This window comes from Sciurus vulgaris, assembly GCF_902686455.1.
Source record: "Sciurus vulgaris genome assembly, chromosome: 8".
Lineage (NCBI taxonomy): Eukaryota > Metazoa > Chordata > Mammalia > Rodentia > Sciuridae > Sciurus > Sciurus vulgaris.
Window position 1 is genome coordinate 142,079,999 of NC_136468.1, and position 71,806 is coordinate 142,151,804.

Genomic DNA, 71,806 nt, shown 5'->3' on the forward strand with positions numbered 1-71,806 from the left:
CCCTGACGGGGGTGAGGTGACATCTCACGGAGGTTTTGACTTGCGTTTTCCTGGTGATAAGAGATTGCCAAGTACCCTTTCATAGAACTGTTGGCCATTTGGACATTTTCACTGGGAAAATGCATATGCCAGTCCTTCTGCCCATTTTGAAATTTTTAATTATTTATTTTTAATGGATGCATAACAGTTGCCAGATTTTGGGGGGGGGGGTTACAGTGTGATAATTTATTATATATATTAAGAGTATTATAGAATTATATAATTATCCACATATATGATATATTATTACCTATTGCATATATATGAATAATCAAATCCAAGTCACTAGCTTCTGCATCTCTTGGAACATTGAATCATTTCTCTGCGGTGGGGGTCTTCAAACTGCTCTTTCCTAGTTGTTTATAAAGCACATAGTACGTTGTTGTCAACTGTAGTTAGCCTCCTGTGCCGTAGGGCCCTGGAACACGCTCCTGCCTCTAGTCTCCTCCTTTCAGTCTTCCATCCATTTCAAGTTGATTTTTTGGTGGGTAGTATAAAAGAAGGAACTCCTTTCAAAATAGGTTGCCTGCATAGGCCGGGGTTTATGTCTGGGCCCTCTGGTCCGTTGGTCAAGAAGCCTGTCTTTAAGCCACTACCACACTGTTTGAATTAATGAAGCTTTGCAGTTATATTTTGAAATTGGCCACCGTGAGGCCTCCAGTCTTGCTCTTGTTTGACGTTGTCTCGGCTTAAGGCTATTTTGCGGGTATGAATTTTTCTACATCTGTTAAAAACGCCATTGGGATTTTGAGAGTGGTGACACTGAATCCTTGGATAGCTTCGAGCACTATGGCTATTTTAAGAATATTAATTCACGTCTGTCCACTTTACTTAAGCTCCCGCCAGTATTCCGGAAGCTGATTGAGGACGGGAATGAGCCCAGTGTGTTCCCCTCATCTCTTTCTTGCATAATCAGCTAGTGAATAGCAAATATTAGCTGCACACAGACATCAGAGCCACGAGATGGAAGGACCTCCATGCAGGTGAGGAGCTGGGACTCGGGTCCAGCTCTGTGTCCCTTTGGAATCTCTGCCCTTCTCAGGAATTATTTTGTGCAGGTCCCTGAATCCGTTCATGCACCTATTGTTGAGATGAGCCTGCAGAGTCAATGATGGAGTACTTGCCTGACAACTGAGACCCTAAGGACCAAAGGGGAGAAGATTTCATTTCCTCGCGCCTCCACCAGTTTTAGCGCACAGTAGAAGGGGCTGCTCGTGTTGCTAGAGTCACTTCTGTGCTGTCTGTCACCCCTGGCAAAACTACAGAGACGTCTTCTCCACCCAACCAAAGTGCGTCCACCACCCCCGGGGGTGGTCTTCCTGCTATTGCCTGGAAGAGGAGCCCTGGGTGCTTCCGGCGCCCAGACCCCTTGGAGCAAGGTGGAGCCAGGTCTGCAGTTCTGTCCAATTGGGTGGGTGCCCGCTTGCCTTTTCCGTGCCAGAGCAGAACAAAAGCAGCTGTGGGTTTTTCGTGAACTCTCTTCCCTGGCAGGGGTGACAAGGAGGACGGAGGTTGCAGATGAAGAAGGTAAAAGTTTTCAGTGCTGCCAGCAGCCTGGGTCCTTGAGTGGCTGTGTGGAGCAGAGACTCCCAATATCCTTTACTGTGTGTTTGATGTGAGCAAGAAATCGGCCTATTTTTAAATGATGAGTTACAGAACTTTCTGGGAAACTGACTGCAGGGTCATAGAGACTCATGTGACTAATACATCTTCCAACACGACCAACTCATTCTCTGGTGGGATCTGTGTTACAGTCAACGGTTCTGCCGCCTGATGTCCATCCCCTCGCAACCCACCTCGGGCGCTTCTCCCACAACCCATTCAGCCTGTGACACCTTCCCTGGTAGCCTCGTCAACAATGATTTCTTCCTGCCAGTCGCTCATTTCACAGATATTGCTTGAATGTTCATTACGTGCCCAGTGAGTCCGGCAGGAACTCAAGAGCCTAAGTCCTAAGATGGAGAGAAGGCCTGTTTCCTGGCCCTCATTCCTCCCTTGGACCTGCCAGTCTCTGATGGCCTTCCTTTTTTCTGCCTGTGTTTGTACCATCTTCTGTTATTAGAGTTTTATGAGTTTTTGGCAGACCGGAGAGGATGCTTTTGTTCTGAACTAAGCTTTCTTTCATTTCCCTGCCTCCACTCAGCCCTCTTCTCCGTGAATTTGTTGCCTCGGGCTGTCAAACAGACATTCTAGGAAGGTCACCCCAACCTGCAGGAGCCGCTCATTCATCACGGGGTGTCATCGCGGTGGAATGTGGTGCAGGCTCCGCTCTGGGATCCAGCTCCCAGCCAGCCTGGGACCTGGCCACAGTCAGCTGCTTGGTTTCCAGAAGCGAGGCTGGCTCGTGGGCAGGAGAGAGCTTGCTCTGACGTCATCATGGCCACGAGAGAGCTTCATGTGCCAGCGTGCACAGCTCCGAGGTGTTGGGTTGGCTACTTGGAGTCGGAGTCCACCGGGCAGGGACTGAGCTGAGCCCTCCCTGGCGTGGATACTCTCCTCTAGCCATACAGGGACCTGGACACGGGAGCTGAGAGATCGGTCATGGTTCTCAGAGCCCAGATTGGGGAAAGTGCCTGAGACAGCAGAGCAAGCCGGGAAGCAGGGCCAGCACCAGAATAATGTTCTTCCTTCACGTGAGCACTTTTCAGGATGGAGGTCTCTGGGATTCCCATAGGGAGCAAAATGATCTAAGCGAGGACCTTACAGTAAGTAATGGTAATATGTACCACCTTATCAGCGTCCACTCTGTACTGGACTTCGGCAGGGTGAGCCCCCTGCTCAGAGTTCACTGCCTCTTCATGCCCGTGAGATGTGGTGGCCATCTCCATATAGTAAAAGAGCCTGTGTCCAAACCTTCCCATGAGACCAGTTTAATGAAAAGAAGGTATCCATCCAGTACCCTTGGTGGACCATCTCACATGGAGCGAGTTCTGTGTCAAATGTTAGCAGCAGCTTATCTTTGCAACTTATCTCCTGCATAAAGGATCCTTTTACCATTGCTAGTCATTTTATTCATCTTGAATTGGCTTAAATATGCCTCAGGGTCTTTGCATGTGTCGGATGTGATCCTTGCATGAGAACCACTCGTGTGTAAATCTTAAGCGTGTCCTCCTCAGCGGGGCCTCTCTCACACCCAGTGTGGTCGCTCTTCCTCTCTGTCACTCTGTATCCACAGAGTCTTCATGCTAGGGCCCTCCCTGCCATCTGAAGTCAGCTAGGTTTCTACCTTGATGGATGATTTTTCCCCAAGACATAAGTTTCAGGCAAGCAAGAATCTTCTCTGTGATTCTCTGCTGGGTCCCCGTGACTGGGAATGGGGTGCCTTGAACACAGGAATAAATCATAATCGAACGGGCAGTGGAAAACAGCTTAGCAAAGTGTTGAAGCAAGGCAAGGGTGGCCTCGCATCCCGGCTCCTGCAGTTTCTGTAAGATGTCAGCTACTTAACCCGTCTGAGCTTCGTTTTCTGCTCCTGAAAAATTGCTGTCGTCGTGTTTGCGACCGTTGAAAGGACGGAGTCAGATGACATAAGAAGACACTGACTGGCATGCTGTGGGTGTGTGGCCGGGGGAGACCATCACCACCCCGAGGTCATCATCACCCTCGTTACTCCTGCTTATAGGGGAGGAAGGACAGAGAGGATGAATTAGAGGAGCGAGCTCACTTTGGATGCGATTGCAATTAGCCGCTCGATACTGCCATTACCTAGCTCTTTCTACCCGCCAGGCACCGTGCTAAGTGCCTGATGTGCAATATCTCAGGTAACGTCACTCTGAGAGTGATGTGTACCTCAGACAAGCGGGAGTCCAAATATTTTCCCCCACTCCAACCAACCACAAACTCGCTTCTGTCACTGCGCTAAGCCGTATTGTGACATTACTGCTGGGTAGGGGCGTTTGCCCAAATCAGAGAAGATCCTGCACCATGGAAACTTGGATGCTGGGCCCCTGTGAGTTTTGGAAGTGGTGTCTCCAAAGTTCAGCACCAGCCATTGTCCTTCTGTAGGGGAAGAAAACCTCACAGACCCTAGAGGTACCCCAGGCCAGCGACAGCAGTGTCCAGTAACATCAGCCCATAAATCAGACCTGGAGTCAGACCCACATTCTCTTCTCAATTGGACCACAATTTCTCTTTGTCCAAAATGGAATTGCTTTGGGGGAGCGTTAGACTTCCAGATGTCGCCTTGACAGATGAGCCTGGCCCAAGACGGCTTTGTGAGTCCCAGGGTGTTGTATAAAGCCCTTCTCAGACCTCATCACCTTCAAGCTTTCCTCCTGAGGACAGAAGAATAGCTTCCTGAGCCATCCGAGGGGAAGAGGAGTCACCAGGAGGTGAACAGGGCCGGGCTTGGGTCTGTGGACAGGCCTGCTCATGAGTTCCGTGAAGCTGCTCTGTTGTGGCTCTAAGCTGTACCTTGCTAGTAATTAAAATGATCATCTGCAACACTCTGAGGTTGTCCCCATTTGTTTCTTCTGTGCAATTAGTTGAAGATTCTATGGGGTGAACAATTTGAACTACTTTGGGGAGGTACTGGGGATTGAACCCAAGGGTACTTAACCACTGAGCCACATCCCCAACCCTTTTAATGTTTTATTTGGAAACAGGGTCTTGCTAAGTTTCTTAGGGCCCTGCTAAGGTGCTGAGGCTGGCTTTGAACTTGCAGTCCTCCTGCCTCAGACTCCTGAGCTGCTAGGATTACAGGCATGCACCACTGTGTCCGGCTGAACAATTTTTTTGAGTGTGGATGATTATTTGGAAATCTTAACCCTTAACGACTTCTTTTGAAGGCAGCTTGAAGGGTCTAGTGAAAAGTTTAAAAGTAAAATTTTCTTCTACAAACTTACTTGGGCTGTCGTGTGGTGCCCAATTGCCAATCTGATGTGAATTCTTGTGCGATATGAAGAGCTATCAGGCATCACCTGCTGTAGGAATGGCGGAGACAGTTCTTCTCAAAGTCTCTCTTCGATGGGTTGGTGGTGGCTCTTGGGATTGAGACAGATCCTGAGCCCTCCTATGAGCTCAACAGGATAGAATAAAAGGATTGATTAGTGATGTCTGCTGTGGGCAGGACAATAGAGAGTTAAGATCCGTGACCCAAATACATTTTCTCTTACTTATCATCCAATTGCCTCATATTCCAGACGGGCAGACCTGAATCCCAAATAAAAGTCATTCCAACATGCTACAAGTTTCCTCCAGCCCCATGTCTTTCCCACCCCATTATAAGATTCAGCTTCATTGACCAGAGAAAAACAGGCTAATTAAAGAGAAGAAAAAAAAAATGTGTGCATGCTCACGATTTGAGTTCCGTTCAACAGTTTCTACCACTCGGCATATGGTAGCAAACACAGTGTGGTTTATTTTCCAGCCACCCCTGCTTCTTTCTTTGCAAATGTTCTGAATGCCTGAATTATTTTAATGGACCACTCTGTACCAGCCTTTTACAAGCCCTGGGAACTTCTTGAATTTACACAGTTGGCTGAAGGTTATTGAGAAACAGGGTGGCGGAGCTCTCGCAGGGGATATCCAAAGGACAGGGGGTTTGGACTTATTATTTGTTGAGTGATGAGCCTGAAACTCCTTCCAGTGATTTGTGACACCGCCTGATCTGTTTTCTTCTACCATGTCCTTTTCCAGACTCCCTGGCACAGCTGAAGAATAAATGCGGGACAGCCGCTGTGTAGACATGGGGGGAGGAGGAGAGGATGCGGATTTACCTCGGATGCAACCACAGATCTTGACGTTAATGAGCCTCTCTCTCTCCTCCTCATTCCAAAAGCTGATGCTTAATAGGATCTCGGCTCTTTGCAAAGGAGGAGGTCAGTGTGAGAGAGAATCTGGGATCCAACCCAGGCCAGTAAACGGTGGGAAAGCTTGACAGACCCGTACAGAAAGCCCTCTGCTCTTTGCAAGACAGATCTGTCCTCCCGTGCAATCCTCTGCACAGCTGCACGGCGCGGAGAAGCCAGACTTTAAATGAAAAATTTGGGAATGTGAGGGGCACATCTAATTGCAGATTATTCTTTTTCCACAGTTTCGCTCTGCTGAGGGTAGGAGCAAAAAGAGGACATTACCTGGAGCGGAGCTCAAAAGCTAGAGGTGGCAGGATTCCCGCAGCCCCACCTCCCGGCCCAGCCTCCCGCGGGCCGGGCGCCTTCTGCTCCTCTCCTTAAGTCCTCCCAGGCCCCTGGTGAGCATGGCTGTCTGTTCTTCCATTTCGCAGCAGGGGAAAGTGAGGTTCAGAGACACGAGTGAATCCGCTCACGGGGACACCAGGTATTAGATTTCTTCCCACGTAACTCTTCCCTTACTCAATATTATTACGCACTCGTTGTGTTCCAAGAACTTCAAGCCAATTAGGAATCAGAGACAACATTTTGAAGTTGCGTTTAAAAAGCGGTTTATAGTACAAAAAGTTGGCAAAATAATGTTCCGGGTGCAGGGAACAAGTGTCTTTTGGATTTAATGGAATCCAGGAGCTGCGGAAAGAGGAAAGTAAAATGCAGATTGTCCCCACAGGCAAGGATGCAGGTGGGTTTGGGGAAGGAGTAGGAACAAGAAACTAGAAAAAGCCTGGCTGGCATTTTCTCTCCTTGCTGCTCCTTTCTCCGCATCCCTCGTTCCTCAGCATGCCATGCGTATGGTTGTCAAAGATGACCACCATCCAATTTTGCTGTCACAGAAGAAGACAAAGAAATGGAACATCTCCCCTTCTCAGCCAGAATTCCAGGCAAGACACTCCACCAACTTAGCTTCCACCAAGCTTTGAACCTGAGGAGGTGAGGGCTCCTGAGACTCCTTCACTGTGGGTGGGTGACTCAGTCATGGTGGCCACTAAAAGTGGACAGAGTAGGGTGCAGTGGTGCATGCCTATAATCCCAGCAGCTCAGGAGGCTGAGGCAGGAGGATGGCGAGTTCAAAGCCAGCCTCAACGAGGTGCTAAGCAACTCCGTGGGACCCTGTCTCTAAACAAAATACCAAATAGGTTTGGGGATGTGGCTCTGTGGTCAAGTTTCCCTGAGTTCAATCCCCAATACCACCCCTGCCAAAAAAAAAAAAAGTGGACCGAGAGCTTAATAGATGGTGGAAGATGACGCCTCATCTGAAAATCAGACCCAAGGGTACCTCAAAACACACAGTTCACACTGACTTCTCTCCCGTTACCCTTTCAAAGCAGCGTGAGACTGATCAGGACACCCCAATTGTGGCCATTTGTGCCTCCCACGTGGTCAAGCTTCCACTGCCAGGAAGCAGGCTAAGCAGGAATTGGATGTCCACACCCATGTGGTCGCCATGTTCTTGTGGCCTCCATATAGTGAGTGGTTCAGAGTATGGGCTCTGGGGTTGGAAATATGAATACGAACCGCAGCTCTGTCACTGGGGGACCCATCAGACCCATTAAGTTGTTGGGTTTTCTCCTTGGAAACGTGCAGGTAATATTAGTTTCTAGCTCAAGAAGTTATTGTGAAAACCGAATGAGTTAATACTGGCTCGGGATAGATTGGACAATGTTCAATAAATGTAAGTTATTTGGGGAGATACCCATGCTGGGCACTGTGCGAGACAGTGACTTAAGACTATCCCAGACAGGGGTTGATGTGGGATGCCAGGGATTGTGACACTCTGGAGACTCAGTTGCCATGTTGAGATGATAACCCGAGAGTGGCAGACGCCATTGCATTGGAAGGGTGCTTCCCATACCACATGGGGCCATGGACCCAGATGCTGACCAAATCTGCCAGCCCAGCTTGATTTCATTAGCCCCCCAGATCACCCAGACAGATCAAAGAAAACCCAGGGGTTGCTCAACAGGCCAGTGACTGTCCCGCCAGGGAATGGAATTCCAGTTTGCTGGTTAGCTCTGGAGGGAAGGTGGCGGGGAGGCTGTGTGCTCGCCTCCAACATGGACTGAAGCCTGTCGTGTGTCAAGACCAGGAAGAGGTACCAAGCTTGCAGAAATAAAGACCCGGTCACGAAATTCGGAGAACTTGACGTCTTAGATGGGGAAAACATGGAAACCCACAATTAGAAGGGATGATTGATTTCTTGATCTTTTGTAAGAATTTAATGAGATCATTAAAAAGAACAATAACAACAGGAACAATAAAAGTCAGATTAAGCGAAGGGGCAAAATAGAATCTAGAAATTCATGAAGAGGATGAACCAAGAGGAAAATGAGAGAAGGGGAATACTGTGGCCAGCAGCTAAATGAGCAGCCTGAAGCAGGAAACTAGTTCTGGAGCGCCGGATCTGCCTCTCCTGAGAGTCTCAGCCGCTGGAGAAAGATGGTCTGAGTTTCCGCATCTCTGATCCCTCACCTGTAACACGGGAGAGGAACAGTTGCCCGGGGTTTTACGATGCAAAAGTGACAGCTGATGGGCATGGCACCTGTTCACCGTGGGTTCTCGATAGAACTAGGGCTGATGCACAGAGCTGGAGGCGCCCAGGCTTCTTCCCTAAATCTCCTTCCTAAAGGGAGCCCTTTGTACCAGGAATGACAGCCAAGGCAGAAATAGGCCACTCTCTCATTAATGACTGATAGAAATTCATCATCCGCCAGGACTGGGCGGTGCCAGGCATGAGCTTTCTGGTAGAGTTGGACTCGAGGTTTGGTGTGGGACTTGATTGGGGCTTCCTGCGACTGTGTCACGTGAATTCCCATTTTTGATGAGGGAGAACAGAAAGAGAGAGAGAGGAGAGAGAGAGAGAAAGAGAAAGAGAAAGAAAGAGAGAGAGAAGGAAGGAAGGAAGGAAGGAAGGAAGGAAGGAAGGAAGGAAGGAAGGAAGGAAGGGAAGGAGGGAGGGAGGGAGGGAAGGAAGAACAAGAGATCCAGCCAAGACCCTTCCATAAGCCAACCCCATCTGACTCTTACACAGAGATGGGAAGAACCAGAGGAAGCCCGTGGCTGGAGCAGCGTTCTGTAAACTATCACCCAAACAAAATGCCCTGGGAAGAGACGATCTTGATTAGAAACGGTGCTACAGTCTAGTGAGAGGCACAGAGGCCGGAAGGAGGGCAAGAGGCAGGAGAGGGCAGGGCAGCTGCGAGAAGCAAGAGGAACCCGTGAGAAGGTGGCGCCTCCGATCAGCACCAGCTTAGTAGGTGACCGCCCGCCTTCCTCCAACGTCCTCCTTGCTGCTCACTCTAACCATCACCCCAGCACCCAGCCAACCCCCCCGCATACACAACACCATTTTGTTGGATATATGGCCACCCGGAACAAAGAAACAGCTCCCTCGCCATTAGATTTGACCGTGAATTTAAGCTGGTCTGTAGGTTATAAGAACCTTCCTAAAAACACAGCCAGTCCAGAACTCTGTGTGTCCTTTCCTTTCTTTTTCTTCTCTTTTCCTCTTTTTGCATCTTCCCCTCCCTCTCTCCCTCTCCTCCCCCCCTTCCTCCCCCCTTCCTTCCTTCCTTCCTTCCTTCCTTCCTTCCTTCCTTCCTTCCTTCCTTCCTTCCCTTCTTTCTTTCTTTCTTTTTCTTTCTTTCTTTCTTTCTTTCTTTCTTTCTTTCTTTCTTTCTTTCTTTCTTTCTTTCTTTCTCTCTCTCTCTCTCTCTCTCTCTCTCTCTCTCTCTCTTTCTTTCTTTCTCTCTCTCTCTCTCTCTTTCTTCTTTCCCTGTCTTGCAGGCTGGAAGGTGAACACGGTACTGCCAGCAGGCTACCTGGATCATGCAAACATGGCCCACCTCCTAAGGCAGGCAGAGCAAAGACCTGGAAGGAACCTGGGCCCCTGGGGATGTTGAGATGCAGAAGTTTCTGATTAGCTCTGGCCGTCTCCCTGACACGCTCCCATGCGGGAGAGCAGCACTTCTGTTTTGTTTCAGCAGCTGTTAGACTGAGGCTCTGAGGCTCACCACTGAACTTAATTTTGAAAGATACAGAAGATGTGGGACCTTTTTAAAAAGTATTATGATCTAGAGTCGTAATTCAATGCCAGAAGCTTGTGAAGGATATGCAGGATAAGATGCATTCCAAAGAAAGTTCTGCTTGTCATGGTCTCAAACCAAAGAGCACCTTCACGTCCCCATGGGTGTCAGGCACTGGGCTGTGCTGATGTTTCAAAAGTCCTCCGTCCTGTTCACAATGTTTGGAGCGAGACAGATGCACAGGGTTTGCTTTGCGTATGGTTGAGGCTTCCTGCTTCATGGAGGAAATGATACTTGCAGTGCGCTACAGTACGGGCAGAATTTGAGAGACAGAAAGAAGAGTGGGAGGGAAGGAGAAGGGGTAGGGAAGGAAGTAGTGGTCTTTGGAGAGTTAATAGTAGGATCCAAGGTCAGGAGTGGAGAAGCATTTTTCCTACTTTCAATATTTCAGCATTGTTCTTTGTTTAACAGGAGCATCTCTGGCTGTTTAATCATGTACATTTGACTCCCTATTCTGCTGTGCATCTTGGATAAAGACTCTGAACATCTCTGAACTGATGTTTCCAGTCTGTAAAATGGAAACAAGAAGCCTGGCTGAGGCAGAGAATGACGTCTCTACTCTCTACTTCTTCGCAGGAGTGTGACCAAACTACATTTCCCAGCATCCCTTGCAGCAAAATGGACACGTGACCGAGTCTGGCCAATGGAACATGAGCAGAGCTGCCATGAGCCCCTCCCCCCTTGCAGAACAAGGCTGTCCTAAGCATCGGTGGATCCTCGCGCTCTCCCTTTCCCTTTCTGTTGCGGGGGTTCAGGATCGGGTGAGGTCTCCAGGTAAAGCTGCAGAGGGCGCGCCATCTGGGGGGATAAAGACGACCAGGGATGCCTGCTTGGACTCTTAAAACGAAGCCAGAACAAATCTCTATTGTGTGGGGCCACTAAAATGTTAAAATGTATCTGTCGTAACATCTTTTAAAATTCTTTAGAGGAATGAACTATTATTATTTTAGCTGTACACCTTGACAGGATGCAGTGTGATTGATAATTTGACACATGCTTACGATGTGTAGCAATCAAAATGGGGTAGTGAGCATTTCATTCCCTTAGACGTTTTCTGATGAACACTTAGTAATCGCGTGCATTTATGAGGTCCAGGGCCTCCAACGCTTCGATAACGGATGCCTTTCGAAATGCATTTTTGAAAGCCTAACGCAGGGCCCATACATCGTCACTTCCCAAAGGACAAGAGGAAGCTCTTACAATTGTTAGGTATGCAGACCGACCCTAGCGGAAGGCGGGGCCGTCGCTAGCCCGCTCTGCTCTATCCATGCTTTCTTGCTCAACTTCACTGGACATGTTTGGTTCTCAGTGTCACCCAACACTCTCCCTCCCCATCCCCCAGGGTTGAAGCTTATGGTCAAACAGGTCGGGTCCTAGGGAAGGACGCTGTCAGAGTGCGGAGTGCCGTTTACAGCCTCTGGGGTTGCGCAATGCACAGGTGACACAATCACCTGTGAACTTCTTCCTAGTGCCTCTCATTAGAGGAATATCAGGACAGGGCAGGGTGACCAGTGACATTTCACTCTTTGTCTTTCTTATGCCTGATCCCTCACCTCTGGGGACAGTCAGCTCCAGGAGGGCACAAGCGTCTTTTCTGTTTTATCCACCGCAGCATTTGGTTGGTGACAGCAGTGTCCAATGGCAACAGGGACCATTTACAGCGTCCACGGGAGCACCTTCATGCTGCCCTGGAAACTCTCAGGAGCTTTAATTTTTCAGCCATTTTTTTTTTTTTCCATAAGGTCCCTAAAGAAACCAAAGCAACTCTCGGAGTGCACAAGACCAACGCTCCCGATCCGTAGCCAGAGGGCTGGCGTCTAGCTGTGTCTGATTTTCCTGCCGTTTTATTTTGGGCTCTGATCTCAGAGGCTTGAAGCATTAAATCATCGCTGGAGAAGGCCGAGGACAGCCTGCGAGAGGAGAACAAGCCCATGGTGCTAACTGACCCTCCCAGCAAGAGTCACACTCCCAGCAGGAACGGGTTTCATCCCACGTGTCCTCAACCTTACACCCAGAGGGTACCCGGGCTCGCTGCTATTAGAGGTCAAGTCTTCCTACCTGGTGATGGTTCTCGTCTCTTTAACTCGTTCACAACTCAGTAGTAACCGCCGCTCTTGGCAAAAAGCGTTCACGAGAGCAACTTCTACCCATTCGTGAAAACACATCTGACTTTGATTCCTAAGTGTCCCAGCCTCTGTGCCACAAGCCATCTGAACACACTGCCATCATCCCACGAATCAGGGAGAGTCAGCCTGTGTTTACTTGAGCCAACAGCCTCAGAGAAACAAGGAAAACTTCCCAAGATAATACTCGTAGCTAATTAATGCACATTGAGCACTTATTACGTGCTGTCTGGCCCCTTTTATTTGCCAAGATCATTCGAAGGCAGAGGCCAGCATCGCCATGTGCCCATTTCATGGATTAGGAAACCAAGGTGCTTTTCACCCAGGAAACAAAGGAACTAGGATTCAGAGCCAGTCCCTCGGCACCAGATGCCCTGTACACTTAATCCCGTCTCCATGCTGGTGTTTGGATTCAGCCCCGCTTCAGACCCCCGTCAAACTGGTTTTACAAATTCCAAATCATCCAGAGACTGGGTGTGCAAGTGAACGATGCAGACTTAGGGTGTGAAAACTTTCTATTGTTCCAAGAAACTTGTTTCCTTAGCATTTTCTGTATAAGGTAGAGACTTGAGTACCAGAAAAACCTCACTCTCTTCTTAACTCAGCCTGAGAAAGCCAGAAAACAGAGATCCCTGGGCAGCACGGAGGTCTTGGATCATCCGAGATCATCCAAGACCCATGCTTCCTGGCGCAGGAGGCAAGAAGGTCAGAGGCTCTCTTAGAAGTTCTCAGATTTTTGCCTCTTCCATTAAAAAACAGTTAGGGTGGTAAATAACAGATAGATTTAAAAAAAAAAAAAAAAAAAAAAAACTTTTCCAAATGTGATCTTCTGTCTCCAGCGACTGTCCTTCCAAAGGGGACCCGGACGGTCTGTGGATGTGGCTGAGAGTCTGTATGTGGCGTGAGGGAAGCAGATGGCGAGCTGCAGATTTATGGGTTCTGCTGGTCTTCGTGCCATTTATTTCTCACCTGCGTCCTGCATCCTTGCCTGCTGGAACGCCACATCTCAGCTCTGTGGGAGCTGAAGAAAGCTCAGCGAGTGCCTAAAAAAGGTCCCTGTGGGACCCACCGCCGGGAGAAGCCGTCTCCAGCTCACCCCTCCTGCACCCCTGGCTGCAGATGCTCTCGGGGGGAGCGGAGACCGGGGCCCAGCCTCTGCCCCGGAGGCTCGCCAGGGCAGGTCAGTAATTACTCTCCACGTAACGACAGTAGGAATCATGATCTAAGAACGGGGTCCCACGTGCAGTTTCTTGATTTCTGAACTCTCAATAAAGGAGTGTCCAGTGGAATTCAGGAATTTTTGCATCCAACCAGCTCTCTGAATAATTCCTCCACGGCTACCTCTGTAACTAAGCATGGCATTCAGAAATTACCAGCATAAAAATGTCAGTCTGCGGAGCGTGGTGGTGCACACCTGTAATCCCAGTGAACCGGGAGGCTGAGGCAGGAGGATGACCAGTTCAAAGCCAGCCTCAGCAACTTAGGGAGGCCCTAAGCAACTCAGTGAGACCCTGTCTCTAAATACAATAAAAAGGTCGGGGACATGTATGTGCCCTAGGGTTCAATCCCTAGTACCAAAAAAAAAAAAAAAAAGGATAATAATAAAAATAAATAAATAAAATAAATGTCAATACATGTTCACTGGCATTTCATGAAGTTCCCTGAAATAATAGTCTGAGGGTTTTGGGGGTGAGCGTGACCCTATCAGATGGCATGACATTGCTAGCAAATGGTCCGACCCTTTCTCAAGCACCTGCTGTGTCCCAGGCACCCCACGGAGAACTTGCCATGGATTCTCACATTTAATCCCCTCAATGAATTTCATGAGGAGAGGCCTAAAGTGCACCCGTTCCACAGGAAGGAGACTGACTCAGAGAGAGCAGGAGCTGCCGGGTCCCACAGCCAGCGAGTGCTGGGCTGGGAACTGGACCCCGGGTTTGTTGATTTCATTTGCTTCCTTCTTTGATGGAAACAGGGCAGGACTAGTATTCTGATTTTTTTGGAAAAGGAAACAGACAAGAAGGGCTCAAAACTGGGATTAATTTCTCATGGCTGCTGTAACAATTTGCTACAAACTTGGTGGCTTAAAATAACAGAAATTTGACTGTCATAGTTTGGGGGGCCAGAAGTCTGAAATCACTGGGCCAATATCCAGGTGTCAGGCTATGGAACCAATCTAGGTGCCCTTTTTGACAGGAGAATGGATAAAGAAAATGTGTATATATATGTGGAATATATATATATATATATTCATATATATATATATATATATATGGAATATTACTCAGCCATAAAGAAGAATGAAATTATGGCATTTGCTGGTAAATGGATGGAACTGGAGAGTATCATGCTAAGTAAAATAAGCCAATCCCCAAAAATCAAAGACTGAAGTTCTCTCTGATATACAGATGCTAACACACAATAAGGGGGTGGGAAGGGAAGAATAGAAGTTCACTGGGCTAGACAAAGGGGCATGAAGGGAAGGGAGTGGGGATGGGAATGAAAGACAGTGCAACGAATCGGACGTCACTCTCCTACGCTCATTTATGAAACTCCACACCATGTACAACCACAAGAACGGGAAGTTCTACTCCATGTCTGTGTGACACGTCACAGTACCCTCTACTGTCACGTATAACTAAAAAGAACAACGTCGGGAGGGTCACACATTCCTCAGAGACTCCAGGAAAGAATCTGTCATTGGCCTGTCCCAGCTTCTGGGGCTCCAGGCGTCTCTGGATGGTGGCCTCAGGGTTCTGATTTCTCCTCCGTCTCTCAAATGCCCCTCTGTTTCTCTCATAAGGACACTTGCCATGCGGTTTAGGGCCTGCCAGGCTAACCCAGCATCATCTCATCTCGAGACCCTTGATTATATCTGCAAAGATCCCCCTTCAAAGGGCACTTACAGCGGAGGCATATTTTGGGGGACCAACATTCAATCCACCACCGAGGCCCCCAGCTGGGAAGCAGCGGAAGCAGGACCTCCGTCTAACCAGTCTCACTTGTGTGGCCTGGACTCCGGTGATCGGGAGGGACAGAAATCCAGCTCCACTGAAGCTTTAGAGGTGTGGTGGGGCAGGGAGCCGGAGGAAGTGGCTGGTAGGAGGCAACTTTGTCTGGAAAAGCCGAGGATGGATCTCCTAGGTCTCGGGACTGGCCCGCACTTAATGGCCAAAGCCATTTTCTGAGGACTTTCTCTTCATCTTCCTAATTTAGTAGGAAGTGTTCTCTTTCAGGAGAAAAAGCCCCCAAAGCACTCTGATTGGCTCTCCTGAATCACATGACTGCCTGGACCAATCACTAGAGCCAGAGAGATCATTTATTTTATTTTAATTTATTTTTATTGTGAACAAATGGGATACATATTGTTTCTATTTGTACATGGAGTAACAGCATGCCATTTGCGTAATCATACATTTACACAGGGTACTATTTGTTGAAGAGGCTGTCTTTTCTCCACTGTAATGATGTTTGATTCATTCTGTTATTTTTTCCTTCCCCCCACCCTTCCCACCCCTCTTTTCCCTCTATATAGTCCCTCCTTCCTCCATTCTTGCCCCCCTCCTACCCCTATTATGTGTCATCATCCACTTATCAGCGAGATCATTTGTCCTTTGATTTTTTGAGATTGGCTTATCTCACTTAGCATGATATTCTCCAATTTCATCCATTTGCCTGCAAATGCCATAATTTTATTATTCTTTATGGCTGAGTAATATTCCATTGTATATATATACACCACAGTTGCTTTATCCATTCATCTATTGAAGGGCATCTAGGTTGGTTCCACAGTCTGGCTATTGTGAATTGAGCAGCTGTGAACATCGAGGTGGCTGCATCTCTGTAGTATGCTGATTTTAAGTCCTTTGGGTATAGGCCGAGGAGTGGTGGGTTTGTTCCAAGTTTTCTAAGGAATCCAGAGAGATCATTTATTCAGTGGCCCTTGTAAATGAATATCGAGGGCATTCTGTGTCTCAGGAATTTTTCAAGGGTGTAAGACGTCTTCAGTGAACAGAAGACAAATTCCTACCCTCATGGAGTTTATATGCTAGAGGAAAATGCAGATCATTAACGAAGAAAACAATGAAAAAATGACAATTCAAGTTAGAAGAAGGCACAGTGATACAGATAATTAGGGAAAGCACTGAAGAATGGCCAGAGGGGACAGAGGCTCCCTTAGCCGGTTTGATCAGAGAAGGCCTCTTGGAAGAGGTGAGAGATGAGATGCAACTCGCAGTGAGAGGGAAGCAGCCATATAGGAAGGTTTGTGAAAGAGTCTTCTAACAGGAAGCAGAAGCAGGTGCAAAGGCACTGGGGTGGAGATGAGCTTAGAGGAACAGAAACCTGAATGCTGCCACTGGTCTGTCACCCATGAGCAGGGAAGTCTGAGAGGTGGGAGGTAAAGGGAGCAGCCAGGATCTCAAGCCCTGCGTGTGCTCTCCAAGCTCCGCTCCAACCCTCTTGTCTCCGTCACCCTTGCCCAGGAAGTCACGCCTCCTCACTGAGAACCCATCGCTGGTGCCCCGTGGAGCTCTTCTCACCGTGTGGCGGGGAGATTCTCTTGGATTCCGCGGAATATTTGAAATGTTCCATCGCCTACCCACCTGGTGGCTACCTTCTATTCCTCCTGCAGAAAATGAGATTTCCATGAGGGGACGATCAAGGGCTAATGAACTCTGGAAGGCCTCGCTGGGTCTTCACCCAGACTCAAGTGCAGTCCAAGCAAAGAGCTTCATGGGGGCGCAGGGGAGTTGAGCCATACGTCCCCTGCTTTTGCACTTTGAACGCCTCTGGGCTGATGGTTTCTGGCCAGGGCCAGAGGTACTAAAATACCACAAGAAAGGAGACTTTGAAGTGACCGTCTCTTCAGCCAAGAAGGAGGAGGGGTGGCCCAGGGCTCGCCCAGGAACGTCATCTCACCGAGTTCGGGCCTGGGCGTTTAGGAGGCCCCTGGAGACAGGCGGAAGCCTCGGGGCTGATGTGGAGAAAATCTGAACTTCCGCCTGGGACTCTGAGTGGAGGCTGCAGCCCCCCCAGGGAGCCTTCAGTCGCTCTGAGCCAGTCACGAGAAGCCCTCTGCTCGAGGCTCAGGCTGGCTGATCACCGCCCTTGATGTTGGGGAGCTCAGCAGCAAGACACTGAATTGCCTTCCAGAACATTCCCTGGAATTCCTTGTTCTCCACGCCCTGATTTAGACAGTTACTTGGCCATGAGAAGGGTGGATCTGGAAATGTGGTGGTTTTATTAACAGAGCTCACTAGACCCCTGCTACTCAGAGTGTGGTCCATGAACTAACAGCCTGGTAACGTCTGGGAGCCTGCTAGAAATACGGAAGCTCGGGGCGAGTTATAGAACTGCAGTACCCGAATCTGTCATTTTACCAGACCCCAGTTCCTGAGCATGCACGATGGGAGTTTGAGAATAACCACGCTAGAAAAACTTTCAAAAATACAGGGCACTAGCCGGGTATGGTGGCACATGCCTGTCATCCCAGGGGCTCAGGAGGCTGAGGCAGGAGGACTGAGAATTCAAAGCCAGCCTCAGAAAAAGTGAGGCCCTAAGCAACTTAGTGAGACTCTGTCTCTAAATAAATTCAAAATAGGGCTGGGAATATGGCTCAGTGGTCGAGTGTCTCTGAGTTCAATCCCTGGTGCCCCCACCTGCCAAAAAAAAGCAGGGTGCTGCTGTTCCTCCCTATGGTGCCAGTGACAGGCATCAATAATCAATCACAGAGTTGATTTCTTCTGAGCTCAGAATCCTCTCATGTCCTGATTTCAGATACTACTGGACAATCCATGGGAGTTGGCCCGAGGTTAACCCCGTCTTCGACACTCATGCCAACACTTGAAAAAAGCTCTTTTATTGTCACTGATATGTCCCCAGGGCAGCACACAGCAATGGCTGCATGATAGATTTCTGATCCGTGTTTATGGGTTGGACGTCCGTCCCTCCCTGCGGTCGTTTTCCGACGGCTTTCACTCTCAGTGGACTGTGCTCCTGGAAAACCAGGCTTTCCACTGGGTGTCTGGCCAGTTCAGCACCTGCCCTTGGTGCTGGGCTCTATGGCTGGCGAGTACCTGTCTCCAGCTTGTGCAGGTGTGCGGTGTGCAGATAGTAGGCACCGTATGAAGACCCATGGGGATCCAGCTGACTGGCACATGGGCAGATGGACCTTCCCCAGGGTGTGATCGCTATGTCCCAGCATGAAGGACGACAGCGTGTGAACTGGGTTCCATGCAGAGGTGGCGGGTGCGGGGGATGGGTAGGGAAGACAGACCAACAGGCTCCCCAGACAGAGCGGTAATGATTATAAATAGCATCCTTCCACGGCCTTTTGATGTCTGGTCCAAGGCCAGGTGGACAATCCTTCCTCCCGCCTTTCCCCACTAATCACCTTCCCCATTTTTCAATAAAGATTCCGAGTCGGGCCGGCCGCCCGTCTGGGCCATTTGTCTCCGATTAGAATACTTGGGTGATTTCCGTGTGTTATGCTAAATAATTGCTCTAATAACAAACCGAGGAAAGACTTTGGGACAGTTTAGGAAGTCATTTTTTTCCCTTCTGCGTGAGTCTAACAGACAGTGACAGAGAACTTGGAAGTCGTGGGGGTGGGCCTGCGGGAGGAGGGGGTGAGCAGAACTTCTCCACCCGAAGTGGCCTGTCGCACAGCAAGGGGGGATGGTCGGGGGCCAAGGTGCTCGTGGATGGACAGCGGGAGCGCACGCATTTGGAGAACGAGAATGGGTGACGGGCCATTGTTGCTGTGTCCTCTCTGTGAGTGAGGGACAGAGCTGTGGGTGTCTGTGTCGGGGTGTGTGGACAAGGGAAATGCATTTGCGGGGAGCTCCACGTTCATGGAATTTTCCCAGGTGCCTCGGGGTACTCCAAATGTTCTCTGGGTGACTAATTCATTAAAAAATGGGAAACAGCCCGAACAGAGAAAATAAGTTATATCTGTTCAGAAACCAGCGTGCCGTGTACCAGACCCGATGTGCTTTGTCATTGTGTCGGCCTCACGCACTTCACCAGGTTAGAAAGAAGTCGTTCACAAAGGACACCACGCAGTGCTCCCTGGTAGCCTCCTGCCGTGCTAGATCCCACGCAAGCGCTAATGGGCATAAACTTCGCGCCCAGAGTTTTGAACGTATCATTCCGATCTATCTTTTGTAAGATGAGGAAACTGAGGCACGCAGCAGTGACGTTGGAAGGGCTCCCCGTAAATAAATGCTAAGGACGCAGTTGGGTGTTGAGATCTGACTCTGGGGTCTGTGCGTTCAGTCTCTGCCTATACTTTATCTCAGTCATAATTGCAGAAACTGTGGGCTGGGCCTACCTTGTTCTGGGTCTCCAGTGGAAGGACAGAGACACCAAGCAGTGTCTACGGCATCCCGCGATGTGCTGATTCGTGGGTTGAGGATGTTGCGTGGCTATTCAGCTGGAGGGGCTGGGACTATTGCAGTAGGCCCTGAGTATCAACAGCATTCTGCGCTAGGGAGTGACTGTGGGAAGGAAACCAGATTAAAATTTACAGGAATTCTGTCACTGGGACTGAGGTTGCATCATGGGGAAAGAGATTGGGGACTTGTTAGCACTGGCAGTGGGGATGGAGCGGGACAGGCAGAGCACCAATTACCCATCTGGTATGCCACAGAGACGTTGGTCCATTGTGGTGTTCATCCACCGGTTCAATCCCGTTCAGTTATTCAAGTTTAGTGAGCACCTACTATGTGGCAGGGGGTCTGGCAATTAAAGCAACAGACCTTCTTGTCTCCACCCCAGTCAAAGAGGAAAACCTTGACCTGATGCCCAATCCTGGACCCACCAACAGGAGGCACTTGATCTTACCAGTGCCTAGAAATAGTGGCGGCCCTCTCTCCAGGAAGTGGGCGCAGAGATTCCAGGATCTAAGGTCCTGGGCTCGACGGGCCTCCTGCCTTTTCTTCCCTCCACTGAAGCATCTGCATTTCCACGCCGAACTTGCGTGGCATCCGTGGGCAGGGGCTAGGCGTCATCTGATTGTTTTTAACGGGTCTCGCCATTTACTGTCAGGCCACCGAAGCCCGACGTGAGCAGCTCAGCCCGTGGTACGAAGAGCTCAGGCGTGTTTTTTTTTTTTTTTTAATTTATTTTTATTGTAAACAAATGGGATACATGTTGTTTCTGTTTGCACATGGAGTAACAGCACACCATTTGCATAATCATACATTTACATAGAGTAACGATGTTTGATTCATTCTGTTATTTTTTCCTTCCCCCCCACCCCTCCCACCTCTCTTTTCCCTCTATACAGTCCCTCCTTCCTCCATTCTTGCTCCCCTCCCACCCCCCATTATGTGTCATCATCCGCTTATCAGTGAGATCATTTGTCTTTTGGATTTTTGAGATTGGCTTATCTCACTTAGCATGATATTCTCCAATTTCATCCATTTGCCTGCAAATGCCATAATTTTATTATTCCTTATGGCTGAGTAATATTCCATAGTATATATATACCACAGTTTCTTTATCCATTCATCAATTGAAGGACATCTAGGTTGGTTCCACAGTCTGGCTATTGTGAATTAAGCAGCTATGAATATTGATGTGGCTGTATCTCTGTAGTGTGCTGATTTTAAGTCCTTTGGGTATAGGCCGAGGAGTGGAATACCTGGGTCAAATGGTGGGTCCATTCCAAGTTTTCTAAGGAATCTCCACACTGCTTTCCAGAGTGGCTGCACTAATTTACATCCCCATCAGCAATGTATGAGTGTACCTTTTCCCCACATCCTCGCCAACACCTATTGTTGCTTGTATTCTTGATGATCGTCAGGCGTGTGCTTTAGAGGACTTGGGACCCTCCGTGTGTGTCTCAAGGGCCTGGTGGGCATCACAGTAACCTGGGCTATTGGCACCACCCTTAGGTCTTTTCAAAGCCAGGGACCACGCTTCTTTATCTCACCGCCCTTGGGAGCAGATAAATCCGGGTGGTGATCCCGACTTTACAGCCGCAGAGGTACAGAGAGGTTCAGGGACCTGCCCGGAGCCACAAAACACAGCTGGGAAGCTGGTGGATTTGAAAGGACTTGGGGAAACGTGTGGTGGGGTTGAAGTGGAAGGGTGACCGGTGAGTGGTCAGTGGTGACCGAGTGCCTGTGGGTGTGTGCCTGCAGAGTGACTGGTGTCCCCTCCTCTGTGCTGCCTGCCTGCTGTCCTTCCTTTTCTGTATCAGTTGTCTATTTATCATGGTGACCAACAGGCTCCCTTCCGCCTTCCTCTTCTCCTGCTCCGTGGAGGGTGGATTCCCCCATTGAAGGCTACAGGCAGTGTTAGATTCTCTCGGACAAAGTGACACCCAGTCCATTGGAAGGAGGCAGGGTGTGCAGAGACGCTGGCTGCTGCCTGCGGTGGTCAATGAGGGAGCGGCCCCGGGGCGCACCGAGGGTGCTGGGTGCTGTGTTCTCCTCCCCGAGACTCAGTTTCCCCCGCTCAGCTCGGAGGGCAGTTTCCTGTTCAGGCTTAGAAAGCTTGCTTTTCCTCTCCCTGCCAGCCAAGGTTCTGTGTCAGGGACTTCCAGATGCCTGGGGACACCTCGGGGCCGTCGCTTGGCCTGCACACCGAGGTCTTGCCCCAGAGAGCTGGGTGGGGTGGGTCAGGTCGGCAGCAGCGTCTAGGAATCAGGAACTTTCTGGACCGCTGCCGATTCACAGGGTGCACTTTGAGAGAGACCAGGGTGCTGAACCCTGGCCACAAGTCACCTGTGATGGAAAAGTCGAGGTTAAGAAGAGGTGAGGGCTCAGGCAGGGATGTCCTGGCATTGGGATGTCCCTGGAGATGAACGTGCCCTCTTCCCACCCGCCCTGGGTTTGGCGTCTGCTTTGTATCCTTGTCTTAGTCCCTTTTCTGCTGTTAAAACAGAATACCGGTGACCGAGTAACTTATAAAGAAAAGGGGTTTATTTTGGCTCATGGTTCTGGAGGCTGGGAAGTCCAGAGGCACAATGTGGCCATTTTCTCCCCTTTTGGAAAGAGCCTTGGACTGCTTCAGTTTAAGGCAGAACATTGGAAGAGGAGGGGAAGTGAGAGAGACCAGAGAGTTGAACTCCCAAGATGGCTCACCCATCCCAGGAGTCCATTCAGAAGTCCCCACACGGTCCCAAGACCCAAACACCTTCCTCTAGGCTCCACCCCCAAGACCAAACACCTTCCTCTAGGCTCCACCCCCAAGACCCAACACCTTCCTCTAGGCTCCACCCCCAAGACCCAAACACCTTCCTCTAGGCTCTGCCCCAATCCCAGGAGTCTCCACCCCTACCACCCAACTACCTTCCTCTAAGCTCCACCCCCAATCCCAGGAGTCTATTCAGAAGGCCCCACCCCCAAGACCAAACACCTTCCTCTAGGCTCCACCCCCAAGACCCAACACCTTCCTCTAGGCTCCACCCCCAATCCCAGGAGTCTCTACCCCTACCACCCAACTACCTTCCTCTAAGCTCCACCCCCAATCCCAGGAGTCTATTCAGAAGGCCCCACCCCCAAGACCCAACACCTTCCTCTAGGCTCCACCCCCAATCCCAGGAGTCTCTACCCCTACCACCCAACTACCTTCCTCTAAGCTCCACCCCCAATCCCAGGAGTCTATTCAGAAGGCCCCACCCCCAAGACCAAACACCTTCCTCTAGGCTCCACCCCCAATCCCAGGAGTCTATTCAGAAGGCCCCACCCCCAAGACCAAACACCTTCCTCTAGGCTCCACCCCCAATCCCAGGAGTCCCTTCATGAGTCTCCACCCCTACCACCCAACTGCCTTTCTCTAAGCCCCACCCCCAATCCCAGGAGTCCATTCACAAAGCTCCACCCCTACAATGCAAATGCCTCCCTCTAGGCCCCGCCTCCCATCACTGCCACAGTGAAGAATCAACCTTCCAGCACATGAACTTGGGGGACGTGCTCAAGCCACAGCAGTCCAGCATTAATCCAGGCAACAGAGACAGCCGTCGGTATCACAGGCCGGAACCCTGCTGCAGGACACGTTGCAGTGGCTGTGCATGAAGTCTGACGTGAGTCACTGGGAGATGTCACAATCCCCAGGTCTCAAACATGGAAGCTCAGAAAAGTCAAATCACTTACTCCTGGCTCCACAGCTACCAGAGGCTGAGCAGCGGGTGGATTTTGCTGTTTTACAGCCTGAACTTTCTGCTTCTTAGACTCTTCGTCTGTCTAGGCTCAGACAGGGAAACATTCTAGAACTTGGGAAAAGAGCAGAAGACTCAGGGTCAGGCTAAGGAGGTCGTTCTTCGCTGGTCTTCACCCATGAGCGCTGCAGCTCTAAAACAGCCCTATTTCTCTGTTTCCCTGGGAGACTTGGAGTTAATCAAGAAACCCAAACAGGCATGACCCAAGATTGAACTAGTCTGGCGAAGAGCGGTACGAGGAAGAAAGCAGCCAAAGGCTGAATCCATTCCAACGACCAAGGATACTTCTCGGACCTGGGCCAGGTGGCACGGATTCTAAGAGCTTCCAAACTGCAATCTAGAGGAGGAAAGAGAGGAGCAGGAAACTTATCTTTGCTCTTGGGACTCTCAAAGATGAGAAGGAACCTGGGCTATTCTTAGCAGTGTCTGGGGGCCCCTGAAAGCTTTCTTGCTGAATTATAGACAACAAGAGCATTTATTAACTCCTTCCCGGTCGCAGCCTGGCTGCGAAGCGGATTCCAGAAGGTATTATCTGGAAGGTGCATCACTGTGTATAAATATTTCAGAGGTCAGGACCCAACACAGAGTTTGAACTTTTAAGGGCCTGAGTGTGTTTATCAAGAGATGGATGTTGAGCTTCATTTCTGGGTGTTGGGTAATCCTGCATCTTTGGATGACTGCTCAGAGCAAACACCAGTTTCCTTATGAGGCCAGGGACGGGGCCCGCATAGCATCAAAAAATCTGCTTGCCTGGGTAGATTTCTGGCTTGGGTTGCTCAGGGCACCTTCAGGTAGGAGTCAAATTAAATTTAGAAAGTCTAGTGGTTCCATGAGAATTTCCTAAAGAAGTACTTCTCAAATTTCCATTATCTTGGGGATGTGTTAAAACCTAAGTTTTATTAGGAGGTCTGGGGCAGGACTTGGGATACTACATTTCCAATAAACTTCCAGGTACTTCCTGGCTGTCCTTGGACCCAATTGTCAGTAGCAAGTTCTAGAGTCTTCTGACAGTTCTCTTATCACCACATTGCTTGTAATACTCTGGAAATGGCTGGAAAGTTAATTTTTATCAGTTAGGAAGACATTCAGTGGCCAGTAATAGAATGGCTAGCCTCAGTTGCTTAAATAGATAAGGGATTTGTAAAATTGATTAATAATTTATTTTAAATTAATGAATCAAAAATCGTATACATTTATGGTGTGTGACATGATGTTTTGATGTAGGTCTACATTTGGAAGTGCTAAGTTTATCTAATTAACATATCTATCTCCTCACATCTGTGGGTGGGTGTGTTGGGGAAGACCACCAAAATCTACTCTGCTGCCAATTTTCAGGTCTATAATGAGATGTTATTAATTAGAATCACTGTGTTGTGCAGCTGATCTCCTGAACTTATTCCTCCTCTCTTCCTGAAATTGTATACTTAACTGACAGATGCCCAGATTCTCCTCCCCACTCCAGCTCCTGGAAACCACCACTCTTTGAAGTGTTTAATGTTTGTAGATTCCACATAAAAGTGAGATCATGCAGTATTTGTCTTTCTGTGTCTGCCTTATCTCACTCAACACAATGTCCTCCAGATTCATCTGGGTTGATGCAAATGACAGGATGTTCTCCTTTTTTAATGCTTACTAGTACTTCATTGTGTATATATGACCCCAAAAGCACAGGCAAGAAAAACAAAAACAAAATAAATAAATAAATAAATAAACGGGATTACATGAAACTAAATAGCTTCTGCTTGGCAAGAACAACAATTGATAGAGTGAAAAGGCAACTTTCATCGTGGTAGAAAATTCTTTTGAACCATATCTCAGATGGGGATTAGTATTCAAATATATAAGGAACTCCTACAACGAACTAGCAAGAAAACACAGGGCTTGATTAAAAAGTGAGAAAAAGGCTTGAATAGATATTTTTCAAAAGAGGACACACACATGGCCACACGCATGTGAAGAAGTGTTCGACATCACTAATTCCCAGGGAGATGCAAATCCAGACCACAGGAGATTAGCCCTGGTAGGAATGGAAATTGGTGCAATTTCCATGGAAAACAGCACGGGGGTTCCTCATAACACTGAAAACAGAACTGCTGTGTGACCCAGACATTCCATTTCCGGTTCTCTACCTGAAGGACATGAACTCAGTAGGTTGCTGGGGCCTCCACACCCCCACATTGCAGCATCATTCACAGTGGTAGGATTTGGAATCCACCTGAGGCCATCAGCAGATGGATGGAGCCAGGTAGTGGATTTTGAGACTAACAAAGTCGGGAGGAGGGTCATCCCCGTGTGTCACTGTTATCAACTGGGACTTGAGGGTTTGCACATTTCCCCACCCCTATGTCCATCCTCAGTCTTGTAGCAACATTGCAAAGGATCAAACGTCCACATTCTCCCAGAACTCACGTGCTGAAACTCAGCTCCAAGGGGTGGTTTTAGAAGGTGGAGCCTGTGGAGGTGATCATGTCATGAGAGCAGAGTCCTCATTAATGGGACAAGTGCCATTATAAAAGAGGCCTTGGAGAGGCCCCTCGCTCACCTCTTCTGCAGTGTGAGGTCACAGTGAGAAGGCACCATGCCTCGATCCTGGACTTCCAGCCTCCAGGACCGTGAGGAATGGGTTTATTTTTTGTTAGTAACCCTCCCTGTCAATGGCGTTTTGTCATAGCAGCCCAAGCAGACCAAGATGCACATGAGTGGAAACTGCTGGTGGCCACTCAAAGCCCCATGTCCACGTTCCAGTTATGAGGGTCACCAGGATGCTCAACTCAGGTCCTGTTAGTCAACACCCAGCACTATGGCCACCCCTGGATCCACAGAGATCAGGATCACACATATTTTACCTTGTTGCTCAGAACAACATCATAATTCTTTTAAGCAGAGGGGGGACTGGGTTGGCAGCCAGAAGTACCTGCCACCACTAAACCTAAAACACAGGCAGCCATGATTGAAAAAATGAAACTTGGAGGAACTTTTTAAATTTTCAACCACGGTGGTCAAGAACCCAGTGTGTACCAGGCGCCATGTTGAAGAGATTACACAGATTATTCTACTTAGTCCATAAAACCCTTGGAGATACGGATCCTTAGCATTCCCAATGGCCTTATTTCAATTTTCCAAATATGCCATTCCAAGTAGGCCTCTCTGTGGGCTGCCCCTGCTCCCTACACTCTTCTCCGGCCACCCTCTGCTGGGCTGTGCAATGCTCAATAATTGGCTTTTTCTGGGACTGTTGGGTTGGGGGTGACTTTTAGAAACAAAAACTGGTCACCAGCCTTTGCCAATTGCTGGGGTGTAAATACCTCCTCAAGTCACCAACGTTCTGTCAAGGAACACGATGTTGGCAGGAGACATCCCCTAGCACCCACGACACAGGGGCTCCACCGCACAGTTGCAAGGTCGGAATTAACTCAAGAGGGAAAACAATGGGGGCAGGCAGTAAGGAAACGAGGGAGTGGCGTGTTTCGAGAATTTATTGTTTTGTTTTTTAATACAGCATTTGAAATTTTATGTCTGCATAATTCTTAATAATGACTCTCCTTAATAACCAGCTTGCAAAATCCCCCAACGCTGAACTCTCAGTTCTCAGGAAACGCGGCAGAGGCTGCAGCACACCTAGCTACCATCCGTCCCATGCCTGTCCTTCCTCCGGGTTCCAGCTCCGTCCTTGGTCCCGGGGAAGCCCCGCCCCCGTCACATGCTCTTACTGCACACAGGCCTTTCGTGGGGTTTGCTGCCATTTTGATTTTGCATGTATTTGCATGAGTTTTTGATTCTTGTCCCACTAGGCAGGACGTTCTGTTCTGGGCAATGGGCAGCATGCTGAGTGGATGAAAGGCACCAGCCACAGGGCGAGGGCAAAAGAGGCCCGAGAGGCGAGGAAGTGTCCCTGGGATGCTCCTGAGCTGGGGCTCCACCTGGGACTTCCCGGTTCCAAGCTGCACGTGTGTGTCTAGTGGTTTCGGGGTGGGAGCTGCAGGTGGGGCTGGCCTACGGGGTGGAAGAAGCAGCCGTCCATCATCTCGACACCACGACGGGGTGACGCCTGTGTTCTGATGTCATGTTGATGACAACTTGAAGAATTTTATGATTTTCCTCTCAAGATGAAGAAATTGAAAATCTCACTTCAGACAACTAGGCCAACCCAATATCCTCACCTGTCATTGGTTGATGGGCAGGCACATGACCCTGTCCTGGCCAATGAAATGCCAGGAGAAGATTCCTGGGTGCTCCTGGGAAAGGGGTCTCGCTCTCATTCAGGAAAACAGAAAGGATCATGGGAGAGGAAGGGCCCACACCCAGACTGCTGATCAGCCCTCTGGAGAGCGAGCGGGGACAGAGGTAGGACTGGACGTGGGCACATGGAAGATTTAATAGTTTCAGTCTTGTTTCTGACTCTGATTAGTGAGTTATATGAACATTAGCTTTCTTCTTCATTACACCCAATATGTACATTGTATATAAAGTACAAATAATTCAATGCAGCACATAGAGCTATATGTAGGTATACTTATGTATATGGAATACTTAAAATCATGAGGCAATCCCAAACATAGGGAAGAGAGTCTCTGTTTTACCGACATGTCCTTGTGTCTGGGTGAGATGTTGAGCTTAGTCATCTTGCTAAGCTGGGGACCCATTTCCTCTTTCTTCTTTGTTTAACACACTTTCTTAGAAAACCTACACAGACAGCACAATGCTAAGCGTCAAGCATATAATAGTGAATAATGTCAGGGCTTTGGATGATTTGTTTACACCACAAATTAACCGGCACTGGGTTTGCTCCACCCTGGGTGACCCATTCCCCCAGATTTTATATCTCCAAGGATGCACACACATATGAACGTGTCAATCTTGGACATCCGTTTGAGTTGGCTTGGTCTGCGTCTTGTTCAGGAGTCCCTCTTGAAGGGCAGGGGTGTGTTCCGTGACTCCTAGTGGATGCAAGAGGAACAGAGAGTTCTGAACTCTACACATACCATATTTTTTCCCTATACCAACACACCTGCGATAAAGTTTAATTTAGAAACTTGGCACAATAAGACATCAATAGCAACGATGAATAATCAAATAGACCAATGATGACAATGTGGTGTAATAAAGTCTTTGTGAATGTGGGGTCTCTTCCTTTAGGAAGCCAAGACAAATATTAATATTTTTGGAGTGTGGTTGGCACCAGACACTGAAGCTGCAGATAAAGCGGCCACTGTAACTGACATCATCCCGACAGACAAGGCTAGAGAATGTCAGGTACATGAGGGGGTGTTCATGACGGTTGCTTGGTTCATTGCCAGATCCTCTGTCTGTCCCTGTCATGGGGCTGGCCATTGGTAAGTTGAGGCTTGGTACCTGTGATATTCCCCCTGTGACTTATTAGGAGGGCCAGGAAGCAGGAGGGAGTGGAGTCCAGGAAAGGCTGTCTCAGGTCACCCGAAGAAGCACATTGATGGATCCAGTTATAAAGAACGCGTCACAATTGAGAGGACGCGTGATCTCTTTCTTAGTCGAACGTAATAAAACTTTTGTTCCTAAACTAACAAGTTAACAAAATTTGACGGGTAGAAGCGTTTGAATTATGAGCTGTAAGACAATAAATAAATGAAATTACATTTTAAGAAAGAAAGAAAGAAAAAACCAGGACTTCAGGCCAAACCAGAGGGAGGCCCTTGGGAAGATCTTAGAGCGATGACTGAATCTGGTTCTACTTGCCTCTCGTTCACTCTACTTCCTGCCTCGAGGTTTCTGTTCAAAGTTTACGTGCCCAGCTCCAGGGAAACAGCCTGACCAGTCTGACTTCCTTCTTTCACCTTGAACTTCAGCTTGGGTGGGTCCTGAGAAAACCAAGGTGCTGTCAGATGGAAAGTCTGTGGTCGATTGGGTTCTTCAATCAAGCCGCAATCATTGATTACCCAGCGCATTCCAGGCCTTATCCTGGGTGCTGGGAAACACCCTGCCTAAGACACACTCCCCTCCCGGAATCGTGACTGTGATTTATCAAGCGCTCCCTCTCCTAGGCACTGCTCTGTGATACCCCTACGAGGTGGAGAGAAATTTGGATACCCATTTTACAGAAGAAACACTGGGGTTCAGAGAGGCAGATGCTTTCCCTGCATCGCACAGTTGAGAGACAGCCAGCCAGTTAGCGAATCAAAATCTCCGCCACTGAACTACCGATCTTTCTTAGGACCTGTCTTGCTCCCGGTGAGACCCTCAGCCTTCTGCACAAGGGCATCTCCATGTCAGTCCCATTGATGTTTGGGCTGAATCATGCTCTGTTGTGTGGCTGTCCTGAACCTTGAAGGGTGTCTAATAGTATCCCTGACCTCTATTCGCTAGATGCCAGTAGCACCTCAAGGTTCGTGACCACCCAAAACGTTTCTGGTCATTGCCTAATGTCCCCTGGGCTCGTCGCAATTACTCTTCTCATAAACTTTGGAGTCATGCGTGACTTCTCTCTCTCACACCCCCACACCCAGTTCATTAGGAAATTCTATTCTCTTGACCTTCCTCCTTTAGCCCAAATCTGACCACTGTTCTCCCTACACCCGACCAAGCCATTGTTAGCTCCCCTTGAATTATTTCAGCAGCCTTCCCTGATCTTCCGGCTCCTATTATTTCCTCCTGTAACTTGTTCTCAGCAGAGCAACCCAAGGATGCTTTCCAAACAGAGTTCACAGGGGATCCCTCTTTAGCTCAAAACCCTGCCATGGCTCCCCAGTTCCCTTAGAGGAAAAGCAAAAGCACAGAGATCTGCTCCCGCTGGACTATTTCCTGGAGTAGTCCATACTACTCATCCTCCGCCACACTCTTGGTCTCTGACTTCCAATCTCCAGCACTGGAGAAGACAGATTCCTGTTGTCCAGACCTCCCAGAGTGAGGTATTCTGTTGGGGATGCTTGCGCTAACGCATCCAAGTCAGGAAGACAGTCCTACCTCTGAGCTGGCTCTCTTCCCCCATGGGATGGCAAAGGCCCTTACTTCCTGCAGGTATTCACTCCGAAGGCTCCTAGTCTGCATCACCCCGGGGAACTTTCCATCCCTCTTTCCTTCCACGATCCTTTGCCCTGTGCTCTAGCTTGGTTTTTGCACGTGCCGACCTTGCCGCAGACCATTGGGTCTGTAGATTTCTTACACTCACGGGCTCCCGTCCGGTGGTCCGTCTTATTCCTGTAGCGGCGTCTCCACTGCCTGATCCAAATGCAGCATGCCAGGCAGCCCAGGACGGCACCTGGTGGAGTGTAATGCCCTGCAGTCCTGGGGCAGCTGAACCAAGGGCTTACTCAGGCCAGGCCAGGCATTGATGCTCTGGGACACAAGCTCTGAACACACAAATGACACTCCTTGCCGACTGGGATGGGAAGGGGGTAAATAAAGTGATTGTTTCAAAACAGCATGATTAATGAAATAATCAGGTGCAAAATGCAAAGTTAGCAGAAAGGAGTGACATCACCTGAGGGCCTGGGGTGTGTGTGTGTGTGTGTGTGTGTGTGTGTGTGTGTGTGTGTGTGTGTGCAGGCACACACGCGTCATGTGAAGCAGGATATTATTCAAGAAGAGCTCCCCAAAGAAAACATGCAGACACTTGCTCTTTGAAAGCATCAAAAGTAACTTTTTATTACCATTACAGAAGAATACGTGTTGGCTGTCAAGAAACCAGAAACCACAGATAAGCACAAAGAAAATAAATGGCCGTCTCCCCGACGTGTTTTATGATGTTCATATATATAATTTCCAGAGCTACATTTGCATTTTCTTGCCATGAAGATGGAATCAGAATGCAAATGTGAGCCTGGAGCCTACATTTTCTACTTGCCCGGCTCTTTGGGGCCTTCCTGAGTGGGTCCTGGGGGAGAGGGGGAGGTCCCGGGGCGAGCGGGGCAGGGCCGAGGCAGGGGCTCCGAGCAGAGCAGAGGCAGAGAGTTATCCCTGGGTTGCTCTGGATGGTTCTGCTGGCTGGCGTGCACAGTGGCCGGGAATCAGACAGCATGGAGCTGCGGGGCTGGGGACAGTCAGGAGAACGTCGCAGGCTCTGGTAGAAGCGTGGCTTGGTCCTGCGGGCAGGCCCCTATTTCCCCAAGATGAGGACAATAGCTCTGAGCAGGATGTGGAAAGATTTTAGGACATGATACAACAACAGAATCACAGAAAGGAAGTTGGTCTCTAGCATCTCTATTCCAACTGAGTAGAGCAGAGAGTCTCTCTCAACCTCAACATCATTGTCTTTAATGCCCTCCTAACCATGAAATCTCCTTGTATTAAGAAAGAGCAATCTCAGGCTCATAGCTTTGAAAGAGTAACTCTACAGAAGCTTAGAATACTGTTAGAATTAGAAATATTTAGAATATAACATTGCTAAACTTAATTGCTGCAGTCATTTTTGCTATCATTCAATCCTTTCTGCTATAAATATTGAGCACCTGGTACTTATTCCAGGTGGTTCTATCTTGAGCAAAGTGAGAGTACTTGTCTACTTATGGTGATAGTGACATTATTCTCCGGTATGACTGTGGTATAGTATTTTTTTATAACACATTTTGGGCTGAAGTGGGGCCCCTGCATTCATATTATAAAGTCTTAACCTAGTACTTCAGAAGGTGATGACTGTGTGTGGAGATAGGGTCTATTTTCATTTTTATTGGTTTGGTGCTGAGGAGGGGACCCAGGGCCTTTGCACATACTGAACACATGCTGTACCACTGAGCTCCGTGTCTACCTGGAGACAGGGACTTGACAGAGGCAATTCAGTTAAAATGAGGTCATTAGTGTGGACCTTCATCCAGTGCCACTGTAAGGAGAGGAGGTTGGGACACAGATAGGTCCAGAAAGAAGATCAGGTGAGGAGAGAGGAAGAAGGTGCCGTCGACAAGCCAGGAAGAGAGAAACAGGTTCAGAAAGAACCTGCCGTGCCAGTACCTTGACCTTGGACTTTTACCCTCCAGCTCCGTGAGAAAATGAACTTCCATTTCTTAAGCCACCCTGTCCGTGGGATTTTGTTATAGCAGCCACAGGGACCGATACAGAACACAAATCCAATTACGTCTTAAAAACGAATGGCCTTGCAGGAGTCGTGCCAAGACATCTCAGGGGAGCAAAGACAAGGCAAGACTCATGAAAGCAATCCACAGAGGCCTGAGGACCAAGGCACAAAGCTCAAAGGTGGTTCTGGAACAACAGACGGGAGGCACCCAAGAACTGCCAGGAGCTAGGGGTGGGTCTGAGGTCTGGGCTGAGGAGACCTGGTCTAAGGGACTTTCCTGCCGTCTCTTCCAGATGCAGGTGATGGTGCTGGCCAGAGATGTGTTCCCACCACCCCAACCCCTGGTCAACACCTGACACTTCCGGTCTAACGAGGTGTCTCCGACTGCCGCCAGGTGGTCCCACACACAACTTCCGCTCCTGCAGGACAGGCTTGCTGCTCCTTGGTGCTGGGTCAGGTTCACCCTCCTGGCTTCGCTCTTGCGACACCTTCTGTGAGCGGCCTCAACAGGTGCAGAAGGAAGTCTTGCAAGGAGACGGCCAGCCGCCAGCCCTCCATGTGCTCGCATTCAATCCACTGTGGCAGAACAGGCACTATCCATCCCTGTCCTCGGGACTCCCTGTAGGAGAACGGTGGCTGCCGACCCCCTCGATGTCCTTGTCCATGTGGAGTTCTTGGGTTCCGGCCCCTGGGAGGTCCCTTCGCTGGGCAAGGAGCAGGACTGAGACGATCCTAGACAGAGCCGGGAGTCAACATGGTGGGAATCCAGCCAACCCATCCAGGGAGGCCACAGCCTGAGCGACAGTCCTCTGAGATACTGGGGTCGTGTGTCAGCACAGTCCCAGGTGAAGGATACGCCCACTCATTCCTAAAGCCCTTCCGCTGGGTCCTGGGTTCAGGGTGCGCAAGAGGCCTGCCTCCTCCAGGCCTGGAGCTGAGCTGTTGGCTGACCCACCTCCTCGCCCGTCGCACCAACAACACCAGGATTCCGTCTGTCCCTCGTGTTACCGACGGAGGCCTGGGGGGCAGACAAGCTGAACCACAGGTCCGCGTTCCCATACCCAGGGAGCAGTGAGTGGCGCTGGATATTAAGCCGACGGGCAGCAGCGTGTTCCGGCAAGATGGCTGCGTACTTGGCAAGAGGCGAGGAGTTCTGTCAAGGTCCAAGTGCCAAGGGAGAGAAAGAGCAAGTGAACCTGGTAACATGGAGGACAGGATCCTGGACTGGACATCCCGAAACCTGGGCTCTTGTCCAGCTTTAAATCCCACAGCTTAATGGAGTAGCCAGGAGGGTAGCTCCAGAGCCGGACTGCCCCGGTTTGAATAGAGGCTCTGCAACTCTTGAACAAATAACAACCTCTCTGTGCCTCGTCTCCACATCTATGAACCGGGGATAATGGTAATATCTACCACAAAGGAATTTTGCTTGGAACAAACTTAGTTCATGTACTTAAGAACGGTGCCCAACACATGACCCACAGCTGCTATTATTAATTATTATTATCGTTATTTCCCACGTGATTTATTTTTATTATTATAACTCTTTAAGGGACCTTGGACAAGTCATTTCGCTTCTTTTGGGCTTAGATATCTTGTTTGCAAAATGGAGCTAAAAATGCCCACTCATCCCGAGAAAGCATTGTGATCTCACGGGAGATGCCCCTGAGGTGTGGGTTCTCCTCCACTCCTCCCCTTCAGCCCTGGGGACCCCATCGTTCCGCCCAGAGCCCAGGCCACTAGCCCCGGCCTGGTGGCCCTCACAAAACCACCCTCCGTTTATTTTATTCCTTCCCCACCTTCCCCCTGGCTAAGAATTCAATCATGAAGGACACACCCCCATCGCCCAAGAGGACGATATTGAGAATAACTGAAACGATTTCTTGAAAGAAGAAAAATCCAACCACCAGTCCCCCCCCGCCCACCCCGCCCCTTCAGGAATCCTTTATTAAGCCTTCTTATTCCTGGGTGGGAGCCCCCCAGGGGCTGGGAGAGTAGATCGCAGGTGCTGTCCGCTCTAGGGCCAGAGAGGAGGCCACAGACGCCCAAGTTCAGAGCCGGCACCTGGGGCGACTTCGTTCCTGAAGCCTTGCTCTGTCGAAAGACGCGTGGCCTAATCCCCTGAGATTTCCCACTGTCAGGAAAGTAACCAAGTGGGATTTGGGAGTTAAAGGAGCCCTATAATCAGACATGTCTTTCTTTGGAGACATTGAAGAAGAAATATTGACTCTTCTCGTCACTACAGATGTTAGACTCAGGGGCCCTCACATCTACTGACCCCATCATTCCCTAGCAACTTTGGGGTTTTTCTTTAAAAAGTTTCCCCATACCCACATGCACATGCGTGCACACACGCACCATATAAGCTTCACGCACTCTAGAATCTGGTGCCAGGAATCCTACAAAGAGCTTGGTGTGTGCTGACGTCTCTCAGCCCCTCGGAGCTCTTGTGGGGCTGGGGTGGTGATTTCTGACCAAATATCTGGGCACTTTGGCCCCATCGAGTTGACATATGAAATGAATCGACAGCTTGGCTTGGATGTGGAATAACAGAAAACTCTTCTGTAGGTGGAGAAATGGTTCCAAGAAGCCAGGCAGCCTCTGGGTAGCTCAAGGAAGCAGCTCCTCATTCTTCTCCCTGCTGGTGCTACCGGCTCCTGCCAGACGGCCGCTGCCCGAGGAAGGTGGTCTCACTGCGCATGTCCACGGTGGCCACCAGCAATTGGGATAGTGGCCAATTGGGTCCCACAGGTCGAGCACCCCATCCCAAATGCAACATCCGCATGTCTGAAATCTGCACGGGAGGACTGACAGGATGCTCCAGACTTTCAGAGTCAGGAGAAGTTCATGTGGGTGGTTCATGCGCGGATTAGGAAGGCTCCATGGTAAGGCTGGGCCGGAAAAGCCGAAGTCTGGTCCCAAGCATTCTGGCTGAGGGACGCGCCACCTGTGGCAGGCACGTGGCAGGCTGTCGTAGAATGAATGGGTGAGTGGGTGAGTGAGTGAATGAGTGGGTGGGTGAATGAGTGAGTGAGTGAGTGAGTGAGTGAATGAGTGAGTGAATGAGTGAGTGAGTGAGTGAGTGAGTGAATGAGTGAATGAATGAGTGGGTGAGTGGGTGAGTGAGTGAATGAGTGGGTGGGTGAGTGAGTGAGTGAGTGAATGAATGAGTGGGTGAGTGAATGAGTGAATGAGTGAGTGGGTGAGTGAGTGAATGAGTGGGTGGGTGAATGAGTGAGTGAGTGAGTGAATGAATGAGTGGGTGAGTGAATGAGTGTGTGAGTGAGTGAATGAGTGAATGAATGAGGGAATGAATAAGTGAGTGGTTGAGTGAGTGGGTGAGTGAGTGAATGAGTGAGTGAATAAATGAGTGAATAAATGAATGAATGAATAAATGAATGAATAAGGGAATGAGTAAGTGAATGGGTAACTGAATGAATGAATGAATGAGTGAACGGGTGAACAAATGAGTGAATGAGTGAGTGAGTGAATGAAAAGGATGAGGGAGTGAGTGAATGAGTGATTGATGAATGAATGAGGGACTGAATGGGTGAATGAGCGAATGAATGAATGAGCAAAGGAGGGAATAAGGGAATGAGTGGATGAGTGAATTAATAAGTGAATGAGTGATGAATGAGTGACCAAGTGAATGAACGGGTGAGTGAGTAAGTGGGTGATGAGTGAGTGAGTGGGTGAGTGAGTGGGTGAGTGAGTGAGTGGGTGAGTGAGTGAGTGGGTGAGTGAGTGGGTGAGTGAGTGAGTGGGTGAGTGAGTGGGTGAGTGAGTGAGTGGGTGAGTGAGTGGGTGAGTGAGTGAGTGAATGAGTGAGTGAATAAATGAGTGAATAAATGAATGAATGAATAAATGAATGAATAAGGGAATGAGTAAGTGAATGGGTAACTGAATGAATGAATGAATGAATGAGTGAACGGGTGAACAAATGAGTGAATGAGTGAGTGAGTGAATGAATAAAGGAATGAGGGAGTGAGTGAATGAGTGATTGATGAATGAATGAGGGACTGAATGGGTGAATGAGCGAATGAATGAATGAGCAAAGGAGGGAATAAGGGAATGAGTGGATGAGTGAATTAATAAGTGAATGAGTGGTGAATGAGTGACCAAGTGAATGAACGGGTGAGCGAGTAAGTGGGTGAGTGAGTGAGTGAGTGGGTGAGTGAGTGGGTGAGTGAGTGAGTGAGTGGGTGAGTGAGTGAGTGAGTGGGTGAGTGAGTGGGTGAGTGAGTGAGTGGGTGAGTGGGTGAGTGAGTGGGTGAGTGAGTGGGTGAGTGAGTGGGTGAGTGAGTGAGTGAGTGAGTGAGTGAGTGAGTGAGTGGGTGAGTGAGGAATGAGTGAGTGGGAATGAATGAACTCAGTCAGTGGCAAGTGTCCGCTCACGCCTCTTACGTCGCCTGGCTTCTGTAGATGCCGATACACCTACATTAAGGGCAAGCCCCCAGTGTCCCACTGAGGGCCTCTCGTACTACAAAACAGGTCCTGTGTCCCTGAAAATGCGTGAGCTCCCTGGAGTTGACTTGGGGAAGAGGCGCTCAGCGGTTTCTGCCCTGGTGCCCTGCAGCAGAAGCCCTGCTTCAAATGTGGGGGTTGAGGGAGCTCAGATTCCAGCAGATCAGGCCCCCAGCTGATGTGGGGGACAAGCTGGGAGAAGCCTCGGCCACCTCTGTGATTTCAGAGTGAGAAAGTGAAGTGTTCTCAGACCACAGGAATCTCAGGGCTTGAGCCTGGGAGGGGCCGGACCTGTTGGCAGGAGCCCCTCCCTTCACACCTGTCTCCTCTCTCCACCTCCCCGGGGCCCTGCAGCCTGCAGCTCCCCTGAGCTGGGTATTAAGAGGGAGTGACAGGCTCCCAACTGCGCTTCGGCTCTGGCCACGCCTCATACCTGGAGGCTTAACGCAAGTTACAAGGTGTTTGGGGAACTCCGGCAGAACCCAGTCTTCAGTCCCCCTCAACATGACTTGGAGGCGGCAGATGTTATCACTCCCGGAGCCTTGCCCCCCTTCCTGCATGCCCACGTCACCCACCTCTGGATGGGCAGGGAAGGCGGGCCTTCCCTGTGCCTCAGGGCTGAGCAACATGGCTTCATGTTATGATTCATAGAACCCTTCTCCCATGTGCCAGTGATTGATTTAAACCCAGTCCTGGCTGATGAAATGAAGGAGGGAGGCTGGTGGTGACAGGAAGCTCCCCTTTCAGTTAAAAAACCCAGTCCTGGCTGGATGACTCCTACCCTTGCTTCCTACAGTTTGGGGATATTATACCTGACGCTGCTGCAGCCATCTTGGGACCATGAGGCAGCAAATATGCTAATGGAAAAGCAAGAGCAAAAGGTGGACTGAAATTAAGTCCTCCGTGATGTTGGTGAGACACCCAGTCTGCCTAGCAACTGCTTCCCCTGGGTCACTTTGTGGAGGAGATTGTGCACATGCTGTTGAAATGCAGCCCAAAGCATTCCTAATCAACCCTTTCAGGATTTAGGCTTGCTCACTCTGAGCCTTGGTCAGTACTCGGCATTTACAAACATTAGTTTACTGGACCCCCACAACACCCTAGTGACTGTGCCCGTCATACAGATGAGACAACAGAAGTTCTAAGAGCCTAAGAAACCTCCTGAAGATACAATAACGAATAAACAGCAGAGCTTGGATTCAAATTCAAGGTGAACTCTAACAACCACGTTCCATCTTAACTCCCTTTTTTGTTTGTTTTAATGTAGCACGATGGTTTTAGAGGAAAAGAAACTATTTTGTCTTCGTTCCAGAAAAACGGACAGAAACATGTTCAGGAATCTTCTCTACAGCTGGCTCTTTGCTTCAGGGCCTGGGGCTCAGATCTTTAAATGAGAACATAACACAAAGAGAGAAGCAATGTTTTTAAGACATAATCCCAGAGAGGTGCTGGACTGGGGGTGTGCTTTTCTTCTGTAACAATCAGAGGCCCCCAGAATGGCAGCCCACACAGGTGGGTGGACACACCACGGCATGGTAGCACTTCAGGAATCAAGAGTGACGGGCAGACAGACCGACCGTCGCTGCAGCCTCCGGGACCGTCTGGGTGGCTTTGCAGGAGACGGGGGTGGGAAGGCACCATCTTGGGGATGGGAAGGATCTAAAGGGAGGAGCGGGCCACAGGTGGCAAACCGAGGAGATGCTGGGGCCAAGTCCCAGGAAGACCCGAGAGGAGGGTGCATCCGAGGTCCACATCGGGCTGCACGGGAGGAGGGCACCAAAGAAGCATCCCCAAGGTGGACACGTGTGCAGCAGGAGCGGAGCAGATACTGAGGACGACCCCTTCTGAAATGCACCATGATACTTCTCCCCCAGGGCCCCGGGACTTACATTCTTTGGGGGAGAGTAAGTGACGGCCAGAGACCCGGATGAAGCCCCCTGGGGAGATGGGAGACCAGGCCTCGTGGTGACCCCAACCCCCTGGAGAAGCTCCCTTCGATGCAAGGATGGCATTTTTTAATTATTTCACTTATTTATTTTGCTGGGTCCTGTGGAAACTCCACTTTCCATACCGCTGTGTGTTTTCCGTACAGCTGCACCGATCCACGGTCCTGGGGACGGGTCTGCCAGGGGTCCTCTTCCTCCACATCCTTGCCAACACCTCTCGTTGCCTGGGGTTTGGTGACCATCATTCCACAGGAGCGAGGGCATGACTCGCTATGGTTTGGGTTTGCATGTCTCTGCCGTTGGTGATGTCGGCCACTTTTCCTGTCCCTGTTGGCCATCTGCGTGTCCTCTTTGAAGAAATGTCTATTCTAGTCTTTGGTCCATTTTTCAAGCAAGTTCTTTTCTCTTTGCTCTTGAGTTGTGGCAGTTCCTGTGTCTTTTGGCTATTCCACCTTCCTCCCGTCCACCCCAGCAAACACTTCCTCCCAATCCGCAGCTGCCCTTTCACTTGGCTGATGGCTTCCTTTGATGAGCGGCAGCTTTGTACCTGATGTGGGTCCCACTTGTCTACTTTTGTTTGGTTGCCTTGGCACCAAAGAGTGGAAAACAGGCCGTCAAAAAGATTGCACGTTCCTGTGTTCATTGCCATCTTAGCCACAGAAGCCGATAGACGGAAACAGCCTGAATGTCCCAGGATGAATGGATGGAGGGAGGGATGGACGGATAAAGACAGACATGCAAGGGAATATTACTCAGCTTTGAAAAGGAAGAAAATTCTGACACATGATGTGACATGGATGGACATCATGCTCAGTGAAGCAATAAAGCCACTGAGGGACAAAAGCTGTGTGGTCTTACGTACGGTGTATAGAAGTCATAGAAGCAGGCAGAAATGAGAAGCAGCTTTCCAGTGGATACTGAGTTTCGTGCGTGCAAGATGGTGGTGTTCCACAGGCGTGCCAAACCGTATCCCACTTCCAGGCAAGCACCCTAGACCGTGCACTCCAGGACGGTCAGGCCGGCAGATTCCAAGTCAAGTGTCCTGACTGCAAGAAAAAGAAAGAAAATGAAAAGCAAGCATTTCCACTCTTTCAAGGGAAGCCATGCCTTGAGGCCTTCAAGTACACGGTCCCGATTTTCAAATCTCCTCAACTCATTCAAAATGTGCAAAAATCGCCCTTCAGGAGAGGTGCTCCCAGGCACCCCCGTGTCCCTTGCACCAGGTCAGTCCACGTTCCCTGCAGAGCAGCAAAGGGTGAATACTTTCGACTCTGCAAGCGATACATTGTGTCACAACTGCTCACCTCCACCACGGGCAGGGAGGATGCATGAACAAATAGGCGTGGCTGGTGCCGATAAAACTTTATTTGCAAGAACAGGCAGCAAGTGGGTTGTGGCCATCGGGCAGGTTCCAGTCCTGAATCCGTCGTCATACTAGGTGATCACAGATGATTACTTAACCTCTCTGAGCCTCCACTTCCTCCTCGGGGGAAACCACACATTGTGATGATCGTCCCCCCCTTAGGACTCCCAGGAGCCAAGAAGTCTGTCCGGTACTTTGCAAGAGCTAGGGACACCGGGCTCCATCCTGCCTGCGGTGTCCTGGGGTCCTCCTGGGACGCAACTTGGGATACAGCCCCAGCTGCGGGCGCACACAGCTGGGCACACGCCTGCCACCCCAGCGGCCTTCCCAGCCCCAGCCCCCCGGAGCGCCCACCCGTGAACCAGCGTGAGCCAGCAGCCCAGGGGCACGTGCCGTTAGGCGATCCTTTTCTGCACATCTCAGACCTTTGGTCTTCGAGGGGATTCCCAGCTTCGGGAAGGAGGTGGGAGACTTACTCCAAGTCACTCCGCGGCCTTGGCCTGCTGGGCAGAGAGAAGGGCTGTGTTGCAGGAAAGCCACCCCAGCCGCTGACCCCTTCCTTTGTCTTTCTGTGTCTCCCACCATCTGGGAAGCAGAGAGCTACTAATTGAGGCATCTGTTCCCAAATGTCACTGACCACGCAACCCAGGGTGGCCCTGGGAGTCACGGGCTTTCTGTTTAGTGAAGCTGTGCGGCAGAAGCCCTTCCAGAGGTCTGTGGAACACGCCTGTCGGTCAGGCCATGTGGTGGGGCCCAGTGCTGGGGCCGGAGCCCTGGCACCTTCCTTCAGCCTGACATTTCCACTGCTAGCAGATGCCAAAGGTCTGACTTGCAGGGGGACTGGGAGGCCCATCGGTCAAAATTCCTCAATTATTTAAAACTAAGTGTTCACAGCACAGTGGCTCAGCCGAATGGAAGTGCCAAGCAGGGTTTCTGAGACTGAACCCAGGTGACCTTGCATTGTGCTCATCTGCAACACATACCCCGCTACACCAGACCCTTCCCGAGACATCTCGGCTCTGCTGGAGTACAGCAAGGCTTCCATTTTGAGCCCATGCTTGTTTCTCTCCAGCCTCAGGGCCTTTGCACTTGCTGTTCTCTCTGCCCCCAAAATTCTTCCCCCAGATATCTACATGGCCACTCCCTCGCTACCTCTAGTTCTCTGCTCAAATGTCATCTTACAGGGAGAGACCTTTCCAGAATACTCTGCCAGCCTTTCTTCCTACCCTGCATGGTCTTTCTTCTTAGAATTGGTCACAACGTCGTGACACATTCAATATTTATACCCTTAATGGTTCTTGTGTTTGTGATCTCCTTCTCCAAACCTACCTCTTCAGATGTCTCATGGGGCCAGAGACCTTGTGTGGCATGTTCCCTTCTGTGTCCCCAGCACCTGGACCAGGGCCTGACACACAGAAGTGGACCGATGCACAGAGCTGTAGCCAGCCGTTACTGAAACGCGCCTTGCCTGCGGGTCTTACACCAAGTTGCATCGATGCTACCCACATAGCCAAGTGGATATTGTTATTATTGACACTAAGAATAGCATCGCCAAAGGATCTTAGATTAGAACGACCCTAGCAGCCATTGTTAAGCTCGGCTCTAGAGAACGTCAGACTGACGTGCGACAACACTATGTAGCTTGTGTTATCCTCACTCCGGTGCCGTGAAACCCTGGATCCTGAGAAGAGAAACTGATTGCCTGAAACCATCTGTATCCTCCGTGCCGAGCTGTGATTCAGACACAGAACGCCGTGGTTTCAAAGACAAAAATATATATGTACACACTACACAAAGGCAAGGTCACCTCGGAAGGCTCACATTCAGTTCCACGGCGACAGCCACCAGGCGCCTGCAGGGTGGAACCTGGTTCACTGTCTTGCTCGCTAACTGTGCACTTGGGACTGATGTTCTCTCGTGCGTCAAGCGTGGAGTGTCCAGGCCTGTCCGAACCCCGCTGGGTGGCAGCCCCGGGCGGGCTTCCGTGATTTCCACCTTATCTTGACAACAGACCCGTGAAGGAGATTCTGTCTCCTTCCACTTTCCCGAGGGGCTGCAGGCTGCAGGGCACGGCCAAATTCCGTTGCCTGAGGTCACACGGTCATGTGGGGCTACTGATGCCATCGTCCCAATCTGGGAGACGGAGGGAATCTCCCTCCCCATGACAGTCAGAGGTGGCTTCAGACAACCAGCCACATGGACCGTGACTCATGGCGGCTGAGAGCCTGGTTGCTCCAGTTTTCCGCAGGCGCGCGGGGCCAGCGATCTGTTCCTGGTTCCCTCCTCCTCTTCGTCCCTCTGTCTTGGGCATCTGGTTTTATGGCTTCACTGGACAAATGGCTGCATTCAGCCAGTGTCCAGGGGGAGACCTCGGATCTTGTGGAAACAGCAGAGCCCACGGTGGCAGTGGCCGGAGGAGCGGGGGCCGCTGGGTGCACAGCGATCCCATCCAAGACAGGATGTGGCGCTGCACGCTGCAGATGGCTTTGCCACTCAGAGACGGCTTCAGGGCCTCCAGCCGCCAATTCCTAGTGCCAGCCCGCCTTCTTTCCAGAAAAAGTCCCCTCCGTTCAATGCCGGTGGGACCCTTCCACGCTCCTCTTCCTCCTTTGAGGACTCGCTGGGGCCAGCCTGGCGGCCCGTCTGTGCGCTTCGGCTCCTTCCTGTCCTGGAAGAGGCATCGATGTCTTCCACATGGAAGAGACTTGGCCAGAGTTTCCAAGCGGAGGATTCTCCAGGGGATGGATCATGCCATGTCATTTCCAGAAGCCTCTTTTCTGGAGCTGGAAAGATTCTCAGGGAGGGAACATGTCACGTGGCCATTGCTCCTGCCCTTGCCTGAGGTCATCTTCCATCTTTTACCTTCTCTCTCCAGTTGTTTCTGAGTTCCTTAAAGGGGGACTCCCCATCGTCACCACGCGAGAAGGTCCTGGGACTCTTGAGATCCTCATGGCAAAACACTGGCCTTCGCAGGCTACTGTTTGCAGGTAGTTTCCAGAAACAAAAGAACTATTTTTTTCCAGACGCTTGTTTTATGCCAGGCACTGTGTTAAATATCCCGTAAGCAGGTGGGTCTAAGACATCGCCTCGCATCCCAGTGACTTGCCAGCTGTGGATCTCTATCGACTCTAATTTTGGGATAGATCGTTCTCCATCCAAGCAGCTGGATGCCTCCTTAAAATCCGAATCCTCCTCATGTCACTCCTGAAAGCAAAGTCCTCCAGAGGATCCCCACGGAGCCAGAACAGAACCCACAAGCCTTGGTCTGATGCGGACATCTTGTCACCTTCTGGTGACTCACATTTTGGGTTTGCTTTTTTTTTTTTTTTTTTTTTAATACATACGTGGTATATTTATATACCTATGAAATTTGCCAGAATGCATTCAGAGCTGAGCCCTGTGGAATCAGTAGACGTGCCACTTCAGATTCTTTATGGGGTGACCCATGAAGGCTAAGCAAAGCTCTGGGATTTCACTCTGCCCAAGGGCTCAGCTGGCACGCTCACCCCCTGGGATGCACAAGGAAGCAGTGAGATGCTGTCCTCGGGGGTCGCCGGCGGGGTTTGGCGGAACTTCAGAAGGGTTCAGGTCTCCGCTGGAAATGCGGATGTGGCTCCTGAGATTTATTCTGTGCCCGGCAGTTGTCGCTAGGTGAACTCTTCGTCTCTGCAAACGAGCAAAGCTGGGGCTTCCGCAGTGTGAATTGTTCGCTGCCATCATCGCAGGCTGGGTGACGGCTGATCTCAGCGGCAAGGTGCACGCTTTCCGTTCTTTCCAAACCACCGCCATGACCTTCATTGTTCTTCACAGGACGTTGCTGTGATCCGTGTTATCCTCGTTGAACGATTATCATGGTCCCCAAAGCAGCACCAGCATGTTGGTTTTCTGATACTTCCACTCGTGACGTTCGTGCCTCATCCTCTGTGCGGAGGCCGGGGCCGGAGGATTGCAGGTTTGAGGTCAGCCTGGGCCACTCAGCGAGACCCCGCCACTTGTGTGTGTCCTGCTTTTTCCTCTTTGATCTGCAGCTCCTGATAAATGACCGACACACTTTTGGTGGAAGATCCTCAGAGACACTCATGATTTTCGTGCCCTCTGTCACCGTGATCCGCACTGTCCTTCTCTGCCCCGCAGAACATTTTCAGGAGCAACTAAGTCACTGCCTTCTTTCCGATCGCCGGCTCTGAGGCTCCTTCCTTAGATCGGGCGATGGAAAGGAGGGAGAGAACTGGACCCGATGTCTCAGAAAGGGGTTCGACGGCGTCTTTCTCCTGCCGATCAGGCTTTCTGGCGTCGCACCTGGCTCTGGGCTTAGGTTCCCCCTGGAGCATTTGACTTCTTTGCAGAACAGTAGCTGCGGCCCCCTGGGGCCTGGGGTCACCCTCAAGGGTACACAGAGGTCACGGTGAGTCCTCAGGTGGAGTCCTGTGCTGAGCAGCCACGGCGAGATGTCCACTCAGGAGCCACTGCAGACGCTGAGAGCCCTGGTGTCTCTGGGGGCCGCGCTGACCCCCAGCAGTGGGGCTCAGCCAGGTTCCCTTCCTTTGAAATCCCAGGTCACTTCCTCCTCCCAGCCTCTGTGTGGCTGATCCCTCTGCCTGGAAGACGCTTCCTCTCGCCCTTCACAAGACAGGACGTTTGGGTCATCTTCAGACCAGCGCTTGACCAGCGTACTTACTGCCAAATCCTACCATTTAATACTTTCCTGATTCTCAATAGACCTTTGTTAATCAATGAGCTACTGCATTAGATACTAGTCTTTAATTTGTAAATAATTATCTATTTCCACCCACTAGATATGCACTGGCCAATAGAGTAGCCAGGAGTCCAGTGTGGATACTTAAATTCATTAAAATCAAATAAAATACAAAATGTAAAATCCAAGTTGCCGGTTACACTACCACATTTAATGGCTCCCATCCAGGGCAGTGAAGATCCAGAACATTCCCATCACCATAGAAAGTTCTACGGGGAGTGCCACACTAGAAATTAGATACCCTGAGGATGGGGACTCGATCCAACTTGTCTACCATGAAATCTACACTGTTTTTCTTTTATTGGTCCCTAAATATCTTTTAATGATGTTAGTAAATAGTATTATAAAATCCTGGCTTTTGCTGGTAAATGGATGGAGTTAGAGAATATCATGCTAAGTGATAAGCCCAGTCCCCAAACACCAAAGGCCAAATGTTTTCTCTGATATGCAGATGCTAATTCACAATAAGGAGGGGGGGATAGAGTCACTTTAGATTAGGCAGAGGGGAGTGAAGGCAGGGGAAGAGATCTGGTGGAAGGAAGGACAGTGGAGTGAAACAGACATTATTACCTCAGGTACATGTATGACCGATGTGATCCTGCAACATGTACAATCAGAAAAATGAGATCATACTCCATTTATGTACAATCTCTCAAAATGTATAAATGCATTTGACTGTCATGCACAACTAATTAGGACAAATAAAATTTTAAAAATAAAAACAAAAAAAGAAATAGAAACCAAAAAAGAAAGTATAGCTCAAAAGTTTATGACTGTATTGAAAGACATTATCCGATGGAAAAAATGATTATTTATAAATAAAGAAATAATATATATGCATGTTATATATTTATAGTAAATGAACATAACATCTAAATCTAAATATAAAATATTCATAAAAACTACCATGAAAATTTATTAATAAACTTACTTTGCAAAGTATGAATCTCTCAGCAATAAGAATCAAAACATAATAGTAATAAGCATTTATTGAGCATTTTCTGTGTGAACACCTTGTGCTGCCCTGTTTGCTCGTTTACTGATTCCTTAACTGAAGGAGGTAATGCCTATTGTGATCCTGATCATCCTGTGGTTCTCCTTTACGAACATCATTGTATTAGTCAGTTTTTCATTGCTGTAGTGAAAGAGCTGACGCAGGCTAACTTTACAAGGAAAAGAGGTTTATTTAGCTCACAGATTTGGAAGATGAAAGTCCAAGCAGCATGGCCCAGGCTCTGGTGAGACCTCATGGCAATGACAGGAAGGAATTACATCTCAGAACGGGAAGCCAGAGAGTCAGACTCAGTCAGACTCGGCCTTCGGTAACAACTAGGCCTTGTGATAACTCACTTCAGGAGACCCGTGTCCCCTGCCAAAATATGCCCCCCATAACCTAAGGGGCTCCTACTAGGCCCCGCCTCGGGAGGGTTCCACAGTACCTCCCAATACCACTGCCTTGGGGACCAAGCTCCCAACACTGGCTCCCTTGGGGAGAATCCACATCCAAACCATAGCAGCCACCAGGACACATCAAAGCTGCTAGGGGCGTCAGGAGCCAACAGAGAAGCCAGGCCTGCGGGCCTTCCCTGGAGGCTGCTGGTTTCCTCCTGCGCAGGCCGCCCTGAGAAGTGCCTGGCTGCTGATTCTACCTCCCTGCCTGTGGGAGGCAGCTCTGTCTCCTGCCCCAACAGGGCAGCAGATCAGGACGTGCGACCCCGCCTCCCGCATGCCTGAGTGTCTGGCGCACTGACATCTCTCTGCAGAGAGCCCGCTGCATGCGGTGGGGCTGGGCTCCCCCAGCTTCCGGGGTCCATTCTCTGCAGGTAGGACCCTCTGCTTTATGACAGACTCATTTGCTCTCCTTTCTGATGATGAAGCATTAAGAAGTTCTTGCTAAGGCATGAGTGGTCCCTGTCACAGCACGGTCAAGAGCTCAGATGCCCCCGAGTGGACCTCTTCGAATCCAGGACATCCAGACACTTGAAAGGTGTGATTCCGAGTAGGAAAAAGAAAACATCGTGATTCAGAAAACCTGGATTCTGGAACCACCTCCGTCCCTATTTAGCTTGGTGAACTCCCGGGAGACACACGTCCCCACCTGGCTAAACAGAAGGAAGATTCAGGACAGCCACCTGGAACCAAGTGGTGGGCCGCATTCCTGGCTCCTTGGACACATTGTTTTTCTCCCTGAGCCTCAGTTTCCTCAGCTGTTAAATGCAGATAAAGCCGAACTGCTAAATAGGTTGTCCTCAAGATCAACCGATTTACTAGAGGGCACTCAGAACAGGCCCATTATTACTACTTTGAATCAGCTTCCTTTGCTCCCAAATACATGTATTTGCACCCAGTTAGATACATCATGCACATTGTAACATTTTCTGGATTCTTGTAACATTTTCTGGATTCAAGGATGAAGGGCGACCATCGTGACATCACGAAGGTTTCTGAGCATCTGTTCTCAAAATGCCGAATGCTAAACAACACTGCTGTCTATGCAAGAATGACTTCATGTCACCTTCACTGGGAGCCCACGAGGTTATATTGGTGCTTTTTTGTAGGAAAATGAAATTTAGAAAGCTTAAATAACTCCTAGGAGGTCACACAGGCAGGACTGGAACCAGGTCTTGTCGTAGGCCAACGATAGGAAGCTACCTCCCTGGCCCGGATTGTGGTTGACATCTCTGCTGGCTGACAGCATGGGGAGGTAGGACAAATTCACAGGGAACTCGGCGTGGACTGGCGGTTGGTGGCATTTCCTCTTTGGAGATGATAAAGAGCAGAGCAAGGCTTAGGGAGGGTACAGAGAAGAAGAGGTGGCAATAGGAGGGGCCTGGAGACATGCACTAATTAAGGGCTTCATCACCAGCTCCATGATGTGTCAAGATGACAGTCAGTCAAGCAGATGAGGCCGATGAGTTAACATCTCCTGGGGGAAGCCCAGGCCTGAGGTTGGCTGGCAGACAAGAGCACAACGTGAAGAGGAAGCTGCCAGAAGGTTATTTACATGAAATCACAGTGAAGGATTTGAACTGTGTCACCCTGGTGGCTTTAACCCCGTCTTGGCAAAGTCCAGTAGCCCTCGAAATGAATTCATATCCTTGGACCATACGAGCTAATGAAAGCAAGCGCAGCAAGAATGGATATTTGGGGCCATAAAGGATGGTATGGAAAGGAAAATGAGAACAGCCATAACCAAGACCCAGGAATCTCCCACGCTCTGTCTTTGGGCAAGCACAAGTATAACCCAACTTTCAGGTATGGCTGGATCCAGGTGCTCAACATGATGTCATCAGAAACGGGCCTCTCACTCTGTTTTTCAGCGCTACCTCGTCTGTGTGGACAGTCTTCAGGCAGGTACTTGCCGCTTAGTGTCAGTATGGCTCTGTCTCCCAGGCTGGGTTCCCTCTGACGGAGACTCTGAGACGAGCCTTCAAGTGCAAGCTGTTTGTCTGGGAAGCGACTCTAGATAACTGGTAAGGGAATGAGAAAGTGAAAGGGGAAGGTAAGAACGGGGCCTGAAAGAGGCAGTGACCAGCGGTGCTCAGTCCCACTGGGACCCCTGTGAGCCAGGGGAGAGCACACCCCACCACCGACCCTTGGGGGACGGTGAAACACTCTTCTCGTTCCAGGGACGAGGGAGCTGGGTTACTGATCCCCTGACTCTCTTTAACTGGCCTGGGTGGTATCCCAGCAGGACGGTGCCAGTTGGTCACACCTGGGCGGAGGGAGCCCACTGTCCCCAAGTCACATGGATGGAGTGGGCTGGGCGGGGCCCTCCGGCGAAATCTGAGCACCCTAACCAAAGAAACCCGAGCGTACGCACGTCCAGGAGAAGCACGGACTTGTCACTCGGAAAGGGACACGGTGGCTTCCTCACCCTCCATCCCCAGATTCTGTCTAATACCTGTCCTTCTAGAAGGGAAGGGCCACTTTCCACCCCAGAACAGAAACTGTGCAGGGTACAGACCCAAAAGTCACTAAAGATTGCTCAGATTATCATGGAAACGCTCTCTCTCTCTTTTTTCTTTCCAACAGAGGCTTTGAAGACTTTTACAAATGTTTACATAAGCCTAATGGGCTGAGTCTCATTAATGACTTTGATTTTATTTGAGTTGGCCCTGAGTTTTGGAGAAGCACGATCCATGTGCCCGCATGGCACTGTTCAGTGCAGGGACCCCCATCAGGGGACCTCCGGCCCCCATCTTCCCTTTGTAACTCGGCAAGTGACATCTGGGGCTGTTTCCTCACGTGGTTCTCTGCATTCATGTGGCGTAAGTACTCCGGAAAGGTGCCTAAGTAATGGCTCTTATGCAATTTTCTTTTAAAGGGAGAGGAAATGACAGTCAGAGACCCCAGGAGGGAGCTGAGGATGTGTGCCTCTCCCCGGCTCGACCCTGTGAAAATGTCAGAGGGCCCCTTCATCCAAGGTCATTGCAACACAAACACAGCTCAGGGCGGACAAAGCCAGGACTGCCGTGGAGAAAGCCCAAGGTCAGTCCTGGGGGTGACTCTCATCTAAGCATTGTCTTTGGAACTACAGAGCAATGGTAGCGTGAACCCCCAACAAGCAGAATCCGTCACCGGAGGCAAATGGAGACCTTGGGGAAATGAAGGGTCTCTTCAGCGTCAACTAGGAAGCCCTGGTGCTTCCGGGTCTTCCGTGCAGTGGGAACGTCTGCTTCTCAGGGTCACTGGGAGACAGTTAGATGCTGCTGGCGGTGTGCTCCGTGGCCTGCAGCAGGACGGCTGGCTGTCTCCTGAGACCTGTCTTCATCTTCTCCCACAATGCTGTGTGATGAGCTTTACCCAAGCACACAGCGGCCCAGTCCCTCTGCAGCTAGATGTGAGCATGTGACGAAGCTCTGACCACTTGCGAGAGAAGGGGGATGTCCTGTGGCAGAACCATCCTTAAGAACCTGCCACCATTTTGAAACATGAACGAGGGATGTGCTCAGAGGAGCAAAGAGATAGAAGAAGCCTGGGCCCCAGCCTTGTAAAATCCGTATCTCTTCTCCTGGATCTTATCCTTTCCCTATCAAGAATGAGGGGTTCACAGAGTTTTCTCCCACTAGTAAGCCAAATCCAATCCTGGTTCATTCAGAATTTGGCCTAGTCAACAAAGCTAGGTCTTAGAGAGGACCTCAGATGCAGCTCATTCTGAAATTCAGCATTTTTATTTCATCTATTTCTAGGCTAGCTTTCCTCATATTAATCTCTATGGGCAACAGGCACTTCCTTAAAAAGAAAGCACCAGTATTTCCTTCCATGACCCCACTCCAAGATGGCATCCTGTTGTGTGGGTAGAGGGGCGTGGCTTCTGTGGCTTCCTGGGAAGGAAAGCCAGTCTCCTAGGGTAGCCCTGGCTGCAGCTCCTGTCTGCTTGGACGCCATCCTCCCAGCCTGAAGCCTGCTGCCAGTCCTAGCTGATAAGACACTTCATCAGAGCCTCCTTGTGGGCTCACAGAAAAATCTCTGGTGCGTCTCTGTGTACGCCATTTTCCCACAGTAGAATCTCAGTTTTGCTCTGCTCTTTGTCCTGAAATTCCCTGTTCCCAAATTCTCCACACAGGAACCAAAGCCAACTCTCTAGGTCCGCGCTAGTCCATTTGGGGTGGTCACTGAGGCCACTTGGATGTAACTCTGTCCTCGGTTGGTGCTGGACAGTCCCAGACACATCGTCTTCCAGAATCCCAAAAAGGAACGTGGGCTTGGATGAATGCTGGTGTAGACTCTACCTACTACCCCCACCATCGGAGAACTGGAAGATCCGACTGCCCAGGATCACGGCTCCTTCCAGTTTTCCTGTATCCAGAGACTGAGAAACATGGTGGAGGAAGGCCAGGCCTCAGCATGAGGCAAGTGTGAAGGGCGAGTCCAGCTCCAGAGCCGCTCCTGGGCTCAGCTGAGGTCTGCCTTGGAATCACGTCACGGCTAGACCTCTGCCTGCCAACCAGCTTCTAGCTCCTTCCTTTTACAGCGTTCATGCTAAAGGAACTCTTGAACAAACTTGCTAGGTGAAAATCCGTCTCAGGGTCCATTTCCCAGGGAACCCCAAGTGTGGCAAGAAGGCCACCAATTCCTCTTCCTCTCCGTTAGTCGCCCCTTCCCCTGATTCCCATATTCTGCTGACTTCATTCTGCTTTTTCTGTCCCTATCTTCACCTCCAAATCCCCTGGAATCAGACAGACTGAACTATTCCCTCTTTTATATGCCACTGTTTCTTGCCAGCAGCAAATCTTGTGGCTTAGTTGTCCAAGGTCAGAATCCGGAACCAGACCAGGGACCACGTGAAGGGAGCTGGGGCTGTGGAGGGAGAGGCTGTCCCTGTGGAAATCAGCCTGGTGGAGAAAACAAGACCATGCCCAGAGGCACCTCCTAGAATGTGGAGGGAGAACTCCCTTGGCTCCTCCCCTATTCCCACCCTCCAGTATTTCACCAGTGCCCCCATTGGTCGGGAATAGCAGGGCACCAGTTCGCAAGGGATCCTGGGAAATGTAGTTCAGAGGGACCAACTGCCTACAATGTAGATGGGATGGAGAGGAAGGATGGGGGAGAGATCTGTAAGGAAGCAGGCAAAAGAGAGGGCCAGCACGTTAGCCTGATAATGCCACAGTGAGATGTGTGTTCTGGTATTCCCACACATATTCTAGTACCAAACTTCATGATTCATGCCAATTTTAGCAGAACTAGTGGGAGCACACATTGGAACACACTGACTTGAACAATCTCCCATGCCAATCCCCTATTGCTGAACATCTAGGTTGTTGCTTCTACCTTCTCCTCCTCTGTATTTAGAACCACCTTTTCCTGGGTTGGTTTGCAGATTCCTTACCTTTTTCTCCCTAATGACTTCTCTCAGCCTTTTTAATGTTACTGGACCACCGACTTCACCAAGAAACGGTTGACCTGGATGTCAACACATAGCATGTAAAGGACACAGAGCAAATGAAAAGCCCGTCTGTTGTTTAAACCTGGGTCCAGGGGGTACAGAATGCAGGGAAGACAGCGTACGGATCACCATGTGCAGACAGTGGGCTTCAGGCAAGGCAGGCCTGCTCATTACTGCCTTCCCTCTCACTGGGAAGCTGATTGAGCCCAGCCTGGAGCATCTTCTCTGTGACCTTCTTACTCTGCACAGGAAACATGGAGGGAATAAGGTAAGACCTTTTGCATATGAGTGGACCCAAAGAAAACTATCCTTACCCAGGCTGGGGGAGAGGGAGGAGGAAAGGGCAAGAAAAGGTGATATATTTCATTTCTTGCAATGAAAAAGTGGTCCCCACAGCACTTAGTGTCAACTGGGGGTGGTGCGGGGCCTGCCTTCCTCCAGAGAGCTTGCCGTGTGATGGTTAGGACTTTCTGTTTATTGGGTTTTTGTGCTGAGATTTTCAAGTCTGGACAAGGTGCCAAGTTTGGGGGGGCTTCCTAAGAATGGAAGGAGATGGGAGGAGAGAGGACTTCCACACTGGGAGCTTTGCAATCTAAACCCAAAGCTTACTCGAGTGGTGAAATCTAGCCCTGGACTCTGCAGGGTGAGCTCATTCTTCAGTCACTGAAGAAATCCTCACTTGAGCTGGATGTCAAATATCAAGGAACTGTCACAAAGCACAGCAGTGACCACCCAGAGTGCCTTGTAGCCAGGTTTAAGTGAATGGATTTGTGGAACCTCTGGTGCTTCCCTAAAAGGTGGGCTGCACCCCATCCCTCTTCCAAATGTAGCAGCTGATGCAGGGGAAGCTCAGCTGGCCTATCCCAGCTCACCCAGTGGGGTCAGGTAACGAGGCTGCGAAGTTCATCCCCCTTCCTCCCTCTCCTCTGTACACCCCTATCAGGTGTTCTGCACATCAGGACCCGAAAGGTTCGGGTTTGGGATTTTCAGGTTAGGAAGCCTCCACCTGTGTCCTCCAGTTCCATAAAAAAAAAAAAAAAATTGCGGATGCCTGATGTTAGTTATTCAAGAGGTCCTTGTGTCCGCCATAGAGACGTCTCTTGAGTCTGTTTGTCCTTTCATTCATACCTTCCCGTGGGGGAACCACCCATGTTCTCTAGACCCTGGTTTCTTGACAGTCGCTAGATGGAGATGAACAGCACGCCAATCACACACTGGGTGTGAGGTTCAATGAAACAATGCATTTGAAGCATTTAATGTATTTCCTAGCTACACCTGTGACTGTCATTGGAAGAGGGACCGTACAAGGTAGGAACATGAGCCCAAATACGTGCATGGCATCAGGCGTGTGACATCGTTCACACAGGTACCCACCTGCAGGGAGTCAGCGGGGCATGGGTTAAAATGCAGGGTGTAAGGAGAGACCACTTTGCTTCTTGAGGGTTTGTGGTGACACTTGCTGGCCATGTGACCTTGGGCAAGTCATTTAAAGCCCGAGACCCACCTTCCTTCTCTGCACAATGCGGATGACAAGGAGATGTCTCTCTCACAGCGTTGTTATGCAGCATAACCAGACACTGCGGTGGATGCAGAACACATCCTGAGTGTGCAAGAGATATAAGCTATTTTCATGAACCCATTCACACGCTTGTGTTTTTGCAAACACCTGTACAGTTGCACAGGTGGCCTCCAGCTGATTTAATAACACATTCTAAATTCCCTGCATACTGGGGTCCAGAAAGTGCTCTCTTGAGCTTATTTCAGGGCCTATGTGGCTGGTCTCACCACAGGGCAAGAAGGCAGCCCCATTTCTCACTTGGGGACCTTGCAGGACCCTCCGTGCCCCTTGGATGTAGAGGGATATGGGGGTGATCATGCTGTGAGTGACTCTTGCTTCCTTTTCAGAGTGCCCTCTGTGCAGGGTTCCTTGGCTCCATCTTCTCTACTGCTCCTCGTAGCTCTGCCTTCAGGTGCACTGGGGGCAGAGAGCCCACCTGCTGCCCCAGGCCACCGTTGACTTCCCGGGCAGAGTGGGTGAATTTTGTAACAAGACACTGGCCGGAGTCAGGGGCTGTGTGGCAGAGTTCAAGGGACACATTCCATCTGTACATTGCACCCTGCCTTTGCTCAGCTGCTGCTGGAGCAACTGCCATTGGGTTATTGACAGGTCGCGAGACCACGCAAACCCCCCATCTACCGCAGGGGAGGCTTGGAGGGAGGCGCAGGAGCAGTGCGGGAAGCTCCGGAGACACGTCCATCCACAGGGCTGGGGGGTGAGCGGTCTCCCTGGGGACGCTCTGCAGCTCAGGGCAATGACGCAGGAGGATCTGGTGGAGCAGAGAGAGGAGGAGGTGACCAACCGCCTCCAGAACCAACCGCGGAGGGATTCGGATGCTGCAGGGGGCACAGGAAGGGCCGGAGAGGGCTGGGAGGGAGGACCTATCCTGCTCCCGTAGCCCTTGGTGAGGCTGTTTGGCCCCAAGGGCGGCTCAACCTCAACCGTTCAAAAGACACACACAGACCCGGCCCACCCACCGCTGGAAACCGTCACAACACAGAGAAATGCAAACACCAAAGGTACAACAGAGAGCACGTAAACACACACAGAAACACCACCGACCCGCACAAGAAGACACAAAAGCGTGCACGCGCGCGCGCGCACACACACACACACACACACACACACACACACACACACAAGCAGAAACAAAACGCACACCCGAACACAGAAGCACAAAGAGACACACACACAAGCGTACAGAGATACACATGCACATACACACACAGAGACGCAAAAGCACAAAACACAGAAACGTGACACACAGTAAAGAACGCAAACACAAAATCTAGGCACGAACATCCGTATAAAAACACACTAACACACGGAAACACAATCACACACACACACACAAGCACGCAAAGAGGAACACAAAGCATGCACACACATTCAGCATCCGCACAGAAACCCACACACAGTTGCACCACACCACACACACGCCCAGGACACACACTCTCGCGGAGGACTGGGACGCTCCAGCCCTGCCCGCGTCCCCAGCAAGCCCATCCCGCTTGGCTCCTGGAGGAGGAGGGTGGTGTTTGCTGCTCAGGCCTCAGGGACCCAGGGCAGAGCCAGGCTGGGGAGCAGAGGGTCACAGCGTCTCCAGCCCCAGGACTGCACTACGCAGTGACGTGAGCCACACCCCTGCCCTTGACCCCGGGGCGCGGGAGAGGGCAGGCTGTCCCCGTGGGGACCAGACACGCTGGCATCCTGTGCTCGGGCGAGGGCTTGCCACAGACAGGCGCCTGGCTTCGTCTTGTCACCAACATTGCTCCTCGGGGGCTGCCCCCATTTCCCTGCACCGCTTGGGGTCCCCACCCAGCAGCCCCCTTGGTATTTCCAGAGCCCCCAGAGGGTGCCTCTCGCACACTCGGGAAGAATAATCTGCTTTTCCACTGGAGACCCTCCTATTGAGGGGCCACCTGCAGGGTCACAGGCTGGGTCCCTCACGCGGCCGGGCTGAGGGCCCACGTGGGAGCACGGGGTCTGTGCACGGGGACTGCGCTGGAAGCGGCCAGGCCTGCTGCCTTAGCCTGTGATCTCCGTCACCGTGACGCGCCCTGCTGGGCAAAGCCGGGGACCCCGCGGCGCCCACCTGGCTCCCATGCCGGGACTTCCAGGGCCACTTGGGCCTCTCGCTGGAGATCCTTCGGGGAGCACCTCCCTTCCCTTCCTCCGGCTCCCCCGGCGCCTCCTCCCTGTCCGCTGACCTCGGGGCCGGCAGGCTCAGCTCCAGCAGTGAAGGGCAGGGCTTCGGCGGGGATGCCGCAGGCCACGTCCTCAGAGCAGGAGCTGACCCGGAGCAGGAGGGGAGCGGCTGCTAGAAAGAGCACCCCAGACCTGCAGGCAGATCCCCCTCTGCCTCCCGCTGGCTCAGGGTGACGTCCTGAAAGGTGCCCCCATGGAATGGAGGGACACGGTGGGAGACACGTCAATCCTGTTCATCCCCCTGAGCCCAGCAGGGAGACAGGATGCTGCCCACTCTGGGGGAAGCCACTTTTCCCTCCAGCCGGTCGAGGCTGCTTTTGTCCCCCAGTCCCACCACCGAAGGCCAGGGAGAAGAAGGGCGGGTGTGTTTAGTAAGGAGGCAAAGAAGGACACTCAGAGATGTGGAGATAATGAGGGGCAACTGACCCTCCACCACTGTGCAGGGACCCCGACTCATCCACGCGACAGTGTGGGGGTCCTGGGGAAGCTGTGGAGCTCTCCCCGACGTCTTCCCACACCCGGGAGGCTGTTCATGTGCAAGAGCCGGCTTTGGGGCGCACAGAACTGACTCTAAGGTTTCTTCTAGAACCCTCTATGCACCTACGGCATGTTCTTCCATGTCTCTGAGCATCCGCTTCCCCGGCTGCTGAACAGGCTCGGTGCTGTTCCCTGCTGTCTGGGATTCCGCTCGGCACCCAGTAAGCAGCTGTCCCTCGATGGTGCTGTGGTTATATTGAGCCGAAGGACAGAAGAAACCCGCTCTGAGGACGGGGACACCCGAGGCAGGAGGACTAGGTGCTGAAGTCTGTGTTTCCCCGTCTTGCTGGTGTGGGGAGCTGAGCTGAGCCCCAGGCCTTGGGATAATTTCCTTCTGCGTCTCTCTGTCCGGCTCCCCCTCCCACCTTCCTCCCGTCCTGCGAGGGTGAAGTTAGCACACCACCCGGGTTAGCAGGAGGTACAAACTGGATTAGATGTTAAATCAATTTGGCCTTCCTCCCCAGGGGCGGCGCGGGCCGGTTCCACATGAATAATGATTTGTCTGAGGCAGCAAACTGGATTATTTGAACAAAAAGGGGGAAAAACAACTCATGTTCATTTTTTAATAATGGCTTCTGCATCCAGGCTCCAGGCTGAGCTAAGAGGGCAGGGAGGGGCGGCTGTCGGGAGGATGTGCTGAAGACAGACAATAAGGACAGGCACTTTCCTGTGGCAGGAGAGCAGGGGCCTGCACATCTGGCCCCCTCCTCCTTTGGCCGTGGCCTGTGAGCTCAGACCGATGTGTTTAAATCATTGAATAGAATTCAAAAGATGCTGATATTTTTCTCAAGTGCTTTACAGTATGTCCCACCCGCTTCGTGTCTTTATGTTTAAAATTACAGCTCATTGCTAGACTTTGGATCTGGAATGTGGTAACGGCTCAGTCCCCAGCTTGGTGCTGCCAGGAGATGGAGGGACCTTTAAGAAGTAGGGCACCGAGAAAGGTCTTCAGATCACTGGGCACCTGCCCTTGAAGGCATAGTGGGATCCCAAGCCCTTCTCCTTTCCTTTCTTTTAAAAAATTTCTGGACTGAAACACTCCAAATCATGAGCCCAGATAAACCTTTTCTCTTTATAAGTTGATGATTTGGGGTTATTTGTTATAGAGGCAGAAGGCTGACTAATATACTCATTTGCAGATCAATGGATAGACCAAAAGGCGAACGCTCCCATGACAGGCTCCCTCAACCACAGTTATCGGGGGACTGATAACTATTTGTTGTGGGGGCTTCACTGAGCAGCTTCCCAGTTCTCTACCTACTCAATACCAGTAGCTCCACCACCCCAAGTCAAGACAACCAAAACTATTTCCAGTCAGGCATCCTCAGGGAGGAAGAATCCTGGCTGAGTAACCATCTCTGAGAATGGGCAAGTGACTCAAGGATCACACAGCTAGGGAGTACTTTAGCTGGGGCTCAGATCTGGGAGTCTCACCTCAGCATCTCCTACCCTGCTTCCAATGAGGTATTATCCACAACCCCATGGGGCCAGGAGGGAATTGCCAAGAAGGGAGAGCAGCCACGGTTTCCAACGAGGGAGAGGCTTCCGGGAGGGCAGGTCAGAGTTCAGAACAGAAGGGAGGGCTTTGTAGAATCAGGCCATGCTTCTACCATGACAGTGGGGGACCCTAACTTCATATCGTACATTAGCCAAATGCTAAGCTTCCCAGAAAGGACCCCATTCTTGTGCATAGACCTGCACTACAAAGATTACTGCATCCAACTTGTAAATAAAATTTGTCAATAAAAGACACCGTGGAAGTTTGTTCTTTCTCTGCAGCTACCTAGCATTCTCAGGATGGCCTCTTTGCCCACAAAGTCAGATTTACAAAAAGAAAGTTTCCTGACTCCTGGGCCAGAGGAACAATTCTGAGAACTGTTCCACATCCACTGGCAGGGCTGATTTATGAGGAAGAAAAGAAACTGGATGCTCTTGAGCACAGACTCAAAAGCCAGGAGACCTGGATTTGAATCCCTGCCATGTCGCTGAATGGCTGTTTGACTTTTGGCAAATTACTTAACCTCTCTGTGTATTGCTTTCCTCATTTATAAAATTAAAAAAAAAATTATACCAAATGCTGTGTGAATTTTTTTGTATTTTCTCATTTGAATTCTTGCTGTCCCAATGGGCAGGCTATGTTATTATCACCATGATTTTACAAATGGAAACCCTGAAGCTCTGAGGAGTTGGGTGACTTTCCCAGGGACAGACAGGTGGACATAGAGCAGATCTTTCTGGTTTTAATGTCTGTCTATAAAATGATGTCTACTGATTTAACTTAGGCGGTGTCGAAGTAGAGCCGACTAAAGGGTACCTGGAACACTTCATATTATTTCTGTAATTTCTATAATCAGCTCAAAATAAATTTATGAGAAATTTATTCAAAAAGAGATATCAGCTTAATGCCAATTCCCATGCTACATCCTGAGGAATACAATATAAATAAGATGGTCATAAACTCCAGCCCCATGGAACTTTTATCATCTATAGGGGTTGCCAAACTATAGTCAAGAGACCAAATCTGGCCCCCTGCCTGTTTTATAAATAAAGATTTATTGGAACACATCTGTGCCCAGCCTATATGGTCTATGGCGGCCTCACGCAGCTATGCCAGCGTTAAGGCTTAGTGACAAAGCCCTGTCGTGCTCTCTGGTCCCTTATGGAAAAGGTTTTCTGGTTTAACTAACAAATTTATTTTCTTGCCTTCCTGGAGGCTCCAAACCCAAGATCAAGATGTCAGCAGAGGTGGTCCTTCTGGGCCTCACTCCTTGGCTTGTAAGTGGCCTGTGTCCTCTCCTCCTCTTCCCTCCGTGTGTCTGTGTCCAGATTTCTCACGAGGACACAGTCATATTAGATTAGGGCCCTTTTAACGACCTTGTCCTAATTGGATTCCTCTTTAAGTGCAGCTGCATTCTTCAGCACCCCGAAGTCAGGCTCCGACACAGGAATTTGGGGGAGACGCCGATCAGGCCATCACGCTGTGCTGTAGCGGGTCTGGGAATGACTGGAACTGGCATGTGGACCACCCAGGGAAGGTGCTGGGAGGGCCACAAAGGAACGAGGAAGACGAATCCTGCTTCTCCGTGGGATGAACGAGCCATCAGCAAGCAGCGTGGGCCACGCTGGAGACTCCGGCCTTCCAGGGCTGGGGCAGCCAGAGAGGGCCGGGCCAGGGGCTGCTCTGTTTTCTGTCACCTCTGCTTCTGCCGAAGCCTGCAGGGCCCTGCAGGGGTCATGCTCAGGGACCCCAGGCTGCCTGAGGAGGACAACAAACTTCCTGGGCCTCCGGGGGGGGGCAGGACTGAGCTGAGGAAGTCAGCAGAAGCCTTGAATCCCGGCCTCCGCCTGCCTCTGGGCTTCCAGTCTCCTCCCTGTATGCTTAGCTGTCCTGGCTGCACTGCGCAGCCAGGAGCCCAGAGCCCGGAGGCTGCGGAACAGAGTCCCTGCTGCCAAAGGGCAGCTTCCCATCCCGGCGCTTCCAGATCCCAGCAAAGCTTCCCGCCACCTTTCTCCAGCCTCGCCCCCAGATCCCTCATCCCTCAGAAGCTGCTCCCTTCCAGGCCCTGCCCCGCACCCCAAGGCACTGGGTACTTGTATTCTGAGGGGGTTCTTCCTGCTCTGCCCCTGCCCCTGGCCTCCTGCTTCCAGCACTGGCACTGGCTCAAGGACAGGGCTGTGAGGTTCTGAGGCCTGATTCTGTTCCTAAGCAAACGCTACCAAGGACTTTGTCCACTGGTGGGGGAAATATTTCATCCCTCGTTCAGAAACGCCGGCCTGGGCCCCACGGTGGACCGGATTCCCTGCCGCAAGTCCCGCCCCACCTGATGGATCTGATCCAACCCGCGCTGGACCCGAGAGTATCTCTTTCTGCCATTTGGGGATTAAGGTTTTCTACGGCTCCTTCATTCGCAGCGTCTCCATCTAATCCAGGAGACAGCGCTGCCCATAAGTCAGGCTGCGGAGGACAGTCAAGGTCAGGAGTCTCCTTTGCCTGCACCCCCTGCCCCTCTTCCCACCCACGGCCACCTGGGGCTGCGTTCCTGCAGCTTGCAGGCTATGACCCGGGAGGGGAGCATCCCAGAGGACCCTGTTCTGGAGGAAGGACACACACACACACACACACACACACACACACACATGCATATCAGCCCTGCTGCTTCCTGCGGCAGAGGAGGGAGCTGGGAACTGGCACTTATTAAGCACCTACTGAGCATCAGGCAGAGCAGGCACTTTGTATGTCACAAGGAGAGAGCAGCTGCTGCCAATCCCCTTCACAAGTGATGAGAGTTAGGGAACAGGAATTGAGCTGGCCTTGGATTCCCGAAGGCCAGGACCTCATAAGTTCCTCACTCTTTCCTTCCTCTGCTCCTCCTCCTTCCTTCTGTTCTTCCTTCCTTCTCTTTCCCTCCCGTCCTCTGTCCCTCCTTCCTCCCTTTCTTCCATCCTTCCCTCTCTCCCTCCATATTTCCCTCCTTCCTTTTCCCTAACGGGGTCTCCATTGCTGGTCTCCTGCTGTGTGGCAGGCGCCCCCCTCAGCGACGAGGCCACCTAATGAGAACAAATCCCCTGCGGTCTCCAGAGGGTGCACTGCAGCGGAGTCTCTGTGCTCCATGGGATTCTGTACTCGTTCCTTGGGATCCAGATCGGATGCGTGGTCTGGGTATAAAAATAATACTGGTGATCATAATAACAAGGTAATAGCTATAATAAAATCGAGGAGGAGGAGGAGGTTTGTCATTAGCAAAATGGGAATAATAACTAGTTTATGGTCTTAAAGTGTTCATTTAAGAGTCTCCAGAAACAGGATGTCGCGGAATTGATGTCGTCTGATTGGAGAAGTTCAACTTCCTGGACAGATTGTTATGACGGTCTAGTGAGTTTCTCTCGGTCAAGTGCACGGTGCCTGCTGTATGACCACCAGATCTTATTTTGTCCATCAATTGAAAAACAGGGGTCTTCTTAGATTCTGGGGCTGGTGGAGTATCCTGGGCACTTGAATTTCCTCTTCTCCTCCGACATGGATGTGGTAGACTGTCTTTCCGGCACAATCCATGTGACTCTCCCCGCTCTCCCCAGGCTGCTTCTCCAGGAAAGAGAGGCATTGCTCACTGGGTCTGTCTGGTCCAAAGGCTGCTTATCTACCAGGGTAGACTCTCCCACGTGACATGGGTGGCAAGTCACAGAGGGTCTGTTAGGGGCCTTGGCAAGAAGCAAAGGGTCTGCTCAAGTCAGGATCCTTTGGAGACAGTTCAGTGAAGGGCCTCGCTGCAGAGAGCGGCAGGGTGTGGGGGCACTGGGAAGGGCAGGGCAGAATCCCACCAGGATCTTAAGGCTAAGAGGAGGGAGTGGGCTTAACCTGGCGTCGGATGCCTGTGCTCAGAGGGTCTTCCAGCAGAAGTCCTGTGGCCTTTGACGAGGGGACAAACAGGGGATCTGTAGGGACAAACAGAAGACATCTTACAGGAACATCTCTTTCTGTCCCTCCATGTCCACTTCTTACTGATGAAGGTGTAGTTTTGAGCCCCTGAACCCCAGCAGCAAAAACGTCCCTTCCCAAGGCGCGACAGGCACGCACTTAGCACGTGGCTCTGTGCACTCAGCTGCTCTGCCTCAACAGGGACAGAGGACCGGAGTCCCTCCCACGTCCCTAGCATCTCGCTTGCCCCTTGGGGGTGAACCCCAAGAGCACTAGGGTTCTCATGGAGGTGAACCAAACACTCCAGGGACATCTCAGGATTCTCAGTACTGTCCCCACCTCCACAGAGGTCCTCCACCCAACTCGCCAAAGTGTCTGGAGTTCCCATCTCCCTCCTTGACGTCACGGTCAAGTGCACAATGCTCGACATGGGTCTTCCATAATCTTATTAATCTTCATAAAGCGTCAACCCAGAAACCAAGGGCCAGGTTAGCCTGTTTGACAGTCGCCACCAAAGGAATATCCACCATGTCACCCTCAGCTGGGAACAGCCATTCCTTCTTGCCTCGGGCAAATCCCTCTTCCTTCCTGTTTCCCTTTGACCTTTAAGCTTGCATGTTCCCTCTCTCTCTCTCTCTCTCTCTCTCTCTCTCTCTCTCTCTCTCCCCTTTACATCTCGGCTCTTTCCCTCTGCGTGGTGAGTGCTTGTCTTTAAAACTGGCGATGCAAACGCATGTATCAGACTCACATCCTCTCTCTCCATCTGTCCTGTGACTGATTTCTGGTTTCAACACTGCCATGGTCAAGCGCATGGGCTTTGGCATCAGAGTAGCTTGGTTATAAGAATCGAATAAGACGTTGCATGCAGAATATTCAACGCAGTTGCTGGAAAGTAGAACCCGAAGCGATTTTATCGCTATTATTTTCCCAAGCGTAAAGCACACCGTCTCTAGACTCCTTCTCCAGACATCCTCTGGTCACTATGGAATTCCCAGATCTGGAGTTCCCAGGCCCTGGAGTTTTCCACTAAAATAAATACGTGAATTTCATAGAAAGAACTGTTGGGCGCTTCCCGTGTGCTAGACGCAGGGCTGCAAAGACCAGAAGGCAGAACGGAGGCGACCTTTATAAGGTATTCTAGCGGACAGGGCAGACACCGCTCAAGAGGGTAACAACGGCGGTGAGAACCAGCACAGGGGAGGCAGCCAGGAAGCTGCACAGAGCAGACGTCAAGGCGATAGGTCTGAAGAACGACCGAGGGTTCTGAAGGGAGAGGACAGACGAGAGAACATTCCAGACGCGCAGACAGCGCATGCACAGTCCGCTCACCTTCGAGCTGGGTTCCCTGGGTGGACACTTCTCACCGCAAGGGTCCTTGTGGTAGCAGAAGAGAGGGCGGGAAAATGGGAGCGAGGCTGCGGAGGAAGGCCAGGGAGGCCGCGGAGGAGAAAGGACAGTGCGGCGGGAGCAGGGCCACCTCGGGAGTTGGAAAGGGCAGGGGACGCACTTGCCTTGGAATTTTCTATAAAACGGAAAGAAAATAAACGAGTGTGGCGTGAGCCATCCGACTTGGGGTGATTCCTTACGGCAGCAGCAGGAAACGAGGGCAGGTGGCCTTTGGGCTCTGTCGGAGGAAGACTGTCCCCGAGGGAGCTGGCTGGGTCCTGCGAGCGGGGGACTGGGTGGTGCCTGTGCAGGTGGGGAAGGGCCTCTCTAGAGTGACCACTGGACAAGCACCTGAAGGGGGTGGTGGAGGAGGCCACAGGGACACTCTTGGGAAGGGGGCTCGCACTGCCCCTGCCCGGGGTGGGAACGCGGAGGGAGCCCCGTGGTGGGAACCCCACAGGGGGAGCCGCAGGGACCCAGAGTGCAAAGGGGCACCCGCACCAGGAAGGACCTCGGCTTTCGCAGTGATCCTGCTGGACACTGTCGCCAGGCTGGGGCAGATCAGAGCGGCCGTGCTGGACTCCGGCTCCCACGTGCCTCTCCCACCAGCAGCCGGGGCCCCAGCGAGGTGGGCGGGCGGCCGAGCCGTCCTGCCACCTCCGCCCGGCGCCCCAGGCCGGCGATCGCCCGCGTCTTTGCAGCTCTCCGGCTGCTGGGCAGCCTCTTCCCGAGGCCCCGAGCCGTGCGCGCCCCGCGCTCCCAGGAGCCGCAGCAGGAAAGTGCATTAAGGAGACTCAGCAGGCGCGTGGGTGGCGCTGTCGGGCTCCGACCCGTCAATTATTCATCGCTCCTCATTTCCAGCAATTCGCTGGCTGCTTATTGGTGATCATCCATTATTGAAGCGCTTCCTAGGGCCGGGGCCAGGTTTTCGGGAGCTGAGGCTCGGTGAGATCTGTTAGGCAACCCCCGGGGAGAGGAGGGTCCCGGGAGTGGCTGGTCATCCGCCGAGGATACACCTTTTAATTGTGGGCTTTTGTGGGAGCCTGGGATTGGTCGGGATCCAGCGTGCGGTTTACCATCGGCAATTGGCGGCGTCCTGACGTTCAGGAGCGGGGTGTGTTAAGTCGCCTTGTGGATGGGAAGGGCTCAGGACCCCCCAGGAGGAGCTCTGGGCTGTGGGGGGCCTTGGCGAGCCACCCCTGGCTCAGGACCGGCTGGATCAGGCCGCGCCAAACATAATTATGGATGCTCACCACGAACATTTTAGCAATCAAGTCAAAAAGCCGCTCAGTGCTCATGGGCGGGTCTTCCTGTCTTACCCACGATTCTCCGCCTTTCTCCCACCCCATCTCCTCCAGGTTTCCCCACCTCGGGGGTCCTCCTCACTCCACCTCTAAGGCTGAAGCAGTCCACACCTGCCCGCACCTCCACCTCCACCCTCCTACCGCCGTGGCCTCCCCCCAAGCCACCGCCACCACAGGGTGCCCTCTGGCTGACAGCCTCCGGCCTGGCCGCCTGGCTTCTCCTGTCTTCCTCTCCTGCAGCTGGAGGTATATTCTAGAAATCTCAATCAGGGCTTGACACCGTCCTCCTCTAAAACAGGCCCCCACTTCCCCTGCAGGCAGCATGGACTGGTTCTCACCTCTTCCTCATTCACACCGCCTCCTTGTCTCCCAACGGTCAACTGCTTGAGCACGCTCTTCCTGCATCCCAGTCCTGGCTCCAGCTCCCCGCACCCCGGCCCCCCAGGCGGGCTCCACCTCGGCATCTTCACACGCCTGGCCTCTCTTATTTGTTTATTTATTTATTTATTTTGTGTACCGAGGATTGAACTCAGGAATGCTTAACCACTGAACCACATCCCCAGCCCTTTTTATATTTTATTTAGAGACAAGCTCTCGCTGAGTTGCTTAGGGCCTCGCTAAGTTGCTGAGGCTGGCTTTGGACTCAAGATCCTCCTGCCTCAGCCTCCTGAGCCACTGGAATGACAGGCGTGCACCACCACACCTTGCTATCCCTTCTCCTAAAAATGCAGCTTCCTGAGACTGTCCTTTCCTGACCACCCTATCCCAAGTACATTGCCCCTACACCCTGCTATCTGCATCACTGGGTTCTGTTTTCTTTCTTGCTCTTAAAGTGTTGGCTGATGTTTTATTTGTTGGTTAACTTTTTTTGTTTTAAATCAGCCTGGGTCAGTTGTCAGCACCAGAAGACAATCAGGGCCTCACACAAAGCCTTGGCCTGCAGCAAGTGCTCAATAAATCCTGTACAAAATGACCGAATAAGACAACTGCAGTCCTAAGAGAGTGCCCGCAAGTCCTGGAGGGGTGCCATCTCCTACTGAGCTCCTCCTCCCTGACGGCCACCCTCCCCCACGCTACCAAACAACATTCCCCCAGTGTCGGGATCCCAGGATGAAGAGAGGGAAGTGGCCCTCACTCCCAGGACAAGGACCCCACGCAAGTCTCTGCCTGAGCACTCCTCCCCACTGGCCAGCTCTCCCCTTGCCACGCAGGCCTTCCACTGGGGGGTGAACCTGCCTCCTGGAGAGAGCTTCCTCCTCAGGCCCCAGGGGCCACCTTTCTGAAGGTGTCCGCCATGTTGACGTGGGGTCCAGGTTTGCTGGACGCGTGCTGGAGTGCGCCCTCCCCTCACCAGCCCGTGAGACATGACCTTGTCCACCGTAGGGCGGCAGACCATCTCAGAGTGGAAGGAAGGTGTTTCTAGGAATGTGCGTGAGGTCCATGTCATCGTCCTGAGATGCCAAAAAATACGCCCCCACCTTATACGTTCCCACGGGACAGAATCTGTGGGGTTCTGGGTAACAGAGGGAGGACGACCCCGTCATTACGAGAGCAATTCGCCCTCTGGAATATGGTCATTGTTTTAGAGATCTGGTTAATGCCTCTATCGTTGAATGAAAAATGCAGACATTAGCCAAGTGACACTCTGCTGTGAGGCCAGGTCGGGAAGGAAACGCATGGAATGTTCTCCGGCTTCTTCTCTTCCATCTCTCCACGTCGACTGGAGAATTTCTCTGCCCACGGCAGAGACTCGTCTCTTAACATACTGGGGAGCCCCTGTGGTTCCACATTCTGTGATGCAAAAATGCCAATGGAAATCCAAATCCCGTTTTATTGATCACTGGGTAAGGGAACTTTGTCTGACTTTAGAAAATATAACCCGCCCCCCCCACCGAATGTTAGCATTGAGAGTCAAAGGAATTCCAAGCCAAGAAGTGACTAATGGCAGTTGGTTCGACATTCGCTGATCTTCCTTCACTGGCTGGATTCCTGCTGAGTCTCAGCTCTGTTGGGTGATGGCCGGTGCAGTGGCCCTAATTCAGTGCTCAGAGGCCTTCCGCCTGAACCTGGCTTAACTCCCCGGAGCCCCAAGGAAGGGCCCGAGGCTTGAGAAACCGCAGCCAGCCTCAAAGGAAACGAGTAGTTCAGAGTTCTCCAAATACATGCAGAGGAGTAAGCAGGGGGGGCTGGGCAGCCAGACACCAAAGCCCCAGAATCCCAGCCCCGCGCCACACGGGGCCGTGCATCTGGCGCTGCACTTAGCTGGTGTTCCTGGGATGACCCTTCCCAGAGTTTATTTCACTTATCCAACGTGTTCAGGAAGTTGGTGAGGGACCGTGGCTGACCTATGACTCAGAACCCTGCTCGGTGCCCCGGCTGAGTCAAGGCACTAAGTCGAGTTAAGGACATTTGGCCTCCAGGTTGGGGTGCGGCAGGAGATTCTCAAGGAGTTGTCCAAGCAGAGGGGACATGCACGCAAAGGGACATGATGTCCCCTCTGCTTCCACCCACTGGTGTAGAGATGGGCACTAGATCTCCTTTGGACTATTGAAAGAGTGAATAGCAACTTAAAGAGAGTCACTTTTCTTTGACACGTGCTGAGTGGTGAGTTCTAGAACCCCTGGGGCCACTCATTACGGGAGAGCTCAGAATCCCCGAAGTGTTGCCACGAGGCATCTGATTCAGCAGAACAGACTGGGGAGACACTCCAAGGGTCCCCCAAGACATTGCTCCAACTGCTGGATCAAGTCATACCTGAAGCCCATTTGTGACTTCTCAGTTATGCAAGTCCACATATCTTTTCTACTCTTTGGTGCTGTTTACTATTGAAATATTCTAAACGAATAATAAGTGGGCCAATCCTTCCTAGGATATGAAGGAAATACGTAGGCTCAGAGAGCAGCAAGTCTACAATACGTTAAAAAAAAGACATTTTAAAAGAAAGGATGAGCTCAGAACCTTGGATGAAAGAACGGATGGTCAAAAAATTAAAAAATAAAAAAAAAAGTCTTGAGCCAAGTTCTGAAGGATCTTCTGTGGCCTACTCGGCAACTTGATCTTCCTTCCCCAGGTAGTAGGGAGCCACAGATGGTTCAGCACAGGAGGAGAGCATGAGCAGCGTTCATTTGGGCAGGCTCCAGGACACGCGCGGTGCTCCGGCAGATGATTTGGTGCACTTCTTCCTTCGACCCTCTTTTTGTTTCTTCCTAGAGCCACGTAACCATGTAACCTGGTCTCTCCCAAAGAAAACAAGCTATTAAAAATGTATCTATCGATCACCCTCAGGAGCAGGAAGAAGCCCTTCCCCTGCCAAGCCCTGGCCCTCCGGGCTGCCCAGCCTGCCTCCTCTCTCAGGAAGAGAAGGAGGTGACATCTGGGTATCACATCAGGGTGGCTTCTCCTTGGAGAGGTGGGTTGAGAGGGGAGCCCCACCTGAGCCAGGCCCATTGCTGAGTTCGCTCTTCCCGGCCGGCAGAGCGAGCCAGGAGGCGGTTTCCTGCTCTAAATATTTAACGTGATGCTGCCGGTGGGTCCTCTGGGGAGCCAGGCCTGGGGAGAGCGGGAGCGATGGAGGCCAGGAGACACTCAGGCCCATCCCAACACCCAGCGCGGGTCCCCGCCCGCGCCCAGGGCCGCTGGGAGCGCGTGATTTATGGTCCCCTTTGCAGGCGGGAGAGCTTTCCATTTTCCTAGGAGAGGCTGCAGCTGAGAAGCGCTGAAACCCCTCCAGGTACCAGAACCCCCACCCCGGGCCTGGCCTGCAGCTCTGAGCCGGCCAGAGAGAAGCCGCAGCTTCACTCTTAACCTGACCCTCTGGACGTTCTCCGCGGGACTCGCCCCTGGGCGGAGGGTCCCCGGGGCCGCGAAGGGCCTGCGCTGGGGTCTGCATCCGCCATGCGCGGCTCCCGGATTCGCGGGCACGCTTGGAACGCAAGGTCCTGTGGCCAGTTCTGAACGGCGTCCTGGGGCTTGTGACCTGCCCGACCACCCTTCTCTGGCATGTTTCCTGAGGACAGGGGTGCAAAGAGTTGGGACCCAAGTCACGGGGAAGATGTGGAGGGAGGAGACCGTGTGCAACCGGAGCAGAGGGTGACCCTGAAAAGGAGGAGCCGACTGTCACCAGAAATAAGATGTGAGACTTTAATCCATCTATAAGGTGCGGGCCGATCGAAGTTGATGTCTGCTGTCAGCCATCAGGGTGGCCAGGTCCCCGCACACCAGCAAGGGCCCCGTGGCAGGAAACGGGTATTTCCCAAAGGGACACTGTAGCCTGTTGACGTCAATGAATCTAGAATCACAATAATGCCCTCTTGGCACAGTTGTGCCAAGAAAAAAAAAAAAAAATCAGGATTTACTAGACAAGAAGACTTTGTAACACGGAAGGAGTTCCCAAGGTGATTTCACCGAAAACAAACAGAACAGGAAGCCGTACCCGCTGTCTGGACCGTGCTCTTCGCCACCTGAGCTTGCAGCCTGGCCTCCCTGTTTGGGCCGCAGGACTTCTCAGAGCCTTTGACCAGACCATGGGCATTTGCATATCCCTAAGGGGCAGGTCTTAGACAAGCTTATTTGAATACAGTTTTCTTAGGAGTGTCTTCTGGAAGCAGCGGCCCTGGGGCAACACTCGGGACTGAGTTGGGTCAGCCAGGTGGTAATGGAGAGGGAACGGGCTGCTGGAACCTTCCCAGGGGGCTACCTTGGGGTCTGGACATTACACTAGTGAACCCTAAAGCTCATTCCAACCCTGGGGTTCCAGGAGTCTGTGACGCACACTCAGCAGGACACATTGGGAATGCCAGACCCTACCAGCTTACGACTATTTTATTGTTATCCAACAAAAAAGAGTACATTACTCTTCTTGAGATACTACTCGTGGCGATCAGCATTATGATTCATAGTATTTAATATTTATAAGGTGCCTACCACATGCTGGGCACCTTGCCAAGGGTGTCCATACACACTTCATCTCACTTAATCCTTTCAGCAAAGCACTGAAGTGAGTTATTATCTTCCTCTTACAAATGAGGCTCAGAGAGGTTACGTGATTTGCTCAATGTCACACAGCAAGAATCAGAGCCAAGAAGCAAATCACTTCTGACTCTAGAGGTTGGCCATAGAATAATAATTTGTAATCAGAATCAGAAGAAATCTGATTTACACTTATGATTCCTACCATCGACTGGCTGTGTGACCTGAGCAAGTGGATTTCAGTTTTCTTCCAGATAAAGTGGAGCTTATTAAGCAAACTGCTCTTGGGTTGCACCAACAGAGATATGAGTGATTAGAATAAGGAGTAGACTTTACTTTCACTCACTTCTTCACTCGTTGGATTACTTATCCATCCGTGAATTCAGTACTTAATATGCAACTATTTATAGACTTCTCCGAAGCCTCTGAACCTCGGTAGGTGTCACTAGGAGATGGGAAAGATTTTTTTCTGAGCTGGAAGTCCCAGCTAGTTCCTGACTGTACAAGAAACATATCACTTTTTGGTGCGTTGGTTTCCCATCTATGAAAACTCACATGCCTTTCAGCTCTAACCAGCTGTAAAGCAGTGTCTCTCAAAGTGGGTGTCATGGCTCACTCACGTCAAGACCACTTGAAGTGTCTGTCCCGTGACTATTTCTAGGTCTCTCTCAAGACCTACCCGGTTTTAAGATCTGGAGTGGAAGGCGCTTGTTTAATAAGCTCCCTGGTTGAGTCGCAGGCCAGTCACCTGAAAGCACGGTACCCGGTTGCTAATTCAGGCACATTTCTCCAAGCGTCTTTGTCAACTTCTCTCTGAGACAAGGGTCCGTGGCCACAGCCGCGGGGAAGATGAAACTTCCGACCCCCTTTCGGGGAGGCCTGCAGGGCGTCAGCCTCGCCAAAGCCCTGGAACGTTGGAGGGTAGAGATCCGCAGAGGCAGGAAACTCAGACCCAGGATCCCCCCCAGTGCCAATGGGAAGCGTCTGGGTCCCGCCTCCTCCGCTCCGGGCTGCTTGTCAAGTGTGCTAGAAGGTCAGCGTTGTGCAGAGCACGATTCAAGGACATCGGGATCCCGGGAGTGACAGCCGACCCGTCTGGGGGCAGCAGGGGGCTGCCCAGTGTCAGACAGGGAAGCACAGTGGCCATTTCTGCTGCGCCCTTGACGGGGCCTGCTCCCTGCTGGCGCTCAGGAGCTCCCCTAAACGGCATCCCTGATCCTCGCTCCTGCTGGGGGTCGGGGACTTGGCCAGGGAACCTGCTCCTGGTGCTGAGCTCAGGGGTGGCCAGGCGGCCGCTCCCGTGATCTCCATGACTCATGAGGCCGCCCTGCCACTTACGCGGGTTGCGAGACGCCCAGGTGCTGCCCGGACCTGCCTCCAGGCTGCTGCTCGGGTGGCCCCGTCCACACAAGCTGGGCCTGCCAACCCGGCCGCCCGGCGCCAGCGTGGACCCTGGCTGCTGGGATCAGACGATGCCACCCCGGCTCCCTGGGCCGCCAGGGCCGCTCCTTGGTCTGCCCGGGTCCAGCGCCGGCACCCAGAGTTGGTGGGGCACTGGGCTCGGCCCCAGAGCTTCCAGCGAGCGGCCTCCAGTCCCCAAGCCCCAGCGTGGGCCAGGCGTCCGCAGATAGGGAAAGGGAGAAAAGCTGCCCCTCGCTGTCCCCCAGGGTCCCCGCCATCCCCTGTGGCTGCTTGGTGAATGGAGAACTGCCTGGAAGGGGTCAGCCAGGTCCACGTCCAGGAGGGGACCTCCTGGGACACGTGTGTCGGGTGAGAATTGGAGCCTGGATGTTCTCCAACTTTCTTGGACCACGGGTCCATTCAAGAGGGACCCTGGCTCCCGGGTGCCAGAGGCCACCCTGTGCTAACTCAGTGTGGGGGCTTCGTGGACAGCTGGTCGTCCGGGGGACTCCAGCAACGGTCGCTTCCGAGGGAGATGGTCACAGGTGGCTTGGCACGTCTCCGCGACGAGGCGAGATCTCTTCCTCCCCCCAAGCCCAGCCCAACTGCCCAGGGCAGCTCAGACTCCCAGGATCCAGGCAAGGGCAGCGGGTCCCCCCGACCTGCCCAGGTCACTCCTTCCCCTGCACTTTATTGGCCAAGGGAATCCAGATTCGGGGTGGCGAGGAGCTGCGGCCCCACCTCTCAGTTGCGCACCTGGCCTGCGTCCCCTCCCCGGGACCCTCCCGTGCTCTTGGTGGGAGGAGAGGCGAAGGGTTTGTGGCCGGCGTTAATGGACCACACCTGCCTTTCAGGGTGTTGAGCGGATTAGATCCGATGACGGATGCCAAGCGCCCGGTGCATCTTTGCACATTAGGAGCGACACCCCTGCTGGGTAGATGCAGCTACTTGGCAAGCAGAGGCTGGGCGGGGATTCAGGGCCTCCGTGCCTCCTTAGCTGGGTGGCCTTGGGCAGGACACAACCTGCACCACTGTACACAGCCACCCTTCCGGATGCAGGGGAAACTAGGCAATGATGTCACTGTTCAGGACGGCTGGCCACGTTCCTGCAAGGGACAGCACACTTGGCCAGCCCAGCATCTTCTCCCTTGCTGGTGGGAGCGCCCCGATTTCCCTTTCTGGAAACTGTTTCTGCCCACCACGTGGCACTCGGGCTCAACTGGACAGTTACTCAGTCCCTGCCCGCCCCTGCTCAGAGGCCACTGAGCGACCCCAGCTGGGCTAAGCAGGTGTTGTCTCCCTGGAATGCGACTCTTAAGCACGGCCCCTCGTGGACCAAAGATTCTGGGCGTCCATTCGCCCCCAAGAAG